Source organism: Lonchura striata, chromosome 5 (assembly GCF_046129695.1).
Source record: "Lonchura striata isolate bLonStr1 chromosome 5, bLonStr1.mat, whole genome shotgun sequence".
NCBI classification, from domain to species: domain Eukaryota; kingdom Metazoa; phylum Chordata; class Aves; order Passeriformes; family Estrildidae; genus Lonchura; species Lonchura striata.
Genome location: NC_134607.1, coordinates 59,670,852 through 59,742,940, shown reverse-complemented (window position 1 = coordinate 59,742,940; position 72,089 = coordinate 59,670,852). Strand labels below are relative to the sequence as shown.

Genomic DNA, 72,089 nt, shown 5'->3' with positions numbered 1-72,089 from the left:
GTTCAGGTGAGGGCAGGTCCGTGCCACTGCACCAGTGCCTGAGGAAGCTGAAAATGAGGGAGAAACAGCACAGAGGTCAGCCAGGCTCTGCTGCTGCCTGCTCAGATCCCAGGGGAGATGGAGCACCACCCATGCTTTGTCAGTGCTCCAAGGTCTGCTTTTTGGGACCTGTTGGAATAATTCTGCATCTAGAAACAGATGTCATGAGATGTGCATCAAAGCAGCCCAGTAGAAAAGCATGGGCCTGGCCAGGAGATTAAAGAAGTCAAATACAAGCTTCAGCAAGTTTCTCCAGCAGATGAATACATCTTACTCTGAATTGTATTCAAGAATGGTCCCACTCTGCAGTTCTTTGGTACCACACTTCAGCTGCTGTGGGTCAATAGATGCCTGGGATTTCAGCTGGTGAATGACACGGGCTGGGAGTGGCTTGGTCTGGCCATGCACTTGTGCTTCATTTTTGATTCCTGCTTGTGGATAGCAGCTGGGGACTGCAGCAGCAGTTCTGTGTTTGCACAGGATTGGCTCCTCTGTGGCCAGCACTGCCTGCGGGCAGCCGTGACAGGCGGCTGCTTCCAGAGGGGCTGTGTGAATCCCGTGCACATGAACCTCACTCAGGGAGGGGTCCCAGCCTGGCTGCAAACCCACAAGCTGCTGTATCTGCACATTTAGGCAGCTCTGGGCACAGCATCCTGTGAGGGGACAGGGTGGAAAGACAAGAAGCTGCTGGAGAGGGCCCAGAAAAGAGCAACAGACACTGAGGGGTCTGGAACATCTCTCCTATGAGGACAGACTGCAGAAGCTGGGCCTGATTAATCTAGAGAAGACTGAGAGGGAATCTCAGCATAAATATCTCAAAGGCTGATGCCAAGAGGATGTGCTAGTCTCTTTTCAGTGGTGCCAGCAACAGGATGAGGAGCAATGACCATAAAAAACCCCATAAACCCATAAGAAATTCCACCTCAACATTAGGAAGAGCTTTATGTTGAGGGTGGCAGAGCACTGGAACATCTGCCCAGGGATGTCATAGAGTGTCCCTCTCTGGAGACATTCAAAACCCACCTGGACATGTTCCTATGTAACCTGATTTTAGTGATCCTGCCTTGGCAAGGGACTTGGACTAGATGTTCTCCAAAAGTCCATTCTAATGCTAATATTCTGTGATTCTTTAACAACAGGAGCACCCCTGGCCCCATCGGCTCCAGGCGGAGGGGAAGCCCCAGCACCCCCTTCTCTGGCCTGGTCCCAGTTCTCTCCAGCCATTTCTCCTATTCTGCAGGTACTGAAAGCGATGGCAGAGACCCTTCTCTCCGTGCCGTCTGGTCAGTGGCTGCTCTGCTGAAACTCTCCAGGCGCTGCTGGCAAAGAGGGAGAAGGGATGGACCGCACTTGAGACGGGGAAGCTGAGGCACGGCGTTCCCCCAGGGCACAGGGCTGCGGGGAGCCCGAAGAGCCCGCGGAGCCCTGCTGCTGCTGCTGCTGCTGCCCGGGCTCCGGGAGCCCTGTCCCTGCTGTTCCTGCTGTTCCTGCTGTTCCCCCTGTTCCTGCTGTTCCCGCTGTTCCCCCTGTTCCCGCTGTTCCCGCTGTTCCCGCTGTTCCCGCTGTTCCCCCTGTTCCCGCTGTTCCCCCTGTTCCTGCTGTTCCCGCTGTTCCCGCTGTTCCCCCTGTTCCCGCTGTTCCCCCTGTTCCCGCTGTTCCCGCTGTTCCCGCTGTTCCCGCTGTTCCCGCTGTCCCTGCCGCCCGCGCTCCCGCAGCCCGCGGGGCTCCCGGAGCCCTGTTCCTGCTGTTCCCGCTGTTCCCGCTGTTCCCGCTGTTCCCGCTGTTCCCGCTGTCCCTGCCGCCCGCGCTCCCGCAGCCCGCGGGGCTCCCCGGCCCGGAGCGGCGCTGCCGCAGCCTCCCCGCGGTAGCGCCGAGCCAGCGCCCGGCCGGGACAGGCGGCACCGGCCCCGCGGCTCCTCCCGGGCTGCCCGCACACCGCAGCTCCACTCGGGGCCCGAGCACCAGAGGGCCGGCGGCTGCAGGGCCCGTGAGAGAGGGCCAGGCGGAAAGAAAAGTGAATTTGAGAAAAACGAGGGGAAAAGAGCCGCACCGCTAGGCACCATAGCACTGCAGGCGTGTCCGGAAAGAGATGATCCCCTTACAGAATTTATCCCTTGCAGACCACATTGGGTCACTCCAGGAACGATCAAATGACCTATTTTCTGTTTGCTTTGAGCTCTTCTCTTTGCCACACTGAACTGAACCCGTTCCTTGCTGTTTAGCTGAGACACAGCACGGGTCAGCTCAGTAGATCATCACCTACTCTTTTGTATCCGGATGCAAGTGGCAGGCAGGGAAGGATGCTCTGACAGTTCTCTGCACAGCCGTGGGCACCAAGCAAGAGGAACCATATTCAATCCATTTTCACACTGAATTTCTAAATGCACTTCCCTTCAACATCCAGCCTGATCTCATCATGCAAGCAGTATAACCACACTGACACCTAGAGAGGAGGCTGAGGTTTCACTGTTAACTACCAGCACCAGGGCTAGCTATCTAATAGACTTCGAAATGTCCTTACAGATGTGAAAGCTTGCAGCCTGTGGCAGAAGCATCTATGAGATTAGACACCCCCAAAATTTCAGGGAAAAAAGTAGTTCAGGAAAGTGACAGCATTCAAAGAGATCAAAATTGACACTTTGGCAGTGATCTTCTGCCAAAGGGTATTTCCTAGTCATTATACCAAAATACAGCAATATTTCCTTGTTATGGAATATTAAAAAGCAAGGACTAAAATCTCACCTATTCAGCTACTACCCAGCTATGAAAGTGTCTGAAGAAGTTTGACACCTTGTTCTGTCAGTCACTACCCCAGAAGCCTCTCCAAATATCTGAACACCCCATTTGAGCCTGCCCAGGGAGATCTGAGTCCCACCAACGTCTAACAGCAGCATATCAAGCTCAGTGATATATAAACCTCTGTGAAGAATTTCCCAAGCTATTTTGCCTGATGCCAGGATGTGTTTTGGCATCCTACCAACCCCACTGGTGCTGGAGGCGATGAGAGAGAAGGAGGAAGCGAGCAGAGCATTGGTGTAACTCTGTCTGTCTGCACAGGGTGGGTGGTGTCCATGGGACAGCTGACAGCTCCAGAGGGTGACTGCCTATGGCAGGGCACCCTCCAGGACCAGCAGAGCTGCAGCCTGCACCTCTTTATAGCCTTTTGTCCCCTCCCCACCACTGGTGCACAAGCAGTGAGGGAGCCAGCTTGGATGATCAACAAAGAACTAACGTAACAGACATTTCAGAGCAGCATCTTAGTGCTGCTCTGACATGAAAGTCAGGACAGGGATTTCCTCATGCACAGCTGGTGTTGAATCAATATCATGCTCTTACATGCTCCTGAAGAGATCCTGCCCCATCATTGAACCAGAAGCTTTTTCCACAGAGTTAAAAGGGTATGAACTTACCCTCTTAAAAAAATAAAGCAGCAGCCAGCCTCAGGGTGCTTCCAGCCAGAACTTGGCTGTAATCACTCTGCTGGCTCTTCTTGCATGAAAGAATCGCTATCCTTTCAGCTTTGTTAGCTGTAGGTCATGACAGGTGGTTGCAACTGAATGGTAGCTCAAGAGATTAATCCAGAAGGGACTGATCCTTTCTGCCCATTTTGGGGCACCAGTACATATGCATGGCCAGTAAAATTCCATCCCTCCAGCTGGAGGCCTGTTGCACTTGCTGTAAATCCATACAAGTAACTGCCCAGCTCATGGAAAAATAAGTTCATGGTCTCTTGCAGAAGAAAGTAGAGATCTTCCAAGTTTGCAGCAGTCCTTCCAGCAAGAAAATGTTGAAAGCTCTGAAGTGGCCACATTTGCCATATATTAAACCAGACAATCAGTGAAGTTCAAAATTAAACTACTTCCTGAATTAAGAGCTTTCAGGTCCTCAGGACAAAAAGGAAATACAGGCCCTTTGGCTTTTTTATTTTAGCAAAGCATTTCTCAAATTAATTTCTTGGTCTACCTTCATTCTCAAGATGCTCTTCAAGGAGCTGAATGCAAAAAACCTCCTGTGCCTGCCAGTCCTTTTTCATTACTTTAGATGCACAGTCTCTGTGGAAACTAAAGCTAAAAATAATCATCCTCATCTCCTCCACTAGCATATACTCTTTAATTCTCTAACCATTATTGCTTGATCTACTCGCATTCATGATCTTCTAGGAAAAGACCTTCCCAGTATCATGCCAATTACTGTATGAGCCCTCTCCAGGGGTACTGCTGGTGCTCTGCCTGGGATCATTACCTGCACACTGTCATAAAGATGCTTTGCATCCACAGTCACTACTGGGAACCTCTGAAAACCCCAAATTCAGCTCTAAGCTGCTGCAGCTTGAAGGACTCAACACCCATTTTTGTCCTTTGGACTCATTATTAGAATATTGTGTCCCCTCCTGCTGCTGATCGGGGACCTTATGTTTGTTGGTCAGCTCACAGTGAAATGCCAGTTGAATTGCAGGCTGTTTTCACAGTGTAAACAGGACCTGTTCCAGGGCAGTAGAAGCACATAATGTCAGTAAAGGGCCCAGAGCCAACAGTGGCCCTTCTGAAGAGAGGGAAAACTCCCAATGCAATACTCCTTGTGTAAGAGTAGGTAAAGTTCAGTCTCAAGGCATCACAGCCTCCTTTTGCTATGTGCAGACTAGGCTGTTGCATGGTACCAGAAAAACCTTTTTCATTAGATAGCCAGCATCTGTCCTTTACAGCTTTCCCAGTCTTTTGTTTCTTTGCTAGACAGCAATCTTTATGTCTCTGCCAGCAGAGACCTCGACAAGCCACTAATGCCACCCAAATGCCAACTGAAAATCTGAGCAATATAAGAGAATCTTAAAAAAAACACCCTTGAGATCTTCCATGTTACAGCCACCTCTCTGTGGAAGAAGATGTGTGCCATTTCAGTTCATAGGATCAGGCACAATATAGAAATAAGTGTTCTCTAGCTATTTTAGAGTATTATGAAATGAAACCTGAGGATACAATTCCTGTATTAATGTGGCTGTTGGGGGACCAGCTAAAACATTTTGTTCTGCTAGAGCCAGTGTAAAAGCAGAAAATAAGTTCTCTGATCTGAAAGCTGTTTAAAAAGAAAATACTACAAAACTTGAAAAGGAGTACAGTCTAGTGGCTCCTAAAGGTAATACCGAAATATAGTATTTTCAGTTCAGAAAAAGGGAAAGAAAAGCCACAGAAGCATAAAGCAGGAGAATCCAGCAGAAGGGTTAGCATGCACAGTGCAGCCATTCACCCCAGAGCAAAGGAGAGCTCCAAGGGAACCTGATCATATTAAACATGAAGCTAAAATTAGATGTTTGCAAAAACAGATTGGGATGCAAAAATTAAAAATAGCTGCTGTATCTGCAGAAAGTAGTGGAGAATTAGATCTGAAGTCACCAGAGGAAATCCCTTGATTTAGGGGATGTTATATATAAATGAGAAAATAAAAAGGAGTGAGGAAGATCAACACATATAACAACAGATAGAATACCATCCCAAGGCAGGGCAGGTGCAGCATATGAAATGACTACTGCTTTACATGACAAGAAATAACCCACGGGATTCATCTGCTGATCTTAGGCCACAGAAGGCAACAACTCTAGATCTGAGTGCAGGCTATCTCAAACTTCAAATTAAATTGAAACCAAACAGGTGAGTTGATTAAAGCTTGTGTTAATACCAGTTTTTACCCAGACTGTGAGTTAAATAACAGCAGACAGCCTCCTCCCAGACTGCATTAAGCCAAAAGGCTGCACAGACAGGTAAGGAAGAAATGCAGCTGGCAGTGATAACATGAAGTCACAAGCCAAAAAAAGACAGAGCAAGTTTTATGAATAAATGAGGAGTTGCTCAGTTTTTGACAGGCTGTAATGGCAAGTACAAACCACCCTTTGCTGATAGGACACAGGTACCTGCAAGCAGCAGGTACAATCTCCTGGCAGCAACAGCAATCAATCAATCAGGTGCCATGGGATTCATGGATTATGAGAACCAGCTGTCCAAAATCAACTCTCCTGTTTACAACAAACACTGATGTAGCAGAATGAGAGGGAACCTACTTCGAGAGTTAGAAGAACACTCTGAGTATTATGGGTTTTGTCCAGGAGGCAAGGGGAAAAAAAAACCTGAGGGAACATTCCCATGTCAGCCAAGCAGAACTCACAGTGAAACATTAACTGAAAACATGGATAACAGAGAATAAGATTTCCTCAAATATAGAATGAAAGAAAAACATGGTCAGGGTTGGCACATATTGCCTTAGCCCCTCAAGTGCTTGCCCTGAAACAAAGGGCAAAATCTTTGACTGTGGCAGTGTGGCCACAAATTTTCAGGATAGCACCGCAGAACTCTATCTTGCTGCGTTCCTATCTCAGGATGAAAAATGAAAGATCCAGACAGGAAGAATGCTACTGAGTACAGGCAAATTTTTGGAAGTCACAACTGAAAATTAAAAGGAAAACTTGTAAAAACACAAGGCTAATATTTTAATTTCTTCTCCCTGCTCTAAATACATAGTTCTGTAGGAAAGCAATGTTTATAAGGGATTCATTTGACATGACAGAAGGGAATTCCACATTTGAGTCAGTCTCTAAAATGCAGCTCTGGAGTGTTGCTAATATACAGGGACTAGATCTTAAATTCGAAGAAAATGCCCTCATTCCCTAATATTTAAGGGATGGGGATGCACTCCTAGCCTGTACCATTCTTTTGACTAATTATTCAGCTTAGTATTTCAAGGTGATTAAGCAGCAAAGTCTTGCTTCTGACTCCGGTCTTTGTGACAACAGTTTTGCTTTAGGCAATACAGCAAATCTGTTAGGAATGAACACATGCTAAGTGCTCCCACAAGAAGAGAAGTAGACAATCCATGGTGATCCAGAATAATTGATGTGCTGTCACAACTTGCTCAAGAGTGGGGCCTTTGTAGAAGCATGAGGGACTGTCTTCAGGCAGTTTCCAGGAGTGAGGTACCCTACCAGCACCCCAGGAGTTTGCAGTAGGGCAGGCAGCCAAACCAGCACAGCATGGCCCCAGCTTTGTGTGCTGCTCAGTTCTAGGCAATCGGGAAAAATGAACAGGCTGCAGCGACCCTGTGTGCATGAGCAGGTGATGAACCCACAGTCTCACAGCTCTTCACATCAAGGTGGCATCTGTCTTCTTTCTTGCCTTCAGTGGCAGCCCCACACCCATGTCTTCCAGTGCTAGCCAAGTGTGCAGCAGAGCCAGAGCCATGAGGAATTCCCCACCCATCACAAGGCACTGTTTGGCTCCAGTACAGTCAATTCTGGCAATGGTGCTGGCATGTCAGCTGGTGTTTCAGTGTCCCAGCCCCAGCCTGTGCTGCAGATGGGTTTGCTTGCTGAGGCGACAGGGCCAAAGTGGTCCAGTCCCCAAAGTGATTCCATTCTGCACTTTTGGCACTGGCTCTTGGAGATTTGACATTGCCAGGCCTCTCTTGGATTTAATTTCCTACTGCTTTTCCTGCAGGCTGGTGGCAAAGCTCTCTACCAACACTGACACCATGCCACCTCCCATGGCAGGAACGCTCCCAGGAGTTTGTACAGGCAGAATATACACTGCTCAGCATTGTCACAGAGGCCTGAGCCCCAGATCACTGGTCACAGCAGCCTAAATCACAGTGTACTTGCTTGCTTAAACACCTCCTAATGCTAATGGATTCTATTCTTCACTAAGGAGTTCCCTGTTGTTATCCCATGCTGACCCCTCACAGTTATTTTCCTTCACCATCACCTTACAACCTTTCTCCCCACTGTGGGCTTCTGATCAAAATCCCCTCCCTAGCTTCACACCAGGGATCATACAGCACTTGACTTGCTAGTGCATAACTATAGCCTGCTACCAGAATAATTCCTGCAGTATGAGAGGATTTTTATGAGCTTGCTCCACTGACGGCTGCAAGTATAATTGCTGCCAGCTGAGGATTACAAACCTGTAGAGAGCTGGCAGAGTTCCAGGCTCTTTGTTCCCTGAGTACAGAGGGCTCAAGTACACTGCATCTCCTGATAGCAGTGGTGATTCTCGTGCACTCAAGATAAAGCTGGTAACTCAGACAGCCATCCCCTGCCCCACCACGAGTAAATAAGACACAATGTTTTGGTGCTGCCAGCACAAATATGATGTTAATTCAAAGGCAGAGGCTGCTCAGCCCTTTGTGGGTGTTCAGGGTAAACAAGAGCAGCTGCTTGCCCCTGCTGCATGATGCTTTCCATTTAATCTCAGCTGCAGGACCCCAGCAGCCTTCAAAGCCTGCAGTATTCTGCATCAGTCCCTCCCCCCTGCAAAGGGAAACGAGCTTTATCCTAATGAGCCAGAAGTACACGTGGTGTTACTTTTCCTTTTTTAAAAATCTTGCTTGCTGTGGATTACATATCACACTTACCTTGGCCTCTTAACAGCAACCTGGCTCTTCACCTAGCTCTGTGGAACAGACACACATGCAGCCCGAATTTGTACATACATAATCCCTTATTTGTGAATCTCTATATTACCAGCTATAGTCCTGCCTGTCACATACCATCTCCTTATCTTTTGAAGGAAAGCACTCTGGGGATGGGACACACTTGTTTCTTCTACACAAAGCACAAGATTAAGTTTCAGCCTTAAGGAAACAAGGGATATTTTTTCAGCGAGTATGAAATCTGAGTTTTTGTTGAAACAATCAGTTACTGTGCTAAGTTTTCCAACTCTGTTTCACTTGTTGGCTAGACCTCAGCCATCAATAATATAAGGCCTATACTGATGTAATCCATTACAGCTCTCATGTGTGCAAAAATACTCACTATTGCCATTTTAGTACTAGGCCATGCCAATGACTAACATTGTCACAAACAGACCTCATGTTTGTTGCCAAAGCAGATAAGCACATAAGAAATAGGCAGGAGCATAGCTCTGTTGAAAATACTAAAGGTTAATAAAATATTTTAGCCACATCATATGTAGCCTTAAATCCCAGATACTGAAAAACTGAATGTATAATTACTGCTTTTTTTCTTGGACAACATGAAAATAGGAGTTTCACAATTTAGGATGAAATACATATTTTTTAAATAAATAAACCTGCACAGTAATACAAACAAGCAAAAATTGCCCTTATTACCTTTTCCTAATGGCATTTCAAATGAAATTCTGGATAGTTACAAGTTACAAAACCCCTGCTCTGAACTGACAGGAAGAAGTGCTGAGCAGCACTAGCCTGCAGGAGTGATACATAGCCCTCTTTGCAAAAAACCCCACAGGGCCCCAGTGTAAAAGCCCCTCCTGCCAAGAGGGGCAGCCACAGCTAAAGCCATGCCCCAGAAGCTCCAAAGCAAATCCATTTGCATCCACTGCTACAGCAGTAAGGACCCAAGGCACGTGCTTTCAGCAGCAGTCATACTGACTTTATTATACTCTTTGACACTACAGTTTACTCTCAGAAGGTCAATAGCTCTGGCACACCAAACAATTACAATTTGCATTATATACACACTAGTATGTCTATTTTAATCACAAATAGTTTAAACAAAAAAGGACCGAATAGCCTTTGTATTAAGTTTGTCAAAACATTTGTTCTGGGCAATTCACAGGGAGTCAGACACATGAATAAAGAAGTCCACATGAGAAGACCCAAATATCATTCCCAAAAAACAAGCTGAACAACATCAGTGAAGAATTTGTCATATTCAGACATCACCCTCTACTTCCTTTCACACACAGACTTCATTCACGCACTCCAAAAGTAATAGACAGAAACCTAAGCAATAGCAGAATATATTGACTTTGATTTCTACAGTATTTGTGTTTTGGGCCATACTTTATTTTTCCTCCCTCCCCCACCTCATTCAAGTGTTTAAATAATCTATTGCACCCATATACAAACTCTCATATTAGTGAGACTAGAAGCTATGAACTCACTGAACAAATTTCCTTGTTTAGAGATTGTCCCAGGCCATTGGGAAGTAACAACATATTAAACATAGAAGTAATGTCCTTCCTGACAGGCCCAGAGCAGATCTGATACAATGATCTGAAAGGAGCATCTGGAAGCCTACACATCTTGGCTGCAACTTTGACAGAGCTGTGAATTCTACTTGGGTGACTTTTGCAAGGTATCAGTGGTAGGAAGAAACTAAACTGCATTTTCACCTGCCCAGGGTGAATTTACTTCCAATTTTTCAGAGAAGATTTGTCAGAACAAAAGATGCAGTAGTAACCCAGATACAGTTGCTTCTCAGCCATGCCTCCTAGAAGGCTAATTTAAGAACCAGAAAGGGTCAGCATCCAGATAACATCTTCATTTTGCTCTTCAAAAACTGTAATATAATATAAAGCTGCATTGTCTTGAAAAGACACAATATATTTCATGATAATTATACATTTCAGTTGGAGTACCCAAGACCTTACATCAAAACATAGTACAAAATAGAAGTTTGTATGAATTATCAGTTATTACTGAAATGAATCCTAATGGGTCCATGCTTCTGGCAGTGTGATGTGAAAGTGGAAGCACTTCAAAATATCAACTTGTTTTTATACTCTTTCAGTGGGACTTTCAGAAATTCTGTTCCATTGGTTGTGCAAGTTGGTCTCCTTGTATACAAGCCAAACATTTCCTGCCCATAAAATCATATTAGTCAAGCCAAACACCTGTAGGGTAAAGAAAAAAAAAAGGAGGGGGGGAGGAAATATACTATTAAATGTGTTGTTTGATTGAGTTTTGTTTTAGGTTTTTTTTTAAAAACAAGACAAAATATCTTTTCAAGGCAAAACAGTAACAAGCACTATTTTTGGCACCCCTTTCATTTGGGCAAAATATTTCCAAACTCTTCAGAATAACATAAATATTTTAGCTATTTAACAGAGCTCTTTGTAGACCAGATAGTCAAACTTACTCTATACTTTGTACAGAATTAGACAAATTATTTTCAATCACTAAGCACCCCTACATATACACTCATACCAAATGACTGATTATTATTAGGGCAATGAATAACAGCCACAGTTTTGGAAAGTAGGATTCACTAAGAAGATCATACAATAAGCCTCATTTGCTCCGATATGAAGCGTTCTTTGTATGAACATGAGCTTCATGCCATTATGTTACAAGGAACCTCAATCTGATGTGCAAAAATGCTCACAGCTGAGTAAAAAGCTAGGTTCAGTACCAGCACAGCAATTCCTCTTATATCAGCCAAATCACTTGGGTGGTTCACTAAGATATTTTAAGTTGCTCTTGGACAAAGGCATAAATAGACACTCAAATATGTCTAGAAATGCTGCATGTAACAGCTCTAGAGGCAGATCCTGCAAGATGTTTCTCTTTATTCCCTTTAGAAGAAAATTTGTTTCCTCCAAGAAATTATTTGCTCAGCGTTTTACCACAGTAATAATGGACCTGAATGACAATTAACCCATAAAGAAATCTTAACACAGAGCAACACATGCAATCAGTAGAACAGGACTCTCAGGTACCATTTGTTGTTTTCCAACACATTTATTGTACCCATGTGGTGGAAGGCATACATACCACAGACACATTCAGAACTCCCATGCTGGTCACAGAAAGAAAATGGCAAGTTGTTCCTGGTGCTTTGCAAGATTCAATTCCTGGAACAATGCTGGCTCCTGTGGACACCTTGATGTCAGCAAGTGCCTTTGCCCAAACAAAAGTACTGACCAGCCACAGAAAGGCTGTCAAGACACTGATTGCCAAGTCCTACACAAGAGAAGTACTCATTAACAGGTTAAAAAAAATGGCAGGAATATACATGAGAGCAAGGCAGAGACAGTAGCAGTTATATCACCAAGATGACTGCACCAGTGATAATAATCACAAGTAAATTTAATCATTAACAATGTTATAGTTACATCTCAGTGTTGATAACCAGCCACAAAACTTGTGCTCGATAGATGCAAAAGGCAATCTCAACCCAAGAAATCTGTTTCTAAAATCCAATGTCTAGCACCTATTTTATGATAATTTAAACCCAAGTTAAGTGAGAGTGATGGGTAAGGGCAGAGGATTTAAATCTGGATGGCTGATAGGCTAAAATTTGGTTTGAAAGGTCACTAAGTCCATTTTTAAGCATGTTATGAAAGTTCTCATTCAGAGCTTCAATATTGAAGGCAACTAAAATTCACAATGTAACGATTTCCTCTGCCAATTGCAGCAGGTGCTCTATACAGAGAAATTTTAGATTAACAGTCCCATCTATGGAACAATTGTATACTCTATTGCATGATACAAAAGAAGAGTTGTAGTGAAGATAGTGTTTGCCTGAAAAAGTGAAAGTTCATTCCGCTTCTTCAATAACTGCATAAGGTGTGATACCACAGATGGCCAAGGGCTTTGGGTCCCCTTTTCTGTTCAAGTGCTGTAGGGACCAGCCTGAGATTCTTGTGTTCACACTCCATTTAACTTTTGTAACTGCTGGATATTCACCAATTATTCTTGCATTAGCAATATTTCTCATCTCTTTACAGCTTCAAAGTCAAAGCGTTGACATATCTTAGTACTACTTACAGTTAGTGGGAACTTGTTATTTTCCTGATACACATGGTTATATCCAATATATACCACGAGGGCAGCAGTACAGTAGAGGAATACCAATGCTGCCAGGGTAACAAAGAACTGTGCAGAAGAGGAGAAGTTGCCCATGAGGTAGGCATCAGTCCAAGTACCACCACAGCCTTTTGGGTCTGGTGCACTAAATGCCACAGTATTCAACCTGTGAAGATTATATCCATGTAGTCAGTTTGCTATACAGTGGGAGCTTAATTTACTTCATTAATTATACTCCATGCTTCACAGCCACAGCACTTCAGCATTCTGACTGTGTAAGTTTACTCTGAAAGATACACTATAAATATATAAATAATCACTTATGCAACACAAAGATTCATGAAGCTATCTGAAGATTGTATCCAATCCTACACTAAGATATACAATAGTGCCTTGAGGAGAAGAACCTAAATTTCATTTTTAGAGTGGTTGAACAAAAAAAATCCCAATTTAGAAGCAGATTTAGCAACATTGCTTGAGAGACTGGCAGTTGAACAAGGTGATCAGGACTTAAGAGGCATTATAGCTACAAAACCCACTGAAGCTGAATAAATAAAGCTGTGTGATTACCACTGACCACTCTGTGACCAGCACAGAATTATTTCAGATCCTTACTCTCCCCTCCAAATTCTGTAACAAGACTGGGTTTTGTGACCAAGTTCTATACTGTTGCAGTGGGTTTTACTGGCTGTCCAACGAATTAATTTCTTTATGTTATTACATTTATTGAGCACATATGGAGCATGTGCCATAACTCTTCATAGTTGTGCAGCTGCAAGAGCAAAGAGGAATCCTTCTTCCTCCTGCTCCAGGAAAGGAGCTTGTCTATACAAGAGCACTGCAATGACACCAAAGTATTCAGGTTTTTTGTGTCCAACAGCCTCACCAAAATAATGCTGGAATAAATGGAAAAGAACTTTCCATTCAGTCTTAACAAAAATAGGATAACGGCACTTTCAAAATAATCTTATCTGGACCTCCAAAGCACCTACAAATTGATGAAGAATTAGGCTGTTAAAATGGATTGTGTTTTTTGTCTTACTAATTACTTTCTGTAGCACTCATACACTGCTAGATTAGAGCTTAAAATAGAGTAATACAGAACATAACAGCCTAATGCCATTTCTACCTACTTCTTTCTATAAGGCACTAACAAATACAGCTCTTTAAATGATTACAACTGAATATTTTATTGCTGCTACAGAGCAAGCCAGAAGTTTCACATCTTCACTCATACAGTAAGCATATGAACATAATGAGGCAGATAGGGAAAAGGGGAATAAAAAGTAATTATCAAGTAGTAACTGAAGAGCTAATGCTCACCTGAATGGATAAGCAAAAGCAGCTGTAACTGTTTTGTTTACCACACCTCCACAGGAAACTAGAAGAGCAGTTTCACCTTGAAAGCCTCCACATGTGGCAAAAGCAAAGATGGCAAGAACCTGCAGGAATTTATACATAGATACATTAGTGCACATCACTAGAGCTCAAAGGAAGTAAACTCAACATTTAGCCGAAATAGCTTAAGACAAGAAATAGCAACAAAGTTAGCAAAAGTAACTAAGTATGAAGTGATGTCAAGAAGAAAATGCTGAGTTTCTAAAATCCAAAAGTGTAAACAATACAGATAACCAAAGCCCATTTAAAAGTGCTTTCTACTTATTTTCTTCTTGGTTACACAAAAAATTTTTTGAGGTTTGTATTTTGTGGGTTTTTTTGTACACTAACAGTCAGCATAGTATTTCTTGAAGTTGATAAAAGAAATATTTTATAAGTCTTGCATATCCACAACTATAAATTCAAATAGAAAATACATGCTCAGAGTATCACACATCATCTTGACTCTCTAAATAGCTCTTATGTTCCCTTTTTTCATTATCCGGACCCTAAATCCCCAATCATCAGACCACACAGCACCACAACCTGCTGAAACACACTCATAATTAACACATCAAGTTTATATATCTGCAGCCCAAGGGCATGGCTGAGGAGCAGCCCAGTGCTGGACACCCAGCACCAGCAACCTGGGGCAGGGTCTGTCGGCCCAGTGGCTCACACCTCCCCATGAGTACCCAACCCAGGCACAGGAGCAAAGCCAGGCTGGGAGCAGCAGAGGAAACAGCCCCCCCAGCTCCACTCACCCATTCAAGGACCTTAATAAAGCCCAGAGGCTCCAGGAGCATGCTGAAGTCCATCCTCAAGCCCACAGTCATGGGGAGACCAAGGCAGCCAGCAGGAGCCAGGGCCAGCAGCAGCCAGCTGCTGCAGCATCCCTGGCTCATCCCTATAAGGGCACCCCTTGCCACACCCCCCACCTGGAGATGGGCATGGACCCACCCACAGGCACTCAGCTGGGGCTCTTCAGCCCCAGGCCTCGTCTGGGGGCTGGGGAAATGCTGCAGTGGCTGTCACAAGGGGAAACAGCACTGGCCATTTTGTGCTGTGAGGCAGCAGTGACTTCTTCCTCTTCCTCTCTCCCCACCCAGCACACTTTGGACAGTCATATGTGCTGTACCTTGAGATTGATGATGTGATGGCAAAGAAGGCACAGTCTATGTGCTTGCCAAAATCACGTTGGCTACCATTGACTGTTTAAGCTTTAATTGTTTTCTGTGGCTGCACTTTGTTGCTGATATGTTAATTATCAGTAAAAGTGAAGAGCTAAAACTCATGCTGAAGAAGGTTTGAGGACTGTCAAAGGAGCTGCCCTCTTCCCTCTTCCCTGGCCAGAGACCATGGATAGCCAAGGTGGCCTTGGGCACAGTGCTCACTGCCACATTTTCCTGGCTCTGATTCAAGATCCTGTAGGAGTTTCTTCTGGGGTGGCTGTGGGAGGCTGTGGCTGCTTCCAGCAGGATCCAGCTGATCTGGCATCTTATAGCAAGATCTGCAAGCAGATCCTGGCCAAAGGCCCTGGGTGCCAGCTGAGCGCCATTGCTGCTGCCAGGCAGCCTTGAAGAAGGTGCTGAGGAGATGCCAGTGAAGAGCTGGCTTTGGGTCCAGCTCCTGGGTGCGTTTAGAGGCTGCAGCAGCTTGGGCCAAAGGGCACCTGCAGCCCCCACAGGGCAGCAGGTGGGTGCTCAGCTGTGGTGGTGCTGGTGTGCTGAATTTTTTCTGTGCAATGACCAAGAGAGGTGCTGACATCTGCCTGCTGCTACAGATCCTGGAGGGAGCACAAGCTAAAGCTGTGAAAAGGATGGCTCTTTCCTGGCTTTCACCGCTTTGTTAAATGGCACATACATCTCACAGAAAATCCACCACTGTCCAGATGAGCAGTGCTGAGGGTTCAAGCCACCTTGGTTAGCTTCACTGCCTGGGTAGCCAGTGCCTTTAAGAAGTAAAATAGGAGTATAAAACCAGGGACAGACAAAGGTGAAATGTCTATTTGCTCATTTTCTTGACATCCTCCATGTTAAATAAAATCTGTTCAATAAAGAAGTGGCATATACAAACTCAGTTCAGTCTAAATGAACCAAGTAAATATGTCCTCTCATCCAATATGCCCCTGTAATTTTTGCTGTCTTCCTTCTTCTACATATTCTACTTAAACCCTATAAGAAATGTATCTCCCTAAAAATACATATAGACATTGATTCAATTACTCTGCTTTTCCACTTATCAATTAAGTAAAATCATTTCATTATTTAAAGCATTTTTCAAAAAGTCTCTCAGTCCTGATTTCTTTGCTTTTTCTTCCTCAAGCCTTCTCAGATGTCAGATGTCCAGTACGGATGCATTCTGAACGATATACAATGTTCTAGCTGTGGGCTCATTAATTTAAAATTGGAAAAGGCTCTTAATTTTTCACTCCATGTAATTTATCTTTTCCCTTTTTCCCTGAGTTTAAAAGTATTTTGGAACATTTATGCTTGTGGATTTTATTCTAAAGTGATACCAAACATTTTAAATGCAGGTAGTTCTTCCAAATTGCTAATTTCATAACCTGAAAGCAATTCTGGATCAAGTCTCTGCAAGGAAAGGTTTAGGCAGAAAGACTCTATATTTGGAAGGAGCACTGAAAAAGTTCACAACAACAACAACAAGATTAAGCAAGAACAACCAGTATTGCATTCTGTATTTGGGGAAAAAAGCAGGACTATTAATATGCTAATCATGTAATAAATCCTTCCCACTCCAGCAGGGCTCAGGGGAGTGCTGAGTCACATCTGCTAAAGCTTCTCTCTCAGTTGTCAATACCCAGCAACCCCGGTTTGGACAGGGCTGATAAAGGAGCTCTCTCCATGTGGACAGTGATTGAGGGTCATCTCTGAAACGCTGAGATCAGATGTCTGACTGCTCTGGCAATACAGGCTGTCCATTTGTCTCTGCTCCTAAGCAAAGAGGTAGGGGGACTGATGCAGAACCCTCAGACAGAGAATTAAATTAGAGCAATGCAGTTCATGTCAAGCTGCTGGGTCATTTGGGAGTCAGTTTTTGCCAATCAGCTGATGCTTAGGCTGATCAAAAGACTGGGCTGATAATATATGACACTGCAATGTAGTTTCAGGTTCTGTGAGGTATTTGGCCTGTTGTTTGATGACTCTAGAAGGATATAAAACTCATGTAATAATTTATTTAATTAGAAAACAGGTCCCTGACTGCGCTTTAACTGAAAATCAATATTATTAGTGGAAAAAAAAAATTATTTCTCAGAATACTGAGTGCTATCCCTTGGAGGTTAAAAAAAGGACAAAATCTGTGGCATCTATATGTCTGGTTTCATGGTGTCTGACAAAGCTGTGGGAGAGACCAGTGGGATTCCTGGCTGTCCCAGAGATGTGCGTGCAACAAAGACAGCAAAGTGCTCCCAAGTGAGGAGAGGGGGGCTTCCCCTGAAGCATTGTGCAACAGTCTCATTTACTAATGCCTGTGGAAGATTAATGCAAACTACCTGGATGATTAAGAGTCACAGAGATCTCATTTTCTAAGACTGAAAGAACTTGGATGGCTTAGCAAAATGAAGGGTAACTAACAGGTATTGCTTCTGGCTTGAAATGCACAAGGGAGTAGATGCAGGGAAGGCAGAGATTTATACTAAGAGACAGTTTTACAAAAAGGATCCTGCATGTAATCAAAGAATATAATTTATAGTGAACATAAAGTGTGAGATTCCGAAAAGTTTCCAGCAGAAGACAAACACTGGAAGTTGTTTTACAGGGAATTCAGAATATTTGCAATAGTGTTGTTTTTGATAGCAGTAGAAAAAAAACCTCTGATGATTCATGGTGTTCTTCACCCATCCAATCCCCTATGCAGTCCAAACAAGGATTAATTCAGGGAAATCCTGAGCTCTGTGTTTACAGATAAAGCCAAAGTGTGTGATTAAGTTAATACTTGTGTGTCAGGGGAGGAACCATTGCCCAGGACTGCTCTGTCCACAGCACTGTCTATTCAGCAGGGCAGAACACTGGGTAAAGAAAGTGCTTTTCTTTCTCCCATAATAAATAAAGTTTACTTGCCATATTACTGTCTGCAGATAGTTCCTTGTCATGTAATGATCTGCATTTTGTTAGTTGTCTGTATGTTTTCAAGTATCTTGTAATTCTATTTTCTTGTACACTCTGATGCTTTAAATTTTTCCTCTTTAGACCTGTAAGTATATTTATTATTTAGTTTATTTCTCTTTGGCTCTCTAATAACAACATTAACTTATATTGTTCCTTTTCCCTAACTTCTGTAGCACACCTCTGCCTTTACTCCAGAACTTTGGGAATCACTGTTTAACGTGTTTGATCTTTGCTGAAAGTCCTTGAGACATATTTCACCACATGTACCAGTCATCTTTCATATCCAAGCAGGTTTTAAGTTCTGTGGCTAACACAAGTTAGATTTTACAAGATATTGTACCATTAAAAAAAAAATTTAGTAATTTTACACTGCCTCTTTTTCATTTACTCATAGCAGCGTAGTTATTTCTAAACTATTACTGGTATCCCTGCTGCCTTGAATTTAAATTTTCTACTACTGCACATGGAAAAATTCTCATTATTCTCAATACCTGTAGAAGCCACTGAAGTGCAGGTGGTCGTGTCCCCTTCCCCCACATTTCTGTGCACATTTCCAATGGGCAAGAGGGAACACAGCCCTGCCCAGAGAGGCAATGCCTCTTGCTTCCCAGGCAATGCGATTTGCACATGGGATCACAGTTTAAAATGAAATACAAACTAATCCTGTGGCTGAATTTCCATAGTTTGTCACTCTGCAGGTGTTGGGTGCCATGGGACCTCCCCTGGCAATGCTGCTGCGTGCCTCGGAGCGCCCCTGAAACTGCCGCCGACAGTTCCAGAAAATACCAATCCGCTATCAAGGACAAACAATATGATGTATGCAGCTGGAATAAAAAGTCTAAGCGGTACTGCAGAGCTGTGAATCTTCCGGCAGGATTGCTCTGCTGCTTTTTGGAAGGGTTTGGGAGTGCGGGGCGGCTGCGGGAGCGTGCGGGGTCCCGTTCCACCATCCAGCGGCGCCTTCGGACAGCGCGCACCGGGCGGGCGGCTCTGCGCGGGATAAGAAGTCTTCATTCATTTAATAAACTACCACCAATTTATGCTTGTCATTTCTGAAACCCAACAGAATTTCCTGGATGAAGGCAAGTATGAGAGTGCCAGGGATTCCACATGATGATTTCCACACAGTGGAAAGGGGGTGGAAAACATTCTCTGCTGCAGCCAGACCACTGAAGTTCAGCGTGGATCCCCAGTAGCATCTCTGAATATGCACTGGTAGCATACACTGGTCTCACTGGATTTGGTACTACACGTGGTATGTACCTGCAGCAAAGCACAACTCTGGGGTGCGTGGTAAGTACATTTCTCTCCCTCTCAGGATTTTTTATAGAGGTGTACAGAGAGAAATGGAAGAGAAAATAATTTTTATTTTTGCTCTTTTTTTTTTTTTTTTTTTTTATGTGGAATGTGTTTGGAGAATTGTTTATTTGGAGTGAGTGCTTGATTGAATTTTGGTGAAGATTGTTTGAGTTTGATGGTCAATCTAATTTACCTGTGTCTGGACTTGAGAGAGAGGGTCACGAGTTGTGTGGGAGTTAGAGTTAGAAAAAGTAGTATGTAGTTTTATTATCTTCTTTTTATATAGTATATTAATGTATTTTAGCATAGTTATAATAAAGAAATAATCCAGCCTTCTGAATTGAGTCAGACATCGTCATTTCTTCCCACTGGGTTCGCCTGCATTTACAATAGGAGTGCTAATATTAATTTACCTTTTGATGAATCGAGAAATCAGAAAAGCCCTTCCCCTTTTCCTTCTCTTCATTTCTTGAGAGTAATCTCTGAGGACTAATCTAATAAATTAAGTTTTGACCATATTATGCCACTTTAGAATATATCTGCCCCCCATGCTTCAGCCTACCTGTGGGTTTTGTGGTGTTTCATGTGTTGTTGGGTTGGCACTGACAGTTAAATAAACATGCTCCACTCATGGCTGCACTCTTTTCTGCAGAAGGTTATACTGTCACACATTTGAACTGACCAGGACAAAAAATAAACCTATAAATAGTACTTTTTTTGTACCAAATGGATAAAAAAAAAAAAAAAAAAAAAAAAAAAGCTTGTGCATGTTGTGCATGCACGAAGCAGGTGTTTTGAGGGAACGTCCCAGGAGCATCTGAACACAAAGAACAGAACTCTACTCCCAGCAGAAAATCCAGAGCAGGACAAGATGCCTTTGGAACTCCCAAATGTATCAAACTGGACTCGAGATCAGCTCAGGGCCTGCTGTTGCTGTAGCACACTGACTCTCAGCTCTAAAGAAGGTTTAAAATGTGCCCATTTATTTGATGGATGGATAAAACACAGCATCCACTCTGCTTTCTGAACTACTGCTGCTTTGCTGCTGTGCAGCAAATGCTGCTATAAAATTGTTTGCATTTTTAACCAAACCTCATTACAAGTTTGTGTATAATTAATTATACAACTGAGCTGAATACATTAGGGTTTTTTTTCTATTTATTTTCCTGAAGGTTCCAGATTTCCCAACTGTTGACAAAGTATGTGTTAATGACATCATTATGAAGTTCTGTTGTTTACTGGTTTCTTCAACAAGTAGTAATTTTATTGACTTTGGCAGAGAGATTGGTGTTTTGCATGATTTCAATAGATTTTGTTACACAGAGGCATAATATAAACCAAGATGTTCCAGAATAAACAGGACTATTACTACCAGATGGAAATAGTTGTGAAGCATTATTGGACCTGAAAAAACAAAAACATTTCAGGAAAAACAATCTAGGAGTCAGCTTAATCATTTTGAAAACAATATCTAAGTCAAAAGTACTTTTTTTGGAGGAAACAATGGAAGGATATAAATAGTAATTATTTCAGATCTTGCTACTTTATCATCTATGCACATATTTAGAATATGAGAGTCTTTAAAAGACTTGCCAACACACTTGAGTTAATGTTGTAATTTGAATCTGAAATGAGATATTTTTGATTATGACACAAATCAAGGCAGCTAAAACTCAGAAGACAGTCTGGCAACAAACTTACTGAACTTAGGGACAGGAGATGTTGGCTGATTTTATTTGTAGAGCTGATCACTTGGTTAATTGTGATTTTTAGATGAATTTGAAATTTATCCTAGTAACAATAGCTTATGCAATCAGTGGGTAACAAGCCCTGGCAAATGACGGGTTTATAACTCAAATCCAGGTCATGGATATCAGGCCACAAAATAAAAATTAATCTATTTAACAGTACAAGTATTTCTTATTCTAAATGGTGAGAAAGGAAGTCTGTGGAGCTGGGTGGAATAACTATACATGAATGCAGATGGTCAAACAGGTAATATTTGTCTGCCAAATGAGACACAATAGATATTGTTACAGAGTCTGTTAAGAAATTGAAAACAATGAAATGTACTGGGTAGATCATATATTTTAGGTCATAAATTGCAAAAATACTTACAGGTTAAATAAAATGCAAACAGCTATGAGAAGTAAAATGAAAACTGACACAGAGGATGCAAGAAAATTAAGATGTTGCTTTGTAGTTAATTCAGTTATTATCTGACTGGACTAAACTCTCTAGAAAATTAAATACAAACTCAACAATTCTCAAGCAACCTATGTAAATGAAAAAGCCTTTCTTAATGTCATTAAATACAAATGCTACTCAGTTCATAAATTCTTAGTTCCAAAGTTCATAGTCCTTCAAATGCAAGGGTGTGTGAGCTCTCTTTTGGTGCAAGCCAAGAATTTGGCCAAGGTTATCTTCAGGTAGACAAAGCAAACTGCACTCTTGGCACTGCAATTTGGCAGCTGCATGTTTAACATCTTTCTTTAAGACTGCCTCAGCACCTGACATTTAGCAGAAACAAATTAAACAGGCACACAGTGAACCTGGCCTTTTCTTGCTGCTTTGAGTCAGGGAATAAATTGGGCCACCACAGGTACCTGCCTGTCACACTGCAGTCTTCAACAGGAGCATGACCTCTGGCAAGAAAACTGAGTGAAGAGATATTGCAATGTTGGCAGATTATCCTAGGAAAGCAATATCACAGGGAAAACAAAAGAAAAAAAAATTTTCCTTTATGTGACCTGACGAGTCCAGATTTTAAAGCATTTGGGCTCTAAAAAACTGGACCTCATAGACAGAATTTAGAAATCATGTATAAGAGTTGCTTTAAGACTTTTCAATTTTTAAAAAAGTTTTCTTAACTTTCTAGACCTTATTAATGTGGCATGTGCTAGTATGAATGCAGAGTAAAATGTAATATAAAATGCAGCAGAAAACCTTCATTTCCTAAGTGTTTCAGCTGCAGTAACTGAAATGTGGCCAGGGCCTTCCTGAACTCTGAGCCAGCTGACACAGTGTTCTGTGACTTTCTGCTCATAAAGCCTCAGCCTCCAAACCATGGTGGCCCTGTGTCCTGGTTATAACCACCTGTGGACCACTGTCACTCCTGAAATGTGCCTGGGAATTATTTGGGAGCATGTCTATGTGACCAGTTCCTGCCCTGGAGCACCTCACCAATTTGCTGATTGACAGCACTTGAGGGCAGGTGGCTCCTTGTAGCAGGCACATTCTCCTCTGTCTCAAAATTTTTTCATAAAGAGCACAGAGAGAAGAAAGAGAAAACAATTTCTATTTCTACTCCTTGTTTTTCCCATGTGGAATGTGTTTGGAGAATTGTTTACCTGGGGTGATTGCTTGATTCTAGTGAAGATTGTTTGAGCCTGATGGCCAATCCAATCCACTTGTGGCTGGGCTCTCGAGAGAGGGTCATGAGTTGTGAGTTAGATATGGTTGTTACAAAAAGCAAGTATGTAGTTTTTGTATCTCCTTTAACTAGTATATTAATGTATTTTAGTATAGTTATAATAAAGAAATCATTCAGCCTTCTGAACTGGAGTCAGATATCATCATATCTTCCCACCGGGTTCGCCTGCATTTACAATAGCTCCCCTTGTCACTCTTGAATTTTTCTCATATCAAAGCAGCATTTTTGTGGGAGGGCTGGAACATCCATACAGGAAGAAGTTGCCTGGGATTTCCTTCTCATTCCCTGTTGCAGAGACTCTCATCGCTCTCCCACCTCTCCAAGCACTTAACAGCTTGTGTCAGTGCCTGCAAGCCTGGTTTCTCCCTTCAGCCATCACCTCCCTCCTTCAGACCGCCTCCGTTTCTCACAGGTCTCTGTCATGTTAATAAATCCTGGGGGAATTTTTCCATCCTCCCGTGATGGGAGATAGAAGGCAGCAGGAGGCTGTCAAGAAGCCAGCCAGGCACTGGAATAATAATAATAATAATAATAATAACAAGAATAAGAATAAGAATAAGAATAAGAATAAGAATAAGAATAAGAATAAGAATAAGAATAAGAATAAGAATAAGAATAATGCTGCCTTTTATGCTCCAAATCCATTTTATTGTAAGCATCCTGCTGTACGAGCCATTTCATTAGCCATTCATCATAGTCAAACGCTTTGCTCAGAGAAAATGTTGAAGAACAGAAAGCTGAGAAGGAAGATCTGTTTCTTGATTATGTGGCACTGTGGGGTCGTTTATACCCGCCGGTGCCACTGCAATGTGTGTTTCAGCAGACACGTGCCTGCCAGCGGTGCCCAGCTGTGGGACGCGCCCCAGCTGTGCCCAGGGCTGTGGGAGGCACCCGGGGCGCTGCCACCTCCCTGGCTCTGGGTGTGACCGGGAGCCCCAACAACCAACCCAGAGCCGGTCCCAGGCACTAACACAGCTCGTGTTTCAGCGCTGGAAATGCTGTGTTTTGACAAGCTTCCCGGGGATTTTTCCAGTAGCTGTTTAATGAGTCCTGCTGGTAGTCTGGCAGCCCCAGGCAGCGTTTCGGAACATAAAGCTGCAACAGCCTCTGAGGGGCACGGGCAGCAAACTGCGAGGCTGTCCCAGCTAGGCTGGCTCTACAAAGCTATAAATCCACGTGTATTTCCTTCCTTCATCCATTCTGTACTGAGCATGCACCAAATTCTTGCCTATACATAGTGCCTAAAATTTCTACCTTCTCCATGCTCTCCTGTTAACATCCAAAACAGATGGTGTGGGTTTTTTAGGATCTTCAAACAGGTGTATATATAGGCTTGGCATGTAATATATGTGCACATAATCTACACTAAGATACGAATTTCAAGCACCTGATTAAAATGTGTATTGTTAATGGAAGGCAGAATTTAGGCCCTAAAAGTTTTGACAAAATTTTCTGTAAGATAGATTGATTTTTTTTCCCATTAAGTTGCTATAAATTAAAAATAACAAATGGAATAGCAAATGGACTCCCTCACCAAATCCTGTGTGTCACATATCATTTAAGGCTGGGGCAAAAACTTCCATACTTTTAGATATCTTTCCCCTGTTTTTGAGCACTGCCAGAGGATATAAATTTAAAATTCCCCACACCACACTAGTGACACTCTTCTTGCACTCACGGTACATAATTACTCTGTAGCCTCCTTTTTAGCTCGTTTTGCAAATGCCCATTGTCAAGCGAGAGGGTTTAATGGCTTGGCACAAGATTCAAGGGGTGCTGGCAATGTCCTTGCTGAACTGCGACTCTGCACCCTTGGCAGCCAGCCCGCTTGTGATTTTCCAGTGGCACGTGTTCAGCGACGGCTCCGTTGGCTTTGGCAGATGCAAGGAAAACATTTTGGAAACCTGGAAAATTCCCAGTAGTCACACGCTGTCTGACTGGTGTCCGACGGCAGCTCCTGGCTGAGAGCAATCAAGGAGCGAAAACAACAGGAGGGAGCCTTAGGAAGGAAGAAGCGCAAGGAGGGAAGAAGAAAAAAGCAAGAAGCAATTTTTTCCCTCTTCACGAAAATCCCAAATATTCAAAATTTAACAGTTGGTCCTCAAAATTATGCTGGTTTTAAGCTATGCATTTAAAATTCAGGCACTTGATATAGCTGAGATCCCTTTGATTTGTTTTTCTTTTTGGCCAATAACCTTATGAAGGTCACATTTGCCAGCTTTTCTCTACAGTCTCATCAACTAAACCCCTACTTTTAATTGTCATGAAAGCTGAGATCCTCACATAATCATATGACTCCAGAAGCTGGAGATAGAAGCACATCGCGTTCCAAGGGACCAGCCATCAGAATGCTGGCAATGCTGCAAAACTTCCCTAGAGGACTCATCCTGCTGTGCTTAATGTCCCAAAAATAATGTACAAAGTCTCAGATGAGATGAAGGAGCAATCTGAAGGGCACATTCAGCCCTTTGCAATTAACCAGCAAAGTCCACAGATCATGCACCTCTCAGGCAGGACCTCTCCATCTGGGTAATGCTGACATTCGTGTTGACCTCAGCACTGGATTGAATTTCCTTCGAGGTGCACTCAGAAGAGCCAACAGCTCTCTTGGTGACTGCAAATGTGAATGGAAACAAAATTTCACATCTAGAAAAGGTTTTGGGGTTTTGGGCTTTGGCTTTTTTTGTTTGTTTGCTTTTGGTTTTGTTTTTGTTTTTGTTTTTCTCTTTTCCTTCTTATGGATTACTTTCTCACCCAAGACTTCTCAGGTGTTGAACAAAAACTATATCTAATTTAGGAAGCATCTTCTGGATTAAAGTAATGGTATGATATATACAGAGAAGAAAAAGGTATGAAATATTTTTATTTAGAAACAAGATTTCACTTTCACACGTTTTCTGTTCAAATGCTCTAGTTTTTCCACTGTGGAAACACATTTTATTCTGAAATGTTCCTTATTTAATACAGAGAATAAATTCTAACCTGATCAGACTCAAAACATATCATTTTAGATCTGACAAAACCTTTCAGCTGCCTGTAATAAAAATGAGGTTTATTTCAACATGTTAAGAAAATAAATCCTTGTCACTTGTCTCAAACACTCTGACAATGCTAAAAATTGCCCAGAAGATTGTGGGGAGCCAGGGTGGGAGCAGAACCCCTCGACACATGAAGTCACTAAACGAATTTGCCATTGCAAGAGCTGTCACACTGCACCCAGCTGCTGCCTCCTGCACTTCGCTGGGAGCAGAGATTGTGCAAAAGCTTGGGGGGTGCAGGGGGTGCCCATGGATTCTGCAAGCAGCTGGCAGCGCGTTTTTCTGTATTTCTGTCAGTGTGAAATGCCCGAACGCGCTCGCCCTTAGCCCTCGCATGGACATCAGAGGCACTGCACCCAAGCGGGACGCTTTTAGGATGCTGCTTAATACTTTTGTCTTATTATAAAAATTATTACTACTGAAAGGAAAAAAAAAAAGGCAGAAAATATCAGTGAGTTTTTTTCTCCATTATTTACACAGCCAGACAGAAGGTTGCATTATCTCCTGGGTTCTGGAGAAAATTTGGACTGGAAGATGTTGGCTTACTCAGGCAGCAATTAAGCCCCACATGGCCACTTGCTCACCTCCCACTCTTTCATTAGGATGAAGACGAAAATCTGAAAAAAGTAAAGTCTGTGAGTTAAGAACAGTTTAATGACTGAAAGTAAAATTTATTAGCAGCACCAATTACAACAAAAAGGAGAGTTGGAGGGAAAGGAATAAAATCCAAGGGAGAAATAGATGTGATTCCCAACACAATTCTCACCACCCACTGACCGATGTCCAGCCAGTCCCTGAGCAGTGATTGGACCCTCTCAGCCAAGTCCCCCTGTTTATAGGCTGGGTATGACATCCTATGGTATGGAATATCCCTTTGTCCAGCTGCCATGGCCATGGCCCCTCCTGGTTTCTTGTTCACCTGCTCCCTGGCAGAGCATGAGACTCTGAAAGTCCTTGACTTAGGGGCCAGCACTACTGAGCAACAACTAAACCATCAGTGTGATACCAACATTATTCCCATACTAAATCCCAAACACAGCATTGTACCAGCTACTAAGTAAAAAATGAACTCTCTCCCAGCCAAAACAGGTTGACAGCTCTGGGAGAAAGTGGTATATGCTGAAAGAACAGTCTTTCACTATTCCAAAAGTCCACAAAACTCTGCCTTGGCTAGACACTTCTGGAGAAGGCATTTGGCACAAGTACTGAGGGAGCTCTTTGTGTCAGGTTTTACCCCTGTGATGTTTTCCCAGTGCCTTTCCAGTGGCAGGGGATGGGGAAGAGTGCCCCAGCACAGGGTGGGGTGATGTGTCTGGCTTTGGTTCAGCACAAAAATAAAATGCTGAGTGATGGAACACACTCAGACAGGAAATCACTTATTTCCCTGTGCAACTGCTATGACAGCAATGTTGATACTGGATCTTCCCTAGCTGAAAGAAAAAATAGGGCCTGATTTCAGTACAGATGAGTCGATGCCTCACTCTGCAAGCTGGTTTTCTACAGTCCCTGTTCACAGAGTATCAACCACAAGCTGCCAGAGGTGGGTGGCTGTACATTTATCTTCCTTTATCTACAAGATGCATAGCCCTGAGTAAGGAAAAAAAATAGACATTTAATTTTGTTTGGTTGTACCCAGTAAGAAACAATGAAAGATTTTCCAATTGCTCTTGAGGTACTTTCATTTCTATTGCCCTTGAGACAGAGATTTATATCCTGTCACTTCAGAAAATCTTCTTGCACTTTTAAATCCTGTGATGTCTTTGGGGAAGAGGCTAATAGTCTTCAGTGACAAAAAATCTCCTCTGGTCATTTCATGTGGGAAAGCTTTGCATTTCCTGACACCAGTGTTGTAATTTTCACTGCAGTCATGATTGCTCTGAAAAAAGATGCTATGAGCTCTGCTGAGCCCACTGGCCAAAAGAGCAAACCTCATCTTGGCAGATATGTATTTGTTTCTTCTTTTTTCCCTCACTATTTGCTCTTCTCATGTTGCCAAGGACAGAAAAGACAAAAAGAGCTATTGTTTCATCTGTCCTTTCTCCAGTGCTGCAGGTGGTTCTTAGCTTTGGAACAAAGTGGGAGCAGGAAGTATTTGAGAAGTCGTGTGGCAGCAATTGACGGTAGGGCAAAATCAGTGCTCCCTATCAGACCAACTCAGCCTCGTGTGCATACCCAGATGTTTTGTTTCCAGATGCTACATTTTGCTCTAGCTCCATTTACAGTTGTTATTGTCAACCTGAGCTCTGTGTTTTACCAGCAAATATTTCATCTTGATTTACACATTAACAAGCTCAGGTTAATTCACTTCCTTTAAAATGTGTGGAAAAGGAGACTTGCACTGAGCTAGGGAATCCTCGTGAAATGGCATATGAGAGTCTGAGAATGGCACTAGTGTCACTGTGTGTCTGATCTGTGTCTGATTTATAGTGATTTGTATGAGAGCAGTCAGGGACAGCCACCCTATGGGTTTTCAGTCCCAGGAGAACAAAGCTGGGGGTTGAGACAGTGCCAACTGTGGTTGCCACGTGCCTTGGACTCACACTCCCAGGCTTGTTTGGCAGCTGCTTTTCAGATCCCTGCCTCGTTCACAGAAGAAAAGGATGACAGAGCACCAGCACCCCAACTCCTCCAGGGTTTCCTATTTTTGTTTTAAAAGTAGCTTTTTCCTTGGGGAAAAAAAAAAAATCCTATTTGCCCCTCTTTATCTACATGATATCTCTTTCTCCTTTGCTTGAGCCCTTCTCAAGCATACCTGCACCCACACATTAAGCCCATACGTGCCACAGTGGCCTCACAGATTGATGGTCAGTGGCCAAGCTGTTCTGGCTTGTTTTGCATTGGTTCTTGTCCTGGTGGTTCCCTGCCAGCACTGGGAGTCTCATGAAATCCCTCCCTGTGACTGTGCCCAACACAGGTGTGCATCCTGCCACTAAAGGCAAGTCATGGAAAATTTGTTTGTATCCCCATAGAGCTGGGGTAGGTCATAGCAGCCAGGGGCTGCCTGGGCACCTGTGTCTGCTGGAGCAGAGGCACATTCACACATTTCTCACCCACCAGCAGCTAATTCATCTTAGCCTTAGCACATGAAGTTGCTCAGTAAGACTGAGCCATGCATTGACCTTCCCCTGCCTGAAATCACTCCTTTGGAGCTTTAAAGTCCATCTACTCTCATTAAAAAGAATTACAATCAGTGAGAGATCAGCAGTCACACTGCAGCAGGGGTGACAAATGATATGGTGACGTGTGTGACACACAGACTGTCCCGTGCACTTGCTGTCATTGGTGCTGCCACATTCTCTTCAGGGAACCTCTTGGTGAGGATGAGGGTGGAAGTGTCCTTGCCAGCTGACTGCCAGCTGGGGAGCAGCTACTGAGCCTGGGAAGACAGAGGGGGAGACACTATCCCCTACCCTCCCAACAAGAAGTGCCCCAGCACAGGAGTGAGGAGGCAGCTAAGAAATTTGCTTGGACCATAATGGGATGTGGGGAAAGCGCTCACAGAATCAGATGGCTCTTCCTGTAACAGAGGCTGGTGCTGAAGATGCTGATGTTGATTGATATTGGCTTCTCCCAAAGCTCACAATCCCATCACATAGTGACAAGTTTGACCAGCAGCCTCTCTCCAACACACTGCTGAGCACAGCCGTGATGGCATTTGGTTGTCAGCCTTATGTCAAAACACACAAATGTGCTCTTGTGTCCGTGGGATTACTCCAGCAGATCCCAGCCTCCAGGAAGCAGCACCAGCCTGAGAGTGAGCCCACCACTGGACATGAAGGTTTTGCACCTTTGAAGAGGTACAGGGTGGATATATGTGTCCATCTGTCCACAGTGGTGGGGACATCCTCCTATTTTCCTGTCCTTAGAGGAGGACAAATGCAGTCTCTCACTCCAGGAGATGTCAGCTCTCTCTTTTGGCAAGATGAAGTTCTTGATCCTAACTAGAGTGTTCCTATGTGGGTTTCTACCTAATTTCTTTTATGATTAGTAGAGGTTATGAATCAATTCCCTGTACAAAAACTTGCAGCCCTGTGGAGAGAAAATGCCAAAAAAGGCAAGCAGCATTATGGTCAAGAGGCAAAGCTAGGTGATGCATCCTGCCACATCCTGGGCTGCAGCCGAGCACTCTCAGCAAGCCCAGTACTGGTTTCTTGTGCTGAAATCTAAAGCAGCTCAGCCCAAAGCTGTTACCCTGGGGCTGGATAAAAACCAGCATTTTAAATGCTAGCTTGATTGTCAAAATAAACATACTAAATAAATAGCTGAAGTAAAGATGGTCCTGAAAAGAAACCAGTTCCATCTAACAACAGAGGAATTCAGAATGACGGACAGGAATAAGATGAGGACACTGGGCTGTGGTGTGAGCTCAGTGCACAGATAAACTAGTTAACAGGTAAAATGTCTGCTAGAAGGGAACAAGGAATTGCATGATCCAATGACTGATTAGTTAAATATCTATTAAAGGCATCCCTGAATGATGATCTTTGAGCTTGTACTTGATTTACTCCAAAAGTTCCAGGCATTTATAATTTTTATGGCAATGAGTGTTTTATGACTGTTGAATCACCTGTTTCACTGAAATAAGTTCCCAGTTTTCTCTACAGCACAGGCATGAAACTTCAACCCACAGTTTGATCTACACTTGCCTGAAGCTTTCCAGAGCAGCTTTACCTGGCAGGGAGTGAACTTTCCACTCCCCAGAAAGCCACATTTCAAAACTGCTGTGATGATCACAATGTGTTTTGGAATAGGTCAGTTTAGGCATTTTGGATTTAAAGACGGCAAAGAAGGCAAAAATACTTCATTTTAATTTAAATTGTACATATCTTTTCTACTTTTTAAGTTCTACTTTTTAAAATTGTACCTCTAGATTAGCTTCATATTTGAAGACTTATGCTGACAAATTCAGCCATTCAGCAGCTCAAAAATTTTCTAAGTAGCTATCAAATGGGCAGATTCCCTTAAATCAAGCCTTTCTGCAAACTGTTCTGGTTTTAGCAAACAGGCATTTTTTAAGGAAAAATATGTTACAAGAAGAAACTCCAGTCCTCTTCAGCCAAATTATTGTACAAAGACTTTTACAACACTCAAAGGTCAGTTTGTTTTCTTGGAGAAAGCAAGTTTATATTTTCTTTCACTTTCGTCTTCTAACCCAAAAGGAAATAAAAATAGATAAACAGCCTCCTTTTGGTACTAGGACTGCCATTTTATACTTTTATAATCTCTATAGTAAATGCAATAAAGTAGCTTAAAACTTCTGTGGCTGAACTGGTGAACCTGAATCTGTGGAAACACCACACTGCCAAGGCTGAGGCAATTGTTTCTCACTGGCTCACAGAAGCCAGAGGTGGCCATCAGGCTGCTTGTGAGTACCTCCAGTGTCCTGTGGCTCCATGTGGGGTTTTTGGGTTGCTGTTCAGACATCACTCGTGGAAATCCTGCCAAAGCTCTCAACATGCAAAAATTAGCTGGAACTTGGGGGTCTGCCCAAAAGAAATTTAGCTTTTCTGGCCCCAGGTTTGCCCTTGGGTTTCCAGAGCCAGAATTCATCCTGGCTGGAAACGCTGCTGCTGTGCCAAGGTCTGAAGGTGGTCAGGACTGGGTGTGAGCCATGTGCACATGTCCTGCTGTGAGATGGCCTGGCTGGGGGTACCCTGGGCACAGAGGATGGTGGTGCTGCCAGTGCCCAGGTGGCCACTGCTGCAGGGACCACAGGAGGGTGGCTGATGTGGTGCAGGTTTGTTGGGGAAGGAGAATAAACTTCTTTTTATAAGGCCTGTTGCAGAGGGAGATAATTTGTCCCATGAGAGAGGTGGGTGCGTGTTCAATGGTGGAGAAAAGGGAGGTAATGGAGAACTCAGGTTGCTACCAAGAAATCACATCCACAGTGTGAAACAAACTTGTTGGGTGGAGCAAGGGGCTATGGCTGTGTCTGAGGTGCCAGGCAGGTGCTGTGGCCAGCAGCCCCACATTCCAGCCCCTGCATTGCCCCAGCAAATCACCTCTTCTGAGCCTGGCCCTGGAGGCAAAAGGATGTCTCTATTTAACACATATTAAGATTCTGCCATCAGTGCAGAAATCAAATTTTAGCACAGTGTGGGCGGTGTTGAGGGAATCCTGCGGGCTTGACGTACAATTAAATCTGTGGTTTATCTCTCAGTCAATTAATTATTGCATTCTTATCCGATGAATGAACAGCAGCACTCCGGGTCAGAGTCTCAGTGCTTTGAGATAAGAGATGCTGTAAAGGCACACTGCAATGGCCCAGGGCAGGCAGGAGGGAGATGATCCAGCTGCCCCTTTGGAAGGCCAGGCCTGCTGATGGTGCCCAGCTGGCAGACACAGGTGCCTGTGGGGACACTGGGAATGGTGCAGGACCTGCAGGATATGGAAATGTGCTGTGAGACCCCTTGCACTGAACCCCCCGAGACACCAAAAGACACGTGCAGGAATTGTATTTCCTGATTTAAGCAAGAGGCTGTTTGCCAGTGAATGGGGCATGGGAGAGGCCATCCAGGCTCACAGGCACACTGCCTGCTTCTGGGGAAGCTGTTGCTCACTGAAGACTGTCTGGACTTTTCCTGGGTATGTGCTCTTTCTCCTGCATCTTGGTAGAACACAAGAGGGCATTTCTCAAACTGCAACAGATGCCCTGGACTGATGATGTTCCAGGGAGGTAAGCTGATCAGAAAATGAGTATTATTTAGTGGGTACACAGGGTCTGCTGGGGCCCTCACTGGAAGCAGAGGGTGTGTGCTCCTCCCACTCACTATGTTCCTAGCAGAAAAGTCCCAAGTCACAAACAACTGAAAATAGCAAAATGATCTCATAGATCAGTTGCTAAAAATACAGAGACTCTACTTACAAACACTGTGGATGTGTGGTGTGTTATTCACGCAGCAGAGGAAGACATCAGGGAATCCCAAATTCTTCCAGTTTTGAAATTATTTTTCCTTCCAGATGTTGTTGCTGCCCATTTCTGACCAGCACCAAGCTGACACTGAGCCCACTGGAGAGGATCTTATCTGGAAGGAAGTGCCAATGAATGAGGCAGGAGTGCAGAGTGTCTCCCATGGGCCACGGGCTCTGCCACACCTGCCCAGGGGTGTGCTGTCCTTTTGGAGTCTGAATCAGCCTTTTGGACTCAGCTGATCTGTGACTGGAATCACCCAGGAGCTGTTGGGCTGCAGAAACAGAGGTCCCTCCTGAGAGCAGCATCTGGGTGGTGACTGCTGATGGAAAGGACTTGCTGCAGGGCCCAGGACAGCCTGGCCATGCTGCTGACTGTAGCTTGGCATCCCCCGGGGAGCAGTGTGCTCAAAGTGTGCTCACCCAGCTCCAGTTCATTTCCTTCCTTCCATCTCCATTTGCACAGGTGTGATAGTAAAGACAAAGTGTATTTCAGTAAGTTATAGCCAAGATTTTAGAAGCTGATAGCTATACCTGTGAAAGATATACAGGAAAGCTCAAAAGGATACACAAAGCAGTGTTCATCCCTCTGGCTTTTCTTAGATGCAGACAGAAGATCTGGCATTCTCAGAGCTGGCTCCCTGTAGATCCCTTTGGTCTGCACAACTTTGCTTTGCTCAGTGTCTGTATGTCCTGCACAGGTGCACACATCCCCAGGCAGAGCTCTCTGTTACCCCAGGGGGATCTCATAGGCCCCAGGAAACTGCTTGTGGAGGCTGCAGAGGATGTCTGAGTATTTCTGCAGAAAATGAACACTCCTGACTGGGCAAGTAAGCACGGCTGGAGGAAGCAGGGAGGTAACCAGAGGTGTATTATAATACACCTGGGAGGTGTATTATGGTGCATTGTTCCAATGCACTATAGGTAATCCCTAAATACAGCATACATTTGCATTTGAGCTGCTTTAAACCTGCACAGGCTCCTCTCCCAGAGAGGTTTGTTGAGCCACCATGGGTTGTCAGGTCCTGGTTGGAGCAGTTCAGGGTCTGGGGATGGCTGACAAAACAGGCCTGAGCTGTCCCCAGGGTGATGGTCACCCTGCTTCTCCTATGACTTTACCTAACTAATGCACAGATCCTGCTTCTCCTCTGGGGCTGTGTTTTCTCCAGCCAAATATTCCCAACATATTCTTTACCTAAAGACATTATTTTTCATCATTAGGTATTTCAGTAGAAACTAGGATTTGGTCAGCAGCAGGTCCTGCTCAAAGCTAAAAGGAGATGGAGATCCCAAGCTGAGAAAGACGATTGTCTTTAACATTTCAATTCAGAGCATTTTGCTAGCTAGTAGTAAAAAGGGAATGAAATTGGGCTAGTGTTTTCTCTTTTGTTATTTTATTTTTCCTGTTGAATATAGAAAACCATCATAATGCAATGTTAATTCTGCCAAGGCATTACTAGAACACTGCATCTGGTTTTAAAAACTCAAAAAATATATAACTGCCAGGTAATTAACTATATGGATTAAAAACTGGTTCTTTCATTGATTTCAAGATATGATCATTGCAAGTCACCAATGAGCATGACCCAATTGAGCAGTGATGCCACAGGACTGGGATCACTGGGATTTGTCCTAATTCATTTGCTCATTGGTGAGCTAGACAATGACAAACCTTTTGTTGATAAAGTCTGTGGGAGACATGTAACTTGAGGAGTAATAGAGACAAAGACAGGTTATTGTTATGCAAACCTGACTTGCCTGATCACAGTCCCATGACATCCACTGGCAGGTAGCCAAATACCAACTTACACAACACCAGAGACAGACATGCAGGGTCTTGGCAAGAAGCAATTCAGAGACAGAGCTGGGAGTAACCACAGATTATCATTTCAGTTTAAGCTGCCAGTCAGGTGGTGGCTGAAAAGGCTGCTTACACAACCCTTTAATGTATGAAATGAAGTTATCAGACAGAAACAGAGCAAGTATGATGCAGGTACACAGAATTTATGAAAGATCATAGCCCATGAACTGTGGCTACCACTAATAGAATGTCCTTAGTATTTATGAATATTTCCTTCTATAGTTAGATTATATACACATTTGTAAACATCTGTCTATTCATATATAGATTTGCATCATTGTGTATAGAAACTGTACATATGTACATATATGTATGTGATCCCTATACAATCATACACAATCATATATACCATATAAAATACCAACTGCCAGTGCTCACTTGATGCTCAACAAACATGACAGAGGCACCCACATTGGAACATGTACCCTTGTATAGTATAGAGGTGACCAGTTTATGCATCTGTCTTTTTGGGACACAAGACATGTCTAAGATGATGTCTGTGGTTTAAAAGAAATGGCTCTTCACTCAAAACTATTCTAGAATCTGGTTTAATCCTGAGTCCCTTGTTGAAGAGAATTTTTTTGATGAGCACTGTGCAAACTATGTTATCTTTGCCTCTAGCCCACAGTGCTTGGTGGGGCTGTCTCTGTTATGTCCAGCTTTCCTGTTCATGCAAGTCCCTGAGAGGCATCACCAGGTGAAGCCTCCCATAAGTTGGTCTGTTCCTTGGTAATTGTCCCTCTTTGATTCAAACCTGAAGAACAGATTTGTCCCAATGGCTCAATGCTTTTCTATCCAAAGGTACCTCACTGCAGAATCTTGTGCCATTCACCATCAAGCACTGTATTGCAAAAGGACAAAGATAGCATGAGAAAAATAATCCATTTCACAAAATTCTCTGAGTTGTCTGGATTTTCCAAATTTTCAAAAGAGTTTTTTGATCTTGTGGACAAAAGCACAGTAAGACTAAGGGAGAAATTACAGTAGAAAGAATGATTTTAAGTTCCTGAGGGAGATTCTGATTGATAAATGCAAGAGGAAGTTACCTTCTTTGAAGTCCTTTGAAGGAGTCAATAGGTGTGTGGATATAACCTACTTTAATTTTAAAAAGGCATTCAACAAGATTTATAATAAAGTTTTCAAGGAAGCCAAGAAGTTTTGAGACATGAGGAGAGGTCCTTACATGTACACAGCATTGATCAAAGAAAATAATAGGAAATTACTCAGCTTTCTCAGAGAGTGAAACTCCACTTGGCGATCTGTGCTGGAGCTCCTGCTGCTCAACATGTAAAACAATGTAGAGAAGGGTGGGTAAGGAGGTGACAGCTTGCTGGAGGTGCTGAGTCATGCACTGTAATAAAGGTGGGAGCTGATTGTGAAGAACTGAAAAAGGATTTTATGAAACACTGTGATACAAATTATAATAAGAGATGAAGTTTGGCATAAAACAATGAGCAAACCAATTATTTAGGAGAAAATAATCCTAACCTCACATAAAGTGACATGTTATGATTAATCTACTACCTATGTAATAGAAAGTCCTGGTGTTACAAAAACCAGCTTAATAAAAAGGTCAATACAAAGTGCAGAAGCACTAAAACCAAACCAAACTCTGGCAATTCAAATGCCAGGCAAGAACAGAGAGTGTGATACAGAAATTTATGCCATTGTAGGAAAATTAAACATGGGTGATTGATGGTAGTGGTATTTCCCAAATTCCCTATGTTTTAAGAGAGTAGTGGACAGAGGAAGTAATTTGGGAAAGAACCAGAGGCCTCAGCTGACTTGCCTTGATTGCCTTGTCTTTGCTGTGATACAGCAACCATCCCAGTGACAGCACTTGTGTCTAATCAACGGACTTGGGAAGGAATTATTATTTACATTCATACCACAACCCCCAAAGTCACTCCCTCCTCTCATGCTGGGTTACAGCACACCACATATTCAATAACCATATGGGTTCTTGTCTCCAAATGCCTTTGGGCAGAACTCTGTTGTAATAGAGAAGAAACTACTGAAACTCTCCCAGGCCTTGCCTAATCCACAATGGGCTGTGCAAGACAGACCAGGGATTAACCATTTGTGCTCTCTTACAACAAAACAGCCATGGGAATAGTCTGCACAGCTATAACCAGAGCTGGAGCTGAATTAGGCTCAGCAAACCTACCTTTGGTGTTCGGGATGGCAGTGGGACAGGGTATTGCACGTAGTGTTGGATTTTCCCCAGCAGACACAAGACCCAGGATTGTGGTGTCCATGAGCTCAAGAACTTTATCTTTCTACTCCACGTGTCAGTGCAGCCACTGTGTAATGGGATTTCCTGTGAGTAACCCACGACTGTCAAGAAGCACCTGCAGAAACCAAGCTAAAGTGCTTGAGTATTCATCAGTGCTTCACTAATGACAATAAAAGTTCTAAATGTATACTTCAGTATAGGGCTTTTACATGGAAACTAGTTTTCAAGAGAATGTATCCTTATTTTTGCCAGATTCATGTCTGTTAACATTTTCATGGTTACAACTTGGACTCAAAAGGTAATGGTCACCTTTCTCTGCTCTTCATACATTAATCTATTTGCTTTTATTTGAAGGTGTAATGACTGCAAAACCTTGTACAGAGGTGAACTAATTCTTTTTTTCTTCTGGAGAGCTACAGTAGCAATAAAAACAAATAATGATCTTCAAGCAGCGGTGCTGGAGGTGAGGTTGCAAAACCCACAGTGTGGGGGAAGAACAGCAGCTTTGTGAAGTTTGTCAGTGGCATTTGGTCTAAGAAGTAGCTACAAGATACAAGGCTTGGAAAATGGATAAAGGTTAGACTGGGGCACATTAACAGACCACTGCTTTGTAATCACAGGGGCCTGGCAACACTTTGTTTTGGTTGAACAGACTCAATGTTTTCACAGCAGATTACAGGATAGACTTGAACCTGCTCAGCTGAGACAGAAATGGCAGCCAGGCACCCCCACCAGAGGGAGATTAGTTGTCATGCTCTGACTGACCTTTCTGTGACTTACAGACATATCTGTACCCAAAGCCATTTCACCCAGAGATTATCCTATTAAATTGCTGGGGTATGTCATCCTTCTGACACATCCAACAATGAGCTGCAATTCCTTATGCTTAAAATAGGGTGACATCTTTTGGAATAGGGAAAACTTCCTTGAAAGGGAAGAGCACACCAGCCTTGTTCTTTACCAGAAAGCTGAGGAAAGCATGTCCCAAAGGCTCATTTCTTCTCCTGTTTGCAGGAAAGGGAAGTAAGCTTGAGGCTGAAGTTCTTCCTTTTATCTTACAAAAGATAAGGTTCAGAGCCCATGCAGTTTGTTTGACACGTGCATTACTTACATTAATATTTTGGTAAGAGTACTCAAGACATTATAAAACAAGTTTCCTAGAAGAGATCATGTGGAAGCTTTAAATAGCTACCTTAATAACCAAAATTAATGACAAAGAAGTAAAAATGTCCAGCCCTCAGAACCTTCCACGCATCCTATATCCACCCACTTGAAATTCTTAAGCACTGTAATTATATGAAGATTCTAAAGCCATTTTCAGCAATTTGTAATTACTTGGCTATATGCAGTATGTTTACTTGACATGAGCATTGAATCAACTACCAAGAATCAGATCCTCATATCTTACAAGTTATCAAAGAATCATAAAAACATATATAAAAAAATTAGAGAATGCTTATGTAAATTTATCTAGTGATTCTGTGAAGTATCTTGGATTGATTTCTACATAAACTAAACTGCTGGGGATAAAAAGGAGTTATACAACCCAAATGTACTGTGTGTTTTTTTTTTTTTTTTTTTTCTAAATGGTCAACAAACAATAAACTTGTCCTTGAACTGAGAAGAATTGTGTAAGAGGGAAATAAAAATCTTGCTAGAGGCACAATGGCTCCTTATCTCTCCTTAAAAGACCTCTGCTCCAACCAGAAGCAGGAGAGAAGATTGCCATTCTGGTGCCAGGAAACCCCACCATAACTTGGAAATTCTATAAATTCTGACCAAAAAGCAGTTAGGAGTATTCATGCAAAGATGAGTAAAGAAATTATATGGAACAAAATATGTTACTTGAGAAGAATCCTGCTGACTTCACTCCCATATCTTCTGAATTGCTCTGGGTTGTATTACACCAGACATCAGGGTACCTTTCAACAAAATATGGTGCCACAGCAAAATACTTTTAAGAAATACTCTATTGTATGTGCTTTTCAGCCCTTTTGATTAATTAAAATCAAATGTCTTCCTGTGAAGTGTGTTTTAAAATCATTACCATGATCAGCTGTGCTGCTAATAAAACAGGAAAACCCCTCCAAGAACATAACACCCATGGTTAGCCACTGTGATTTTAGTAAGCATGACTTTACAAAACATCTTTAATCTCATTATTTCCTTATCACCTGGTAATTTAGAAGGCATATGACTCTCCACATAAGGCCCCCATCCATCAGGTTTAAGAGAATGATCTCTCACTCAGATGTTTACAAATCTGATGGAGATGTACACCCAAAGGACCCTGATGGGACTCTCAGGGAAACCCAAACATTTCCAGGCAGAGATGCAATTACCACCCTCAGTCCCTGCCTCAAGCAGCTTAGCACAGCTATAATTTTAATTGTTACAGTAGGATTGGAAGACATAAATAAGGCTCTTCCTGTGAATCCCTTGCCTTCTGCACAGGCCAAGGCCTGGAATGTCCCTGCTGATTGCTTGCAGATGACCTGGGAGCCACCACCACCCACTCACAGCTGGTGAATGACTTAATTTGCATTAAGGCTGATCAGAGTGAGAAAATATGGAGTGCTGTAGCTGGTGGGTTTTAACTCCATGCAAAGGAAGTGGAGGAGCCCACCTGGCATTCGGGCTGTGCATGCTCTCTGTAAATCATGGAATAGAACCTTTAAATTCAAGCATTATTGTGGGCTACTACAGCCTCTTCCTACAGCACAGCAAGAGCTGAAGGGACCAGCAACAAATGGTGATACCATTGCAGGAGGTGCCTTATCCACCCTTGCTGACACATTCCTGCTGGTAAGGCACCTGCTGCAACTTAAAGTCACATAGGTGTTAAAGTGTAACTTCTAGTTACAAAAATCCTGTCCAAAGGACTCTCTTACTATAGAGCTGACGTTATTTTTCACTGCAGCAAACTGAAGGATGCAACACTGATGGTTAATTTACCTTTAAACAAGCATTCTAGTGGCTTTAAAGTTGAAATAATGAAACTCTGAGAAAGGATTATGTCAAATACAGAGGATAATTTCTTAAATTCAAAACCAGGTGCTTTACTTTTCAACACAGAAAAAATGATGAAGCATAGATGGACTCATACACACACACACACAAAAAAAAACCAAAAAAAAAAAAAGGAGGAAAAAACCCCAAACCCAATCCCCAAAACCACTCACACACACACACCCAAACAACAACAAAAAATAACTCAGTTTGCTTTCTCTTCTCTAAAACTGAGCTGGTTATAAATTTAAGTTCAACTGTCTGCAAGGCAGCTGAGCAGCTCTCCTTAAAGGAATGCAGTGACAGCACAGCCCTGACCTGGCCTGTGCTTGGCAACAAAGAGCCCAGGATGACATCTGATGCCCAACATCAGAACTTGAAGACACAGTCAGATGGCTATGATTTTCACTGCCAGAACTAAACTTTATTTCCATGTGTATTACATACTGGTATTTGATGCCAAGTACATTAAAATTACTTTAACAGAGGATTTAAGTGAGGAATACTTATTCTTCACTAAACAAGAAGGAATGTAAAAACCTATAAGAAAATAACTGTTTAAGCTTTGTTTAGATTTTGGCAAACCAAACAGTTACGTACTCTTCTGTTCTCTCCTCAGATCTTTCAAAGTACCAAAAAAGTATCTTTTTTTTTAATAGTCATGCAGCTGAAGGAAAAAAATAGTCTTACAAAATCCATTTCTTACGCTAAATATGGTTACAAATCAGAGTATTAAACACAAAATTCCCAATTCCTATTTTAAAATACAAATACTGTATTATATTATGAAATGGGGATAATTAAAATATATCAATGACTACAAATCTAGTAATTTAAAGCAAACAAGCATGCTGTTTGCTTTCATGTGGAAGAATTAGGATATTGTATGGTTCAAGCACTGCAGTAATTTCTGTCAACTCCTTGATGCCCAGAATGTCAAACTGCCAAACACAAAGAGACAAGTGTTCAGGTCTGAATAGCACCAGGTGTTTTTCCTCACCCCCCACCTTTTAAAGTTATTAACATTTAATAAAATGAGTGACATTACAACTTTCTGAAAGTGACATGCACAAGTACAGAATTTGCTTTGAGTTTCTAACTAATAAGCTGAGAAGTTTTAGACAATACTGAACAATTATAATGTATTTCATGGTACACATGAAAACAGTGCTTCCACAGTATATCCTCAGTTCTCAAGTACAAAAATATCAGTTATGGGTAGTCAATAGTTATCAAAATTTTTATTGGTACAGAATGAAAGCAGCATTTACTTTATTGATTTTTAAACCATACATCATAAAATTCCCTAGTACACATGTGGAGGAGTGAAATAGGCTCTGTACTATTTACCTGCTACTGATCCTAAGTCCAGATTCAAAATCTTTCCGGGCCAAAACCAAACAACACAATTAATAGCTAAGGGAAGGCAGTTCCTCAGTGTGAAAGGTCAGCATTTAGAGTTTTACTAAAACACTATTCTTGAAACAATACGTCACTTAAATGTATAATTACATACACTACAAGTGAAAACCAGGTTTTTATTAACAAGAACTATTGAGACTGGGCATAAACATCTTAACCACAAACCCTGGAAATATTATGGATGCCTTGATGTGGCCCTTTTTGGTGAGAGAGTAAGAACAATGAAGTATGGCTTTTCAATCTTCCTTTAAAAGCACATTTTATAAAATTTTGTAGGCTTAAATTATCTTAGGCTTTAACATTTTCCAGTAACATCCATCTACTAATTAGAAACATTAATTACATCAGTATATTAAGCAATTGGCTGATAGCTGATTGCCAGCAAAACAGGAACTGTTCACTTTTGCTGTTGTTTTTTGTTTTTAAGTAAGGGAGGTACCTTTCTAGTGAGAGCCATCCTACAGTACTATCAAATATATCAGAGGTTACTACATAGCTTCTCAAATAAAATCCTCAACAGTTTCATTTTCCAGCAGATACTTAAATCAAGCATATGCAGAGAGCAAATACAATCAAGTGCAGACAGTTCAAAAGTATCTCTCAAACACATGGTTTTACAGTTACCCTCTGCAAAATAAAAGCCCCTTCTCACCCCACACAGATGGGGCGAGAAGGGGAAACAGGTCTGTCATTCATGTAGGAGTTTGGCTAGCATAGTTTTATTAAAGTTGTTAACAAAAATAGTTAAAACATTTTTACAATTTAACATCCAGTCTGACAAAAGGCAAATCAATGAAAAAAATACAAAAAAGTAAAAAAGTGCACTACCCAGTCCAGTATTTTGCTTTAAATTTATGTCACTTACAGTATATGAAAAATAAACCCAGAAGTGTAATTACTTTAAAATACACCGCTTCCGTATTTCAGTATTTTACACATATATTCTATAGTGGAAGAGGAGATATCTTAAAAACTTTACTCTTAAAATATTGAGGTGCATATACCAAGTGGGATAGACTTGGCAAGTTAAATTGCAGTAGAGAATCCTTTCAAATTTGGCATTTCACTTACATACCCTTACTGTGCCAGCAAGGTCAGTAATACCTAAACCTTCTAGAAAGAACAGTAATTTTATGCAGATTTACTAATACAGACAACTACAAGAAATGGTGAGGTCAGCAACTCTATGGGATCTTAAGGAGATACGAGTCCTGATTTAGTTGTCAAATGGAACAATGTCACAACAAACTTTTAAGGCCGTGTTTTATTTGCTGATTAATGGACAAAAGGCAATGGATTCCCCCCCACACTGAATATTTTCTTGAAAGTCTGTGCTCATAAAAATTATGAAAAGTTGGAAAGACTTAATTATTGAAACTTTAAATATATTTTACACAATCTTGTTTGTACAAAAATACAAGTTAAATATAAACATAAAGCAATCATGATAATTTTATGTAAATCCATTTTGTGATATTCTGTTATATATAAAAAAGTTTTGCAGCTCTGTCTCACTTGTGAAAAGATCAATACCAGATTGAATCACTACTGGCAAAGGGCCCTAAAAAGCACACTTCAGCATTAAATATGTTTTACAAGGTAAGTACCATTTCCTGATTTTATCTTCTAAAGACTGGCAAAAGATAGGGCAGTATGTCCATAAACCAACAAATAATTTGGCTACAATGTCATAAAACACAAACACACAAATCTGTACAATAAACCAGTAGCTATGCGGTACGAACTAGTTACACACACATACACAGACATGGAATGGAACTTAGTGAGATGCCGTTTGTAATTCACTGTTCTTCAGCCTGGCATTTTGTCTTACTTCATCAAATGAGTATGACTTCGTTACCTTTCCATTCTTAAATACAGTGTGAAGCAGGTCCTGCAAGAAACACCGCTGGTTTAGCAAGAGTGATTTGGCAAACACAGGTTACACAAACTCAGAAGCAAGCACACAAATCTAGCCTGATAAGGCTGGAACTTTAGACTGTCAGGGTACTAAATCTTTAAAGCTTTTTCTGACACCTTTCCCTAATGGTTACACAGAAGAAAGGGCTTGGGTCATCTGTGCACAGACAGCAACTTTGTGCTGACTAGTCCCTTGAGTGTAGTATCACACCTGGCCAAAGCAAAATACACACTATATACACCTTGCTAGAGCAGCTTGTAAGAAAGGTGACACACAACCAGTCAAACATAATTCAGTTATAGAGGTCTAAATGAAGTATTTTTTCCTCAAAGAAAAAAAAAATTCTTTCTTCACTGTGCCTTTTATTAATGTATGTTGTAAAACAGCATATCAGGATGGGCTTGCACACAGCACACTGGAAGGGCAACAAGCACAGCTGGCAACAAAAGTCATCACAGCAGCAACACTGAGCAGTCCCTGCATTTGGTGACCTACTGCAAGGACCTGTGGCTTTAGAGAAATGGGCCCACAGAAGGGTACATTTCCCTGTCATTTCCAGGGAGCCCCAGAACTGGTACCACACCAATGACCCTCTTTAATTTCCTGGGACCAAAAAAATGTAATGAATAATTTCACCTGACAAAAATGAATGGACAACATATTGCCTAATTTCAGAGCCAAAGACTTGTACAGTTTGTATTGAAGAGATTTCTCACCATTAGGTCCCTCCCTCTCTACATATATATGAATGTTCTTAATTAACATATGTACATGAATATTTTCATAGAAAGTTTTAAATTTATGTAAGATCTTTGTGTCCAGAGCACAATATCTTCAGTGTGTGTAACTCGGGTTTTTTTCATCTTGAAATTTCTCAGAGATCCAAGCTTTATGCTTACTGTTATGTAAAGCATTGTGCCTAGTAGTACCCTCTGCCTAGCAGTACAAAAACAGCTTCTGTATACCAGAAAATTTTCAATTTCTGAAAGCAGAAGTGCAATTTGACAACTTATTTTCAGTCCTCTTAACTTGGGAAGAGACTTAACATGCAGTTTAAAGATTTATTGTTGGACGCTGAAACACAAGATTGATCAAACTGAAAGCCTGAGATTGACATAAAGTTTGTGCTTGTTTCATGGAAATAGCATTCCATATTGCAACTTTAAAGAATTCACAGGGAAGCTGAATTCCTGGTTTAAATTTACATCTTTAAAAACTGTGGAACTACTCTGTGTACAGAGCATTAACTCCTGAAGGAACTACTTAAAAAGAAATCTCAGTGGGGAAGTAAAAACACATTTTAGTTACAGTTGCCCCTGGTTCCACCACCAGCTAGGGTCAATACTCAAATGGTGCAATACTGGCTAAACAAAATTACCTGGCCAGTATATATTCTGCAACACAGACTTTAGTTTTGGGGAAAATGGTAGTGTTTTCAGATTTCTGAAGACAAAAAAAATACAAAGTTCTGTAATTGTAAAGCCTGAACATTCTACTGTCATTATAACATTCTGCTGTTACCGAAGTTGGTATTGAGGCAATTTTTGAGGTAATAAGATAGGAGTTGAACAAAATGACAGATCAGAAATAAATTCTGAAATTAAGTTATAACCAGCTTTTTCTCAGTCTATTTTTGCATGAAGAATCATGCAATAGATTTTTAAAATTCATACCTGTCCATACTCTTCAAGATCCCCCTTGCCTTCCTCAAGTGTCACATAATCTCCAGCAGGTGTCCTATGCAACGACAGCCGTCCTTTCTTTGACCTTTTGTTGGGATCGGCTACAGGATCTTTGAAGACATTTATCTAAAATGAAGAGGATTTTTTTAGGAGGAAAGGGCTTTGTGGGACCTAATGCAGATGGTGGTAACATAACAGGAAATGTCAAACAGGTTTTCAAATGGGGAGGCCTCTCCAGAAAGCAGAGTGGTAGAAGTTGTACAGAGACATACCCCAAGGCCGTTGGTCACCACGTAACTACATTTGAAGGAACAGTTTAAGAGGTCTCTGGTTAGTTTCTGCAACAAAGCTCCACCAGATCCAAAGGCAATATTCTCAATACTCCATTTGTTCTTCTTCATTCCCTCCACAATCTAATAAGAAAAAGAAAATTATGATGGAGTATACTTTTAAGCCATGCCATTTTCCCATAAAAATATGATACTACTTAAACAAGATGCTTTTACAGACAATTAAGCCAACTAACATTCAGTTTCCAGGAGATGTACGCAATAATTTGGTCAATACTTGGACCACTGTTTGCATTTTTATTTACAGCTCCAGTGTGGAACTGGAAAGCTTTTGCTGTAACACAATTACCAGGCCAGCACATATACTTCCCAAACTAAGGTGGCACAGTGATGCAATGTCCAGAAAAACAGAGCTCTAAAGGAAATAAAATACTTAATGAGAGTATTTCAGAGCCTTCCAATTTCTCAGAATTATGGCAAGACCTGGAAGCAGAGCCTGTATCCTGAAATGATGTAGTCATCCTGCTCAACTCCAGAAAGTTACTATCCTCTCTGACCAATGACTTGAACACAGCAATTCTCTTGAAAATCTCACTGTTTAGAGTAAGATCAGCAAGTTCAAAGATGGGAAATGAAAATACATAAAACTGCTCAAAGAGTTTGCTTTGCCACCTTCTCCAGCAGGTACAGACCAATGTGAACTGCTATCAACAGTGGAAGTAAAATTTCGTTATCATTTCCCTCCACCCTGATTCTACCCTGGCAAATGTGACATCCTCTAGCCTGGAGTAATGGGTGCTCATTTAGTCATGCTCATAAAGGGCCAAGATTTGTTTCCTTGACCTGTTACTCTTATGACAACCTGAAATGATGGTTATAGCCCCAGATCAGGAGTTCAAACTCTTTTCTCCTAACACTTTACTATCAAAAGCAGGTGAGAAAACCAGAGTGGGTGATAGAGCAAAGTACCATCCAGCCAGAAAAACAGGAAGGCAAGAATAAGAATGGAAGAACAATCTATGGGGAACAGTGCAGAGTTTCAAAAATCAGCACAGTCAGAAATCTAGTAATATTTTGGGAAATCTTAATGCCCTGCATCAAGAAAAAATACCAGAGTAGCACTGAACAGGACTGTTTCAGCAGCTACTGATGTCAAGCTGCTTTTTTAAAAGACAACTAAGACTCCTAAGGTGGGCGGGGGGGGGGGGGGAAATGGAAATAATTCCAATCATAGACTGTAACAAACTGGTAGTGTAAACAAAAGAGGACACTAGTATTTTGTTTATGCCCTTAGTCACATACTGACTATCTTCACAGACACTCCCAGTCTGAATGCCTGACAGAGTCCAGCCAACAGGACATGTGGACAGCAGAGTCATCACCTTCTGAGGGCATGCTGGGAACACCTTCCCACAACATTTCTATCAGAGATTTACACAGGAGAAATCTTATCAGTGAGTTTCCATCATTCCAATGGTACCCACTTACTCAGCCTCACTCATCAAATCAAGCAAAATTAATCTCAAGCTCTACCACCGTGACTTCTACTTAAGGAGAACCCTTTGAAAGCTTTGTATCCTGAACAAATGTCCTCTTAAATACATGACAGTTCTGTGGATTTCAGCAGTAGACGTCATACTCTCTCAGTAACCAAGAGCAAAAGGAATCTTTATTTTCAGGTGATTAGACTCTCCTCAAAGCAGTTAAAAGAGGTACTCAGGGAAGATAAACAATTGAAATTAATTGAATTCTCCTTTAAGTACCTCAAAAGTAACTAAAGCTGACAAAGGAAGGGTAAGAAATGGTATTTTGTGTAGCTTCTACTTGAGAACAATGCCCAGTAGTGCCTTAAAAATGAGATTAAACTGGGCCTGGATATGAGATCTACTTATCTGTGCTGTCTTTTAGAGTAAATATAGATAAACTTCACGTGGCCTCTGGTTCTAGCCAGACCCTGGGCAAGCCTGAAGCTATGTGGACTGCTGGCCAAGCCTGAGCCAATGTGCTCTGCTCACCTGATGGTGCAGTTGCAAAGGCCAGCAATGACACTGAACTCACTTGAACACGCCTGCAAGGTAACAAGTACCTGGTATAAACAACATCCTACACCAAGGCACGTGATGCTGAGGCCTCGTGTTAATGGATACCTGCAGGTTAACAGCTGTTAGTCCAAGTACAGCATAGCTGGGCCATGGCTGCTTAACCCTCTTGCCTGGGTGAGAAGAAATATGAACCCCCTTTCAGCTCATGTTCTTACTCTCATTTACAGATGGTTTGCTCATCTCATGCTACAGCCACATTGAACTGGCTTCTGGCTTTCCACTGTCTCAAGGGACTTCCTTACTTAGATTGATGTTCGTCTGGTGAGGAGGGGAAGGGAAAGACAGCTCTGACTGTACCAGTGACCCACAGCAAAGGCCCAGATATTACTATTACTTCCTTAGGTATGGAGAAGAGATGGCAAACAGCAGTGGTAACAGGAAAAGAGGGAGATCTGAAACAATTGAAGCCTCTCACAAAGTAAAACAATAAAGAAGATCTTTCTTTTTTGCTTCATACTTTCAAACCTATACAGGAAGAACAATTCAAGTGAGGTGTTAAGGTTTTCACTAGCTTCCTCTGACCATTATGAGCATGATTAATACATGAACTGTGACTCCAGATTAGAGAATTTATTTTGTATAAAAATTTAAAGACATCTGGAAATTGAATGTTCAAAGAAAATCCTTTGAAAGTGTAGTATATTGTGGAGTTAGCAGATTGGAATGATTTTTAAAAGTGAAAATGCAAAGAAAGTCATAAAAGTTCCTTACCTGTTCTACCAGCATCCCCTATTAAAACAAAGAATTTTAAAATCCAGTTTATACTCTGAGTTGTTTTCTACATTGTTGTTTCAGCTACTTTGGATAGCTAAATCAGACTATTGGTTATTACCCATTTTAGATTTTCCTACTGTACCCATTACCTTTCATCTGAACTGTAACAATAAATCACACCTAGAATTGAAAGTTGATACAGAATACTTGGAATAAAAATCTTGCATAGGCTACAAGAGGGGGAAAAAAGATGGCCAGAGCGATACATTTGTATTTGTCTCCTTTTGGAAAAGAATGAATTCTATGTCAGTGTTGGTATGGTTTTGGTGGATTGTTTTATTTTGGGTTTTGGTTGTTGTTTAAGGGATTTTTTTAAATGTTATGCTATTATCCAGTTTTCTAAAAGTCAGCACGGTAAAACCTGGGGTTTGCTGACATAAAAAGATGATGGGATTCATGATATTTAAATAAAACTAAAATTAGGTTGCAAAACCATGGTCATTTTGTCCAACATAATTTGCTGCTGTCAAATGAAAAATGTCACTTTCCTTCCTGCCCATTTCTCCCAGCTCAAAACAACAGTTTGTTTTCTTCTGTAAAGTGCTGGCAAGTATTAACCCCTTTTTGGGGTAAACTTAATTCACTAAACCACAAAAGGGATCTCCTTTTGTCTGAATTAGTTTGCTGCTACATGTGTGGTCTACATAGTTTTAACGACTAGTGGTTCAATGACCAAAGCTGACATGAGGCACAGCAAGATTTGAGTCAGAAGAAATGAGAAGGTGCCACTGGGCAGCAGTGATCTGTCTGCTCTGTATGTCTTGGGGAACTGGATCTTCTGCTCTCTTGTATTACATGTTACAGGTAGATATCTCATAATCAATTGCAGCTTCATAAGGAAAATATATAAACAGGCAGATCACCTGAAAAAAGAATTTCTCATTCTGCCTCCCACCCTGCACCATTAGCTGTTGCAATTGTTTTACTGCTCTATTTAGAACTCAGAGAGCAGAGCATTTTTCACTCTGAGTGAAAAGATTTTTAAGTACTTGCTTTAATACTTAATTAGAATCGATGTTATATGACATCCTTGAATTTTGTCCAGTGTCACTTAGAAAAAGCAACCAGAGTTCCTTACAAGAAAGAATAGTTTCTTTCAGTTTCTGTCCTCTCACAAATCATGAAAATCTCAACCATAACATACTTGCCTAACACAGGCATGAGTCCTTTAAGATTGTTGTTCAGAACAAGCAGAAATGTTTTTCTTCTGTGTGGGTTTTGTTCTCTTTGTTAACAGACTGTCTTCCCCTGCTATCTAATGATTAGACTCTGTTTCCAGCTATTAACCTCTCATGCTTATGTTCTGTTAAGCATATTACCATAGCTGTAGACTCCCAAAAAGCCACATGGGACAAAAAAAAAACCACCACAGAATTTACTTTAAAGGCTGTTGGAGGGGGAAAAAAACCTGTAGAGCATGACTGCACTACAGTTAAGTCTATCAGATTACAATCTCAGTATTAACTGCTCTCTAAGGATCTGAGTGACAAATCTGAGTTCTGTCACTGAGCTTCACATTATGTGCCCACATCAGACATGCATGTGGCTTCAGACTAACTAAAACCCAAAACTGATACCTCCCTTGCTCATAATTTTCAGAAGCAGCAAAAGTCAGCTTTGTTGAGAGGAACCTAAGGATGTGTCCGTCTAGAAAGCTAAGACAAGTGTCAATAAATTTAAATAAAATTAATCTTTATCCAACTTATTTCTGGTTTTGAACTCTAATACAGATCAAGATTAAAGATTCAGGACAAACCAGACCAAGTCAAGTCCTCTTCCATGCCCTTTGTCCTCTATAGTTACTGCAGTCCATACCTCTTTAGTCATATTGCATTACCTAGTATCTACCTCTAGACAACGGTGAATTTATTACTTATTTCAAGCATGCAGAATTTACTAAATAATTTATGACTTGCTAGAATTGCAATTTTGACTCAGACTATAGCCTAATCTATTACACATATTTTCTGGCTTTTCAACTAATCCTTAGTCCACTACTCCATCAAGGGACTTGCTTTCCTTACACTAGGTTTTAAAAAGTCTCCTTCAAAGCTATACCTTCAATATGTGAGGACAAGCAGATTTCAGATGGTGCATAACTAATGAGCCCAGCCAGTTAATTACTACTACTGCTGGTGCACAGTGATCATGCAGTGTGCCTTAGACATCAATGAAAGGACCAAACACTGCCAGATTTGATCTCAATGAGACTTGACAAGCATGATGAAAGCAAACAAAAGGGGAGACAGTGGAAAGAAAAAGCTTACAACAGGGGGATTAGAAAATGCCTTTTAGGGTTTTTTTATGCATCTTAATAATTTCCTGTGGAGTTTTAATGAATTTGTTTTATGCATTATGATATCACTGCCAGTGTCTGGAATGAAGGGCAGGGGTGGGGTCAGCAGTCTCTGCTGCAACATTTGACTAGTTGTAACAGAGTCCAGATTAAATATCAACCTCGTCAGTGTCAACCTGACACACAAACAGGATCTCCTACCTCTTGCAACGTGTTGATATCCACACCATCCCCTTGAATAACTCTGAGATACGGTGGCAACAACTTATAGCCTTTTGAATTCTCTGTAATAGGAAACCTCTTCCCCAAGATCTCCAAGACCTATTGAAAAGGGAAAGATAGTTCAAAATGAAAATAAAAACCTGCCATTCCAATAAAGAAACAATTTCCACACTTGAGTAATGCTTTTTCTAAAAAAATTAAAATAAATCCATAAATATACCCACATAAACATGCTCTAAATCTATCCACACACACACAAAAAAAAAGCCAAGCCATTGTGGTGAAAGCCCTTAAAGCAGTCATAGACAATATGATCTTTAAGAACTTGCACCCAAGAGCTAATGAGAACCATGCTTCCACCCTCTCTCTTTGCTTGCTGTGACTTTTTGGTATTAAATATGTCAGCTGAAGATCCTACTCTTCTTTTGACCTCCCTTAAGATGGTGGATGAGGCTTTCGGTTTTTACAATTTGTAAGCCACAAATACTTAATTGAAACATTTCAGCTAGGAGATTTTCTTATCAGCTCTAATAAAGATCATTTAGAGTTACTATTTGTGATATGCCACTTATCCCAAAGGAAAAAAGTTAACTCTGTATAGATCTAATTTGATAGAGTACCAATGAAACTAACATTGCCCCTACCTTCTTACTTGGACAGTGCTGACAGTTACTCAAATTCAGAGGTATCAACAGCTTTTATTATTAAACTGATGCAATCATTATGCTTTCTAAAGAGCAATAAGGCAAGAAGCATTTTTCAATGTGGAGTCAGTGTCACTGACTTAAATGCACATCTTATAAAAGAGAGAAGAGGGCTATTTGTAGCACAAAACAGTGCATTGCATTAACAGGGGATGCCAAGATACCTAAACTTAGTAGTAAGAATTGTTCTTGGCCTGGCATTCACTAGCACTCAAGTGGTTTCCCATTGCATTTGTTAAGCGACAAAGGTTTCTCTTTATAAAAGCATTCCAACATCATCACATCAGCAAAACTGGTAACTTGTAAGAGCTTCAAGAACCATATACAGGAATGGGATTGATGAAAAATATGAAACTATTTGGAGAGCAAAAGAGTTCCATATATATACTGAGGTGAAGCAAACATTTACATTTTTCATAGGTCCACATTAGCCAGCATCAAGTATATACAACACATACAAATTTAGAGCCTTATATGTTTGCTAGCCAGTCATTACAAAACAAGCCATTGCCCTCCCAATCTTGTATACAAATGGCTTCAAGAAAGAATTACCTTTAGAACAGTGTCAAGGGGATTCCCAGAATCTGGTCTAATAATAAGTGGTGCCTCTGGACTTCGGGCTTCAATTATATGCCTTAGGTCATCACCCCATATTTTTTCACAAGCATTGTAAATGTCGTAGCTGTCACTAACCACAGATACAGGCACTGAAGAAAACTGTGTTACTATGTGTTCAAAAGCATCTTTTTCATGATCCTTCCCCCAAGCTGTTATGGTACTGCAAAGGCAATTGAAAAATTTGTATTAGAATTGCATTTACATGTCATTCTGTATTTCCTACCAGCAATAGTTCAAGACAATGATAAGCAGTATGATTACATGACAACAGAAACTATGTGCTTATCAGCTCTGTGTTGCACGGATTATAAATACACTATATATTAAATAAACAGACTTAATTCAGACAGGGAATTATAGATGCAAGGATAGAACATCTGCTCTGACAGCTTCTTGCTACAAAATGGAAATTTGAGAATGAAGCACCTCACCACGTGTTAGAAACACCTAAAGACGAAAACAGAATTTATTTTCTTTTTTAATAGCGATATAAAATTAATATTCTCACTTATACAAACAGTCCTCCAGAGAAAGCTCAGAACATCACCGTTGGTACAAGGCCACAGGCAAGCACGTAAACCAGAGCTGCTGAGAACAGTAGTATGTTACTGAATGCAGTTGATCTGCAGGAGCTGCTCAGACCAGCTGACATTAAATGACTTTAATAACTTGTGTACAAAGACCTAAACGTGCTTGCATGCACAACACGAGAGTCAGTGGGCATTGAATTTTTACCTTAAAACTCCAAGTCCCAGATCATGGTAGCAGGGAGACTAACAAACTTTATTTCACAGAGCTTGGTGCAGTCTCAGAAGAGCCTGCTGACATGCCAGGAGAAAGCACCGTGCTCACAACACCGCCTCATATTGGAGGTTGTGGAACAGTAAAACAATTCTGTAAAAATGTGGGTCTCTTGTATGAGACCCTTTTTGTGTATTAATTTGGAAAGAGTGACTGCAGTCTGCATTTGGTTGTGCAAACTTTAGGTAGGGCAGTTTAAGCTCTCTTCTCTAATGCCAGCACTTTAATATGCTGTGTTAAAGACACTTGATCTTGACTCCACGTGTTTCCTTTTGCTTTCATTACAAAAAATTTTATAGTAATTTTGGTAATCAGAAGTTTCAGACAAAAACTATCACATCTATTGATCAAGCAGGAGTTCTAGAGTGGCACTGCAGCAATGGTACAGAAGTTCCATGAAGCAGTGCTCCTTTAACAATGACCACTACCCTACAAGGGCTAGTCATGTAAACCCTTCCAATATCTGTCTTGCAATTCTAGAGTGAATAATAACTATTTAAAAACCAATAGTAAATATTTAATTGAGTTTCATGCTCAATATGAAACACACAACCAAGCTTGTTTAAGATTCTCATTTCTGTGTGTAGACATGCAACTGAAATTCAAGGATTTGCATTCACTCCCAACCTTGTACAGGATATGGATTTGAAAAAAAGTTAAGAGCTCTCTCTCTCAAATGTTTGAGATCAGTTTCCTTATTCTTAAAAACTAATTCACCACTCTTAGTGATACTACAAGGATCTACCATTACTAGTTATACTGATGGGAAGCTTGAGAACAACTGTCTCTTTTGGAGGGAGAACACGAACAATGAGAGTCCAGAACTGCAACTCACAGCTTATCAATTTATGACTTTATATTTAAAACAAAATTTGAAGTTCATAATGTGAATCCTCAATATCTATAGACTATAAACCTTCAAGCTTATTCACTGGTAAGAAGGTTAGAGTTAAAAACATTTAAAATATATTTATTAGCTAAGAAAAATCATGCTACATATGTGCCCCTAGACCATATAGGGGCATCAGTACAGAACTGCAGCTTCAACAGCTGGATCAGTTATGGCAAATACTGTATTGTATATTTCTGGATACAAAGATGGGTAATTTGTTAAGCTACTCTTAGAAAGGCTTAGACTAATATCTTACCTGTGTTCAGCAGCTGGAACAGAATATCCTGGAACTGGATCTTTCGTACCATAGTACTTTTTAATTAATGCAATTCCTGCTACGGTGTCTGTTCCTTTGAAGTTCACCAAGTGAGCTGAAGCTCCTATTCCTGCAGTCTGAAGAAGATGCAACTTTCAGTTTCCATGCCAAATACAGAAGCCTCCAGTCACCACCTAACACTTGTTTATAACATCAAGACTGACTCAATTCCCACTTCACCAATATTCTCTTCATTCACTTACACTGGGAAGACAGAAAACTTCTCCCAGTCCAGTGGTCACAGTTCAGACATTGTACCCACCCCCATGCCAGACCTTCCCCTCCACACTTAGACCAAACACAGTGCTCTGTGCATTCACAATTTCAGAGCTCAACAGGGCTACAGAGGTTAACAGACACATTTACAGCTTTTCATAATTAGAAACAATCAGACTTTTGAAACTGTTAAGCAGTTTTACCTCTTGTGAAGAAACTCCTCTGTAGCCAAAGTCATGCAGTTTATATTCCAGTCCTTCCAAGCTGCCGGAAGTCTCCAGCAAATATTTGGCCAAAATCTTTTTCTGCTCTCTAGAGTTTGTAGCCACTGTGATTGGGTACCATGACTGCACAAGAATAGTCTAAAACAAAATCCATCATAATATTAAGTGCATATTTGTTTAGAGCTTGACAATGCCCACTTGGCATTTAATCAAGCATAAAAAGGTCTATTTATTTTCATTCCCTGTTCAGAAAGTACTGATGCCTCCAACAGTTTGCTTTAGGGTTTAAGTAATTAGTTTTTATAAGGTAGGCAAGGTATTGACCTTCTCAGGAGTTATCACTAGCAAACTACTGACACACAGTTTCCCCCATCCTCCTTTTTGATGGATAAAAGTACTGCTGTGAATTTCCTGTACAACTATTATGATCCCTTGCCAGGTGAGGGAAAAAGGTCTGTGTAAGACAACTACAGAAAAGAATTAAATCAGAAAATGAAAGCTGCCAGAGATTTCCTGTAAAGCAATACAGGATTCACCCTTTAATTTAAGTGCATTAATATTTACTTAGAAAAAACATGTTAAATTTCCAAAACTTACCTCAATCCAATTTGTGAGCCAGTAGCACTCTGGATCTGTGTTTTCTACTGTGAAAAGAACATTTCCTCTGGGAATTACAGAGCCCTCGGGAACAGCCTTTATTTCTATGGGAAGATGGCCATCATATTTCTGTGTAAGAAACAGTAATGTTGTTAGACACCAGGAAAGATTAGGACCAACAGCTCTTATTTAACTGCAATGGATAAAAGGCTATGAGTAGATAAAAGCCTTCTTTTTAATTTCTTCCAACTGTAAAAATAAACCCACCAGTCCAAATAAATGAAAAAAATCCGTATTTATCAAAAAAGGACACAAATCCCATAATTTAAAAACCAGTCTCTTTATCAAAACAAATTATGGTTATCAGTTGTATTCCTCGGGCAAATAGAACTAGAAAAGCTTAAGCATTCTATAAAAATACCTAAATTCTACCCACAAAACGAGAAATATTTTCTACTCATTTTCTTCAATGCTTTCACATGCAGTAAGGTAGAAAAGGTTTAGCTACTATCCAGATTTTTTTAAAAAATCCACTAGTTTTGCTTAGTATGAATGTGTGCTTTGTTCATTTATTACAGCAGGATCCATTTAATAACTATTTTAGAGAATATTTTCATCTCAATTACTTAAGCTTCTTAAACATGAAGTCTTACATTGGAATGTCACTCTTTTGTCAGTCTTTTATCCCCAAAGGACTAAATATTGTGTAAAATATGCCTTTTGAAACAGAGTAACCTGCAAATAGCAAGTCTAGAAGACTAATTATAACTTTCTGAAAGAGCTCTGCAAGCTGTATTGGCAATACTGAAAATGTTTTGGATGGCAATATATTTTGACAGAAAGCTTTCAATGAGATATCCTGTTATAGGCAACAAAAACTGCATTAATTCAGAGAAATTAGAGATTCATAAGCAGCATCAAAACATAATTCTCCAGTACTCAACAGACATCAGAAATCTCTTCAACCTTACAGTTTAAAAGTCTATTCAAAAATGTAATAACCTGAAGCAAACTGTGTTTATATACCACACAGGGTCTAGTTGTTAGATTTGGAGATACATGGATTAACAAAAGACAACAAAGCCTTCAAAGAGGCTCAAAATAATTTATTCATGATTCAATAAAGGTGAAAGTACAGTTAAGTGAGAAAAAGACCAAACAGATTTCAAAGTTGCTGTTGGTGATTTTGCCCATGGAAAAAAGTGATATGATCATGCCATGGCTCTGTATTATAGCACTATGCAAAAATGTTGGATAGACTTGACTTGTACAATTCAGGACTTCCATCTCTATCACTCATCAGCAACTCCTGCCAACTTCCAGCCTTTATACCAGCTCACTGCTCTCCAGGAAATCCTTTTCTTTCTTCTAGCAATTCACACTATCAGTATTTACCCATTCATTTATGCTCATTACAAACTGATATGGTATACATTTCAAATTCATCCTGGCACTTCACTCACACAGCCACTGCACCCCTCCACTTTACCTACCACACCTGAGGCAACTGAGCTAGGGAGAAACAGTGGCAGGTGTGTGAACAGACACTGGAATTCAGGCAGCAGAAGCAGGGACTCTGGGCATAAAGGGCACACAAAGACTCCAAGAGTACATACACTTCCAATTTGAGAGCCACCAGCATATGAGATCAGGACATGAAAGTCATGTTTGGGTTTTTATATATATATAAATACACACACACACATTTTTAATATGAAAACCTGACAATGGAATAGACATACATAGAGGATATGCAGGAATGCTTATTTTGACTAGACCAAAAGCTGAATGGACTTAGTTAAGCCACATTACAACTCAGTGAGGACAGACATGCAACATTAAAAGTGTATTAATTCCGTTTACCCAAAGAGGGATCAAGCTTACTTTAACATACATAAAAGCAGTTCACAGTGCCTAATGTAGCTTAAACACAAATATGGATTGAATTCACATTTGTAGTTACTTGAACTGGATGCAAGTCCTCTACAAACCTCTCCATAACTCTCTCTTAGAAAACTGTGGGTTTATTTACCTTGCTCTCATTTGCAACATTCAGCTGAAAGTCACCTCCTCTTGCACACCTATGGTCCAGTGTGTGGCAGGATGACATCCAGATACATTAACAAACAGATGCCACCATAAAAGTACAGACAAGTAGGGTATCCAGGGATATATAAATGCAAAGGGCTAAAAAAGGGGCTTTCAAATGCCAAAAATATTCCCTCACCAAAACCCACAATGAAACAAAGCATTTAATTAATCTGCAGAGATTAGTACAGCTCTGATGAATGCTATTAGTCTGAATCTCCTGCTTTTACAGAGAAGAGATGTTTGTAATTACCTGAAGCCCAGCACTTTTTTAAACAAAAGGAGGAAGGGATAACTATGAAAAGACTCAAAATGTTTTGTGTGTCAGAAGTGCTCAAGCCTTGTATTTTATAATAAAATTCAATATTCATATCTCTGAAAAATTTACAACACAACTGGACAAAACGTGTATTTTCTGGAACTATTTATATACCCAAGAAGTTGCAATGCTTTCTGCATTAGAGTAAACACTGCAATGATTAGTTAGAGAAAGAAATATAAATGATGCAGGCAACCACTGAGTGCTGTATCACAGCCTGCCAACAAGCCCACACTCACTCACAGGAGCTGGCTGACGGCAGCCATAAATCCTTATTACCTGCAAAGCCACATTTGGCATCTGAAAGGATGAAAATTACTTTTCTCTAAGGAATTACAATTATATGATTATTCTTTGACAGCTGCTACTCCCTGTATACTAAACATGAAAAGCTATCCAGTCTTTTAAAATTTATCCAGTCTTTGCTATGAAGATTAAAAGAAGAGACTGTCATATTTATTTTACAGTTGATTCAGAAATTGTTCACAATGATGTCCAACTATTTTTGCATTTTTTTTTTTTACCTCTAGAATATAGTTCCATCCTTTTTCATTGAAGACATCATCTTGAAAATGCTCCCTATATACTTCTTTGGCTTCCTTGATTTTCTCTTTGGTCACCACTTTACCTGGAGTTTCAGAAACAGATTAAAGCTTAGAAACTTGCAATATTCATCAACTGATAAAATAAATAACAAAAAGGTTCAGGCACAGCAAAGTTACATTGCCTTCAACAAAGATATGAAGAAAATGTCAAACGCAGTATGTTTAAACCTAACTTTACTTTATTATACAGATTAGAATGCTCAAGAAACCATGAGGGTAAAATACAATTGTGGTTTGCAGATGACTCAGGAAAATTTTGAGATTATTACTCTTTTATGATGGTCAAAAAACAGTCAAGAGGTTTAACAGCAGCGTTTTTCACAGAGGAATGTGTTGATTGTGCAAGTTGGTACATGCAGCAATGACATATCTAGCACAAGGGTTAAGCTGTGCCATTCCAGGGAGAATCCCCATGGAGAGACTTTGCAACCAACCTTTGACTGGCCACTTGTGATAGACTAACCACATTATTTGAATAAGCATGCTACTGCTGTTGGGCCAGTCATCTACCTTAGAGAACCTCCCTCAGACTGCTAAAGACAAAAGAAACAAAATTATAATGTGTTTTGGTTATAATGGAATTTCAATCTTTGGTGGAATTGGCAGAGATGTTTATTGGATCAAGACAAAAATATGTAAGACATATGAATAAAGTTTTCCTTTAAAGCTTGGCAGAAGGCAACACGCACTCAGGTCAGAACATGTGATATTTGTACACAAGGCAAGAAAGCAAAAAAGATCTTAAACAGCAGCAAGAAATTTCCAGATGTTACTCTTAAAATTATCAGTATAAAACCACAGCTGCCATACTCAATGATCTAAGCTGAGGACCACCCAAAATTTAAGGAAAATTAAAATTTAATTTAAGGAAATTTAAAACCATTATTGGTTCACACAGTAAACAAACCAACAAATGCAAAACTGAAGTTAATGCTGAAAATGCAAAATGTATTTTCCATCAAATCTTCTATCTGCTTGTGACTCTGTGCACAGCTTGGTCTCTTTCCATTGGTTGCAATTTTGCCCACTGAAGTTGCGACATAAACACCTTTTAATTTTTAATACACCATTGGCATAAAGATAGTAGAGAGGTGTCTGGATTAAGAAGTTAATACCATTTTATGAGGGTGGACAACTTTTTTGCACAATCACATAAATAAGATATTATGCATGCCACTACTTGTGGGGTATCAGGATAACCCGCAATTGTTTCAACTATAAGAATACCAGCTTGAGGAAAAAAAATAGATATTTAATTAGAGAAAAGGTTTTAGTAGAATTTGAGAGAGTTACCTTTTAAATATTTATTCAGAATGTACTGCAAGCCATAAAAAACTGTTTCTTCATATTTCACTTTCTTTAATTTGGAATTTTCAGTCTTCTTTTCACGACATTCAAAGTAGGAATATACTTTGCTTGTGTTAGGTGGATATTGCTTGTAGTGTGTAACCTACATCAAGAAAAGCTTCAGTAAGAACTCAAAACATCACTACAAAGCACAAGAGAAATCATATTTTTACATTAAAGCTTAAAAGTAACTCTCAGCTCTTCTGGACTGTGATTATTTATCCATTCACATTCTACACAATTATTTACAGAATTTCCAGGTTTTTAACCTCCTTCAATTTTCAGTTTAAAAGACTCTCTTCCCTTTGTTATTCCTTGCTTCTTTGTCAAGTCTTCTCTCTCAAGTTTAAATTCCCCCTCCCCTGATGCCTTGGCTTTGATTAACTGGGAAAGAGATTGGCTAGGATTTCAGGAGTAGTACTGAACACCAATGTGCCAGGTCTGTTTATTCACAAATTCACTTTGAGTAATAGCAGCATTTGAAACAAGTACATTCTACACACTTAAAACCTTAAACCTGCAAAATGTCATCTCCTAATGTGTAAAAAGCCAACTCCAGGCAAAATCCTTAATTCCATATTAAACAAAAAGAATACATAATGCCAGAAACTTTGCACTATGAATGTTTAAATTACCGAATACACAAATCAAAGTAAAGTATTCCTGAAGTTGAAGGTATCCAAGTTTTCTTAAATTATGATGAGAAGTCTGTGAACAAGTCTATACATTCCATAAGGAAAAACTGTTCCTACAGCTGAGAAAATAATGTACATCAGAACAAAATTCAAATGGTTGGAAACTCATGTCTAAATTTTTTTCAAACTCCCATATTTACAGGTTAGAGTATAAATTCATTATACGTTTCTTGCCGTTACTTACTCCAAATAGCCTTAAAAATTTGTTTCTAATACCACAAGGAATTAGAAAAGGGATAGGTTTAAAAATTCAGGAGAAGAAGGGAGAAGTGGTAAAACTATCTCCAACATTCTCAAAGAAAAAATATTTGAAGGTTGCCCTACCTTTAGTCCTAAAAGTGTGCTTTAAAGAATTTCAAAATGACAGTTTTCCTTCTCCTCTCAAATGTAATTTAAAATTAGTATGTCACTCAGTTTGGACAATGAACTATTCAACTGAATTTTTTGGTTCTCCTATACCAGCACAATGCTGTTATGGTTGTGTTTCCAATGCCACAAGAAAGATCAATTTAAAGATCATTCTATTGTCTTTGCTTGTATGAGGTTTACAAGGCCAATCAAATAAAATCCAAGCTTGTCATTACACGTTTTCTGCCCTGACTTCAGACAAAGCATGGCACCACAAGCATTTAATGGAGCACAAACCTATTCTGTTACAATTCCACAGCCACTCAAAAGCAAAATGCCTAAGAGTAGCAATGTTAGACCCAAAGACAAAACCTGGCTTTTAGAGTTAGTTCAAGCTATTAATAAATGTCTCGCTTCATAAATTATAACATGCCCTTTTCTAGTTCAATGCAGAACTTCCAAGAAGTACATCACACTGCCAGCTCAAAGAAAACTCTCTGCATGATATCATCACATTTAAAGAAAAAAAAATCCCTACACAAAATAAAACATACACCATCCTCTCTTCTCTACTACAGAGCAGACAAAAATAGGCTCAATTTGACATGTCTTTCTAACCAGTGGGTATATGAACACACACACAAATATGTATACAAACCCTTTACAAGAAATTGTATAAATGCACTTTAAAAAAACCTGTAACAAATCCTTAGAATGCTCAAGCACTGTAAAGAGAGTGGAAACTCGCCCCTTTCCTACTCGTGTCACCATGATAAGTTACAGCAATGTCATGAGAAATTTTGTCCTGTTTTACAATTGGTACTGGACTTGAATTTGTGATTTCAGAGTAAAGGCTCAAAACAGAGCTCAGCAGCTGCAAGTGTACACAGCAAATGTCCCAGGACCAATTGTCCAAATGAGTATCTCAATTCCTTGCAGCAAGCTTGAGAACAAACCAAAGCAATGCTGCTGTTGTCATCACAACAGTTCAAACAAAGCAATGAAAACTATTATCTGCATGAGATAGGATACTCAGGTTTCTTTTAAAAAGTTTATACAGCTTACCAATTATGAGCAAGTTACTGAAGCCAACACCTATATCGTAATGAAAATTTGTGTGATCTTTTGCTCACATCTTGAAAATATATTTGATTTTGGCAGTTCAAAGGCATCTCCTCCAGCTATGTGTTCCTCTCTGTCAAAATGGTTACAAGCCCAAATTAACTTAGGGCGTACACTGCACCCACTGGGCTGGTGTCACCTTTTCTTATTGCATTTAAGTACATTCTTTTAGGGATTTATTCTAGCTCTGCTTTGAAGCATGATCACAAAACTCAGTGCTCTGGCTGCAAACCAGAACTTGAGAGCTGAAATCAGGCTGAAATGCTAACAGATTTGTCCTTTATATAGCATACCTGAGGACACAGCTCCTCCTGACCAACTTGCTGACAGTTTCAACCTAAAAAAACCCCACTCAAGTTTCTCGAACATTGCATCGCAGGTTTAGCTATGTTTTCTGACATAAGATTAGATCTTAACCTGAACATACTAGCTAGTGTCCAGACGATAGTTACTTCTTGGGATTAAAACATATATGAAAGTTTCATGTTTAACAGAAATATAATTTTATTGATTAAGCTGCTGTAAGTACTTGAAGGAGATAAGGAACTAACTTTGCAAATCACACATGTAGTATTCAATTATATTCTTCGCACATTAAAATCTATTTAAGCGGTGAAAAATACACATCCCTGGCAATTAAAATACTTACATCTGAGCAAACCTTACAGCTGTAATTTTAAAGACACTTCTTTGACATTCCACAAAGCTGTTAGTTTTACCTACAAAGCTGAGACACCCTTTTAAATATTACTCAATAAAAGTACCACACTTGCTAACCACGGGTTACTTGAAGGAGGCTTATAAAAAATGATGTGGACACACTTTTTAGCAGGGCCTGTAGCAACAGGACAAGGAGTTTTAAACTAAAGGAGGGTGGATTTAGACTAGATACAATCAATTTTTTGTGATGAAGGTAGTGAAACACTGGAGCAGGTTGCCCAGAGAGGTGACAGATAACCCATCCCTGGGAACTCTCAAGATCAAGCTGGATGCGCCTTTGAGCAAACTGGTCTAGTTGAAGGTGTCCCTGCTCATTGCAAAGGGGCTGGACTAGATGGCCTTTGAAGGTTCCTTTAAACCTAAACTATTCTTTGATTCTATGTTGTATAGGTGTGTAAGAAGTTCAGCACAAGACCTACAACCCCTGCTGAGTTATCTGGCCATCTGTGTTACTCCAAAGTCCTCAGACAGAGCACCACACATATCAGGAATATCTGCCCATAAAATGTCACAGCAGCTGATTGTATTAGCTGTTCTTTCTGGGCTTCCACCCATCTGCCATTGTGGTGGTCAGGAGGTTTGGCATGTAGTGAAATACCTGGTGGTAAAACACAGTGTGAAAAAAAAAAATCAAGGTCTAGGAGTGGGAACAGGTCACAAAAGACGCAAAGAATTCAAATGAAAACAATAAACCAACCAACAAGAAAAAACCTGACACAACGCTTGGACAATGAAAACTATGCTTCAAAAAAAGTCTGATCTTGTTTCACGAGGACTTGCATCTTTCTGTATCCTAAAGGAGAGTAAAAAGGACAACCAGAGGTAACGTGCAATATTTGACATTAACTTTTATGTGACTTAAGAGATTAAGGCAGTATTGATAACTATGCTTTCAGTTAGGGGATGACAGAAGCAGGACTTGTAAGATGAGCTTTTGATAAGTAGGAGTGACTATAAATTCAATAGGAAAGCCCTTCTCTTCAGGAAGAAAAAAGCCCCCTAACCAACAAACAGAAAAGCAAACAAAAGCCTCTACTGGGATTAAGAGACCCTTACAAGAAAACAACTCTCCCAAGTATCTTCAAAGGCCTTTTGATGTTTAGTTCAAAGGCTGAGGTTTAGGTTTTGTCTATAAAACATATGACAAACAGCCTTGCCACTACTACCTACAAGATTATGTATTATGACTGAAATAGAGCACTTTTATTCCAGTTGTGATAGCTCCTTATTTAATGTAATGCAAATAAAGGTATATTCCAAACAAAGAATACTTCCAACAAGGACTACATTTATTTAAGTAAATCAAGTTTTTTGAGGGAAGAACCATGAAGTACAAATTGCATTTAGATCATTATCAAAAAAAACACCCCAAACATTAAAATTTTAAGAAAAAGGAATTTACAGATATTCATTATAAAACAGGGATGACCAAGATAAATACTGCATTTTTCTAAGCTAGGTAAGATTTTTGACATAAAAATACAAATATTCTTATAATCTACATGCTTGTTATACAAGACATTGCAACAAACTTACTTTAAAAGGCTATTTAAGCCTATGTAATTCAACCATTTGAAAACATGGGAAAAACAGATGGGATGTGTGAAGTCAGGTGTGGCCAAAATTTCCATTGGTGGCAATTCCTGATGCCCCCCTAGGTCAGATGCCAACATGAACCACCAGACAAGATGCTTCCAAGCCCTGTCTACAGTGAAGATAGCAAATCCCCAAACATTCACCCAGTAGGAGTTTGCCTGTACTGTAACTCTCATGTGATAAGACGATAACAGCTCAAGTAAGACAGTATTTGAACTTTCTAGAGCTGTTTTGAAAAATCCTTAGTGCTAGATGGATACAGAACAACCTGGCACCACCAAACCCATGGTGACACACAGCCACAATCATGGAGAATCGGAGGGACAGGTGGCAGGTAAACCAGAAATAGCATGGCCTGGACTCTGGGCCACTTGGCCAGGACACTGCTGGTCTGCAGCCAGGGGCCAAAGCACAGGCTTGGTCACTGTACTACCAGCCTTGATCTGCAGGAGATATTTGGGGGTTCCTCACCCTCAGTATGTCTTACTGAGTTAGACAATTTTAGTGCAGTGGTACTGCTGGCATTTACACCAGGGAGACTACTGCAAAGCACCCCAAGACCTCCACGAACTGTGGTATTACATATTATTTACAAACATTATGGAAAGAGGCCATGGGATTAAATACTGCTTTACCTAAACCTTTAGGAGATTTAGCCAACAGAGCAGCTAAAAGCAAAGTTTGCCAACAACCTGCATGGAAAACAACATTATTAGCAACAATAAGGAGATGAACCAGGACTCAGGAGCAAAGAGACTGCTCTATCAGATATACCTCACTGAGATGAGATAATTAACAGCAATGATAAGACATTGTGACCCTCTTCAGGAAAAAACCCAACACAACTGTGACTAACAGTTATATTCAACAGGAATGCTTTGGCAGCATTCAAGCAATTACAGAAGGAATGCACAACCACGACAGAGAAAATGAAAATCAAACAAAAAGCCAGTATGGTTAAATGATAAATTTATTTGAACAAGAGGGCATCCAACAACAGCAGGTAAAGTGCAAGACATTTTTAAGTGTGTTAAAAAAAAATCTGCGTCACGTAGAATCTTACTATTTTGACTATATGCGCATCAGATTACCATGGAGGGGGAAAAAAGCCTTAGAGAGGCTCCAAGCCCTCTATTAGAATACATGAGATTGAGACAATGTTCAAGAACCAAAGTGAGAATATTGGGAAATATCTGCTCTTATGAGATGAAAGAGATAAGCTAATAGAGGTTATGACTGAATGCTAACCTTGTACTGCTTCTAATGTCTCCATTTCTGAATTCATCCATCATTTCTTATATGTGCATTGAAAAAAAAGAGGACCAGAGGTGAGAAAAAAGAAGTTGAGAGACCAGTCAGTACTATGAAAAATAAGGAAAGCACATGCAAGCCACTGAATTCCTATGAAAGCTGCACATTATCAGCAGAGATGTTATACATGACCAGGTCCACATTCATTTAAAGCACAAGGTCAAGTGTAAGCACTAGAACTGAATATGTTCTAAATTTCTCAGACAAAATACAGTGCTTAAAAACAGCAACATTTTGGAGTAGATTACTTTACTACTAAAGATTTTCATGGTTTTTGTTGTAGTTTAACCCCAACTGGCAACCAAGCCCTGAATGCCACTCAGTCACTCCTCTCAGTGGGACCAGGGGAGAGAATCAGAAGGGTAAAAGTCAAAAACTCATGGACTGGGATAAAGACAGGGAAAGCAAAACTTCTCAGCATCTAAGCAAAGCATAATAGGAAATTAATTCATTACTTCCCAGTGGCAGGCAGGTGTTCAGGCATTCCCAGAAAACAGGGCTGCAGCCCTGTAGCAGTTACTGGGGAAGACAAATGCTACTACTCCAAATGTTCCCCCCTTTCCTCCTTCTTCCCCCAGCTTTATACACTAAGCGTGATGTCATGTGGTATGGAATATCCCTTGGGTCAGCTGTCGGCGTCCCCTCCCACCTTCTTGTGCAACCCCATGGTTTGGTGTATGGGGCAGAAAAGGCCTTGACTGTGTGCAGGCACTACTCAGCAAAATCAAAAATATCTCTGAATTATCAGCATTGCTTTCAGCACAAATTCAAAACAGTCTCATACCAGCTACTAGGAAGAAAATTAACTCTACCTCAGTCATGCCTGCAGTTTTACATCCAAGATTATTACCAAAGAGATGACAAAATGCCTTATGTTTACTGTCTACACATTTGTGACTATTCCACTGTATCATGCCACATGCTGCACTAAGTTTCCCATTCCTTAATGAAAAAGGAAAAATGTTTACCTTTTCAACAATGAAAGCTGCAGTGGTTCTAAAAGGGTTGCTTCCCATTAATTTAAAAATTGTCTGAATACTGTACACTTGCAGTGCTCCTTTCGAACAATGGTGTCTTGGGGTTTGTAACAGGACCATGTGACTGCAAATCAAAACTTGGAAGATAATGAAGCTAGAGAGCGTGAAGATTGTGTCTTACAAGGACTGTTGAGCCAGACGTTTCCGGTGCTTTCCACTGGCAGAATTACAGGAGATAACACACTCACACTCCCACCACAAAATTTTAATTAAGAAAAAAAAATATATATATGGGTTGCTGTAAAGAATATTTTGCAGTCATTAAGTACTAGTCACTTCCAGCAGGCTAAAGAGTACTCAGGTTTCTTCCTCACATACCTCTAGTCTTCTAAATAAAGAATATACAGGCTGTCAGAGCCTAGAATAAACACACTCACGTGAAGTGCTTCAGAACTCAGTGCTCTCCTACATCCACTCAGAGTAAAAGAAGTCATCTGAAGTAACGAATACTTAGAAGTTCAACATGTAAGGCATACAGAATTAAAACATACATTTTGGGTTTCCTTGAAGCATCCAGAAAGAAATTAATTCAGAAACAGATCTCATTTACAGTCTAGATAGCAAGTCAGCTCCTCCTAAGAGGTAATTGCATGGCAGCTTATTATAACTATCAGCTTAATTACAAAACATGCCAAGCAACAGTAATAGATCTCATTGGCAAAAGCAAAATAAGCTATTATTACCCCAGCAAACAAGGTTCAATCAATAGCCTTTCCTCATGGTACATGCAACCCCAGCCTGCTCTGTGCCAGTCACGGCTGTCTTCCCACTGAACAACACAGCTCTACCAAGCTGATCCTCTCAATACAGTTTCAGACTACCTATACTCTGGCATATTTCTTGCCTGTGCAGAAATAAACAAATATAGGCTAAACAGAGCACTGGGAATCAAAGAGAAATAAAATGCAGAGGAAGTGTGTCAGTGATGTCAGACAAATGAGGCACTGAGGAAGGGCAGAGAGTGAACGGAACCCCACTGTCAGAGGGGCAAGACTGCTATAGAGTACTGTATAATGGATATATAGCTGTATAGATGGAGCTATATAAATTGTGTCTTGCTATAGACACGAGACTAAGACATCATGCAACACAAACAGTGATTTTCAAAGAACCAGCTTATACCCCCCCCAACTTGCAGCTTTCTAACAACACAGACTTTGACTTCAAATACTTCTCCTTTTCAGTAATACCAAGTGACCAGCAGAAAGCTTCACTAATAGAAATGCCATTGCTATGGTGCACATCAAGACATTGAGGTTCTCCAGATAACACTGCATCGATGAATCTCTTGAGAGTCCCATGATCAGAAGAATTAAAAAGACTGCTGTTATTTATCAGCACATTGCACACAACCCATACCATATGCCCATGCCCAGACTCTGCAGGGATGGCATATAATTCCCAGCATACAGGAGGAATTATACTTTTGGGGGATTTGTAAAAGCTTAAGAATATGGAATAAAGTACAGAAGAAGAAGAATCTAAGCGATGTAAAATAAATTATCTTGTTATTGGGTTTGGAGATAAACTGTATAATTTGAAACCTAGCCTCAAAATCCTGGAGCGCTTGTACAATTAAGTAAGCTCCAGTCTATAATAGAAGTTTGGTACTAGAACCAGTGCATATTCACCTACTGGGAACTACTCCTATCTAGAAATATTCACTTTACTAGCAATCAGCATGATACTCAGCAGTTTTTAAAAAACACTTTGAAGGTTTTGAAACTGAATATTCAGCAATCAGTATTATTTAAGAGGAAATGTCCTATGATGCACATGCAGACAGGAAAATGGTGTAGAAGGAAGGGAGGCTGGACTGGCTGTAAACAGACAAATCTCTGCCTACCAGAGTAGTTTGTTTCTGAAATTGTATAGGCACTAAACCAGTAATGAGTTGTTTTTTTACCCCAAATTTCCAACTGCACCGAGAGAACTGGGACACTGGAGCTAGTACTCAAACCAACAAATGGTGACAGCTATGACTCTGAAATGCCACAACTTTTTTCTGACTGACAACTGCCTAATCTAGGGTTGTACCACTGACTATGATCTGCATGTATTTTTTCCTTTACAGGTGTTTATTTCTATGTGATTTTTGTCACCAACATTAGCTTGTATGGACTGGCATCTACTGCAATTGGATCACCATGTAAACTTCTGAGCTGACCTATGTTTTTTATCAGTCTAAATGTTACGTACAGACAGTTCTGCATACACAAACAGATGCTACAGTTGTGGATGCAGCAGAACCACCTAAACAAAAAAAAAAAAAAAAAAAAATGCTCCTACCAACTCTCATTATTGTTTTAATTGCTAACAAGAGTGTTTTATAACTCCTGTAAAAAGCTTGACATTGCAAACTACCAGATATTTTAGTGCAATTTTACTGAAAGTGCTCTCGCTAAGTGTGTTTCATTGATTAGGAAACAACAGTATCATCCAGGGAGGAGATAAATGATGTTTGCTCACGTTACCTAACAAGATAAAAGCAGCTACTTGTTTAAGCATTGTTCAGAGACACTGGAATTCCTAAGATTTGGAACAAAGCATATGGAAAGACAGACAATTTGAATAGCCCTAACAAAGCAACTGAGGGGGGCAACTGCTCTAAATATAATACAATATGCTCTTAAGCTACCACAGAAAAAACTCATCCAAATTTGGTTTTAAACTGGGAAAAAAAAAAAAGAAAATACCACCTCAGGCCTTTATTTGACCTCTTTAAGATTTCTACCACTCCTGGAATGTTACCAAGTCATCTATACTATGAAACAGCAAACAGATGCAAACTGGTTTTATGTCATGCCAGTATGCTGCACCACCATCGGTCCTTGAGCACACCCAGAGAATTAAAAAAAGTAGTGTACAAATTAGATTTTAAGTAGATATTGTTTTAACCCAGGCCTGCAGTATTTAATGTGATTAGTCTCAAACAGGGAAAAAAGTGCATCTTCCATATTTGAATAAGTTAGATAACAAACACTTAAATCTAGTTCATAAAGGGCATTGTAGCCAGCTTACACCTGAAATGGAGGCAGCTTTGCAAGCCCTCAGTCGCAGCGTCAGGATGCCCTGCTTGAGCTGCTCCAAGATTTATCAGCATCTCCCCACCTTCCAAAACTCCTTCCCAAAAATAGCAACTATAGCTGTTAACTTTCTTTATATCTTGGTGTAATGTATAATAATAATAATAATGAAAGTAATAGTAATAGCAACAATAATATTACCACAAGTCAGCAACTACTGTACTTTGGAAGTTACTCAGTAACAAGTCCTGGTCGCAACATAGCTTTTGCTTTTTCAATTCCTCTATCCAGAAGTACCCTTACCCCTGAAACTCATCCCAGCATCCCAACGTTCAAAGAGCTAAAACGCAAGAAATGCTTTACAATTGTTACTGTAGTTTTGTTTAGGCCACCAACAACCTCATCGACATTGCAATGCAGCTTCTGGAAGAAATAAGTGAGCCTTCCAGCCTAGGAGAGGCCGGGCACGCGTGTCCGGCCAGGCGGGGGGAGTCCCACGGCGGCTCTGCCCAGGGTCTGGAGGCTGAACGCGGGGCAGGTCCGGGCCCCGTCCGGAGCTGCCGGGTCAGAGCGCACCGGCTCGGAGCGCGGACCGGGCGCCTGCACTTTGTCACTGCTGTCAGCCCCAGCGCTTCCGAGAAACGAAGGGAGCCGGGCAGCGCGACTTTCCCTCTGAACCTACCTCTTGCTTAGCGAATGGGACACCGCAGCAGCCGAGAGCTAAGCACAGGGCTAGAAAACACGGATTTTGTGCCAGCCGGCTCCCGGAGAGCGCTGCATCACCGCGAGGCGCACAACCGCAGGCAGCGGCGGGCGCGAGGGGAGCGGCGCGGGAGGGACGAGGAGGGAGCGAGAGCCCCGCGGCAGCGACCCCGGCCGGGCGGGGGCCGGGCAGCCCGGCGGGGCCGCACGGTGCTGGGGCCGGGCAGCCCGGCGGGGCCGCACGGTGCTGGGGCCGGGCAGCCCGGCGGGGCCGCACGGTGCTGGGGCCGGGCGGGGGCCGGGCAGCCCGGCGGGGCCGCACGGTGCTGGGGCCGGGCGGGGGCCGGGCAGCCCAGTGCTGGGGCCGGGCGGCCCCCGCCTGCCGCGTGCCCGCCATGGCCGCCCCCCACGCCCGGCGGCGGCGGGATGGCGGCGCCCACCCCGCCCGCTTTCACTTTCTTTTCTGGCCCCGCCGCTGCCCCCCGGCTGCGCGGCCCCCGGCACCCCGCGGGGAGCGGCTCGGGGCTGTCGGGGGCGAAAGGGGCAGCCCCGGCCGGGCCTGCACCGTTCCCCCGCACCGCCCGGGTGAGGCCGGGCATCCTCACCGGCGCCCCGGGGGATCTCCCAGCCCCGGCCAGGGGGCCGGTGGCGGCGGGGCCGGCCTGGCTCGGCGTCCCGCGGATGGCGCGCACCGGCGGGTCCGGTGTCCGCAGAGGTGACCCCCCCTCTGCTGCCCGACTATCCGTGCCCACCTTGTAGGAGTCGGTGGCGAGGAGGATGTTGAACTCGGCTCCCGCCGCAGCGCACTCCATGTCGCCGAGCCCCGGGAGGCGCCGCCGCCCGCACGGACTGGACCGGGCTCCGCCGCCACCGCCGCCGCTTTGAGGGGGGGGCGCGGAGAGGGGGCGGGGCGGAAACACAGGATCGCGGCCTGGGCGGGCGCGCGCGGGGGCGCTGATTGGTTGGGCCGCTCTGCCACCGAGGGCGGTTCCGTGACGTCACCGAATGGGGGCGGGGCCGGGGCGCCGCGGGGGCTCTGATTGGTCCCGCCGCCGGCCGGTGCAGGGGGAGGGGCGGGCTGGGAGCGTCCCGCGCCGCACGTTCTCTTTCATTGGGGTCGGGGCGGGGCCGGCTCGGTGACGTCACCGCGCGGGCGGCGAGCGCCCTCTGGCTGCGGCCGGGGCGCGCGCTCGGCTGAACGGGCGGCGGGGCCGAGCGGCCGGGGGCGTTGCGCGCGGTGCGCGCGTGCGCGGAGGGGCCGCGGTTTCGGTTCTCGGCGGCCGCGGCTCCGGGAAAGGGGCGGTGGCGCCGGCACAGCCCGACCGCATTCCCGTAACCCAGTCCCGGCCGGACCGAGCTCAGGGCAGCCGCTGAGGTCCCTCTTGCCGGGGCCTGGGGCTGATGCCCGTCGGGAAAGGACCTCCCGGCGTTCCCGAGCACCCACATCTCCATCCACCCCCGCTGCCGACCTACGGCACCGGCTGCCTCCGTGGAAGAACGTGACACTCTGACAGAAAATACTTCTAGCATTCCTTGAATTGCTGTTGATCAGGGATTACATATAAAGTTACACCTGCGTTCCAAAAGCTTTGTTTTATACTCATTGTAACTTTAACCGGTATTCTAATTGGAGTAAATACTTGCGGTTTCCGAACCGTATTTAAAATCTGGTATTTATCGACTGGAGGAGGCAGAGGGGGCTCGGGTGATTCGTCTCTCCACCGGCACCTGACGGGCGGTGTAGCCGGGTGGGCGCCGAGTTCTTCTCGCAGGGCATGGGGGAAAAGTGCGCGGCATCGAGCTGCACGGGGCGGGATCAGGTCGGGCACTGGGGAGGATTCTCCACAGAAACGGGATTAAACATCGGAACGGGCTGCCCAGGGAGGTGGTGGAGTCACCGTCCCTGGAGGAGCTCGAGGACAGACCGGGTGTGGCACTCGGTGCCACGGTCTGGTCGGCACGGTGGCGTTCGGTCAGAGGCTGGGCTTGGTATCTCAAAGGTCTTTTCCAGCCTGATGGGTTCTTTGAGTCCGTGAATTGTTCCGAGGCGAGAGAACACTCTTTTGGTGCAAGTAGTAAATACAGTTCCTGTCACAGCCATGGCTCGTCCACAGCTGGAAGATGGTTGTCTCGCTCTCTGCTAATCAGGCATATGGAAAAATAACTATTAACAGTGCTACTCTAGTGCATTAAAAAAAAAAAAAAAAAGAAAA

The 72,089-nt window shown here is 41.6% G+C and overlaps 2 protein-coding genes across 3 annotated transcripts; both read right to left on the bottom strand.

Annotated features, from left to right (window-relative positions):
• Window positions 1–10,543: 10,543 nt before the first annotated feature.
• Window positions 10,544–14,804, bottom strand: SYPL1 (synaptophysin like 1). Its single transcript, XM_021534701.2, has 5 exons — window positions 14,733–14,804; window positions 13,915–14,033; window positions 12,553–12,757; window positions 11,557–11,745; window positions 10,544–10,676 (listed from the first exon to the last, which is right to left on the bottom strand). The coding sequence occupies exons 1-5, from the start codon at window positions 14,802–14,804 to the stop codon at window positions 10,560–10,562; spliced, it is 702 nt and encodes a 233-aa protein (XP_021390376.2). The 3' UTR covers window positions 10,544–10,559.
• A 25,474-nt stretch (window positions 14,805–40,278) lies between these two features.
• On the bottom strand, window positions 40,279–70,773 carry NAMPT (nicotinamide phosphoribosyltransferase). 2 transcript variants are annotated; one of them, XM_021534669.3, is made up of 12 exons: window positions 70,629–70,773; window positions 59,266–59,422; window positions 57,892–57,995; window positions 54,961–55,089; window positions 54,343–54,501; window positions 53,864–54,000; window positions 51,849–52,074; window positions 50,572–50,691; window positions 48,012–48,029; window positions 45,181–45,321; window positions 44,900–45,034; window positions 40,279–43,199 (listed from the first exon to the last, which is right to left on the bottom strand). In XM_021534669.3, exons 1-12 carry the CDS (start codon window positions 70,686–70,688, stop codon window positions 43,086–43,088), a joined length of 1,500 nt encoding a protein of 499 aa, XP_021390344.1. In that variant the 5' UTR covers window positions 70,689–70,773; the 3' UTR covers window positions 40,279–43,085. The 2 variants fall into 2 exon arrangements, with proteins under 2 accessions (XP_021390344.1, XP_021390345.1); XM_021534670.3 differs by lacking the exon at window positions 48,012–48,029.
• Window positions 70,774–72,089: the final 1,316 nt, after the last annotated feature.

Bases quoted from the DNA above. Each gene is read 5' to 3' on its own strand.
- SYPL1 (XM_021534701.2), bottom strand. From the start codon at position 14,804: ATGACTGTGGGCTTGAGGATGGACTTCAGCATGCTCCTGGAGCCTCTG. The intron at 12,758-13,914 runs GTGAGCATTAGC...TAATCTTCACAG, and splicing joins GCTTTTGCTTATCCATTCAG to GTTGAATACTGTGGCATTTA. The intron at 11,746-12,552 runs GTAAGTAGTACT...TCTCTTGTGTAG, and splicing joins ATAACAAGTTCCCACTAACT to GACTTGGCAATCAGTGTCTT.
- NAMPT (XM_021534669.3), bottom strand. From the start codon at position 70,688: ATGGAGTGCGCTGCGGCGGGAGCCGAGTTCAACATCCTCCTCGCCACC. The intron at 59,423-70,628 runs GTGGGCACGGAT...TTCTTGATGTAG, and splicing joins TCGCCACCGACTCCTACAAG to GTTACACACTACAAGCAATA. The intron at 55,090-57,891 runs GTAAAAAAAAAA...TTTCTTACACAG, and splicing joins GATGGAACTATATTCTAGAG to AAATATGATGGCCATCTTCC.